Source organism: Berghia stephanieae, chromosome 8 (genome assembly GCF_034508935.2).
Source record: "Berghia stephanieae isolate SIO BIC M18660-M18661 chromosome 8, UCSD_Bste_1.3, whole genome shotgun sequence".
Classification (NCBI taxonomy): Eukaryota; Metazoa; Mollusca; class Gastropoda; order Nudibranchia; family Aeolidiidae; genus Berghia; species Berghia stephanieae.
The window spans coordinates 8196865-8268953 of NC_088367.1; the positions used below are offsets into that span (position 1 = coordinate 8196865).

Consider the following 72089-nt stretch of genomic DNA (forward strand, 5'->3'; position numbering starts at 1 on the left):
GCCAAATCAAGGATTCATATAGAGTCAAGAAAAACAAATACAGTAAAAATGTGTCTTGAGATTCTTTTTAAAAGTAGGTAAAGACTTGCACTCCCTCAGACCACGTGGTAGTTCATTCCAAATCTTGGGGCCGAAACAAGCAAACGATCTATCACCAAATTTTGTTCTTGATCTTTTTCCCGAAATTTAGGTTTGGTCATTACATGATCTTAAAGTGTAATTTTCAAATTTTCACATGACCACGTGATCTGTGAGATATGCCGGTGCTATACCAGCCAAACACTTATAAGACACGCTGCTTTGTAATATGTGCGCTTTTCAATGGGCAACCAGTGGAGAGATGCCAACAAAGGGGTTGCATGATTTAATTTTTTTTTTGCCAAAAACTAATCTTGCTGCACTGTTTTGCAGTAGTTGTAATTGTTTAATAGAAGCCTGAGGCAAGTTGACAAGCAGGGACAGGGGCGGTTGGTCACATTGTATTTAAGGCGGCACAAATCCGAAATACAGAATCAAATTTTATTGGTCTAGTTAATTTATCTTAATTTGACCTACTTTGTATGTGTGTGTGTATGTGTGTGTGGAGGGGGGTATTGCAATTGTTTGCATATGTGCGTGTATTTGTGTGTGCGTGTATGTGTGTGTGTGTGTGTGTGTTAGAATATTAACGAGACGTACTCACAAAAGAGCATCAATTATCTTGGACAAAACGTGTCTGTTAACTTTCACCTGTTCATTATAACGACTCACAGACGCAGCATGTCCTGTTTCCAACTGATTTCTTATATCTACAACGTTGAAAAGTTTATATTTAACAGCATCTGTGACATGGCGATTTGATTCAGAATGTTTCTTCAGTGCCTGAGGGATGTGCGAAATATCACTGAATCCTCCTGTTGTCCGTTATATCATACATCACCAAAAATCAAGCAATAAAAACAATGAAGCGTTTTACGGCTTTCACTGGCAGTAAGCCATTCAACATTTAAAAAATAATCATTATTAAATCGGCGCTGTCTCCTCGGTGTGTTAGAAACTAAGTTAAAATTCACTGGTTTGTGTGGACCTAAATCTTTCACCACTGTTTTCTCTTGAGGGGATAAGTGTCGGAATCGATCTTCAATTAAAAAATCAACATGATTCATGATTGGTTACAAATTACAGAAATAACTTTTTAAAATAAAATGATTCAAGATAAAAACAGGTAGGTTTCATAAACAATGACAACAGCGATAATACATTTTCTCTGAATACTAACGGTATGACACACAACTTTAGAATAATTGAATTTAAAAATTCACATTTAATTCCAAAAGCAAAGCACTTGTTAACTTCACACACAATCAGCGACATCTTTATGATTATACTATTATTAGACAATGCACACAATACAAGTTGAGTAGGGATCGTTGGGAGTGTGCGGGGATGAAGGACTCCGTGGGGTCAGGGATTTTTATTTATAGTACCATGGGGCTCTTCTCGGTGCATACTTTGTTTACTGTTCTTTTTGATATTTAGTATATATTTAAGCAAAACCAACAATGATAAAATATATATTTATTGCCATTCTCTTCATCCGTATATCTAAGTGAAGCAAAGCCTCTTCTTTCAGTGATAAAACTGATAGGGTTTTAATTTATCCCAAGTAGGACCTCAGGGCGTGCATCGCTAGATTGGCCGTCTTGGCCTAATTATTTTAGCAGTGAAAGACAATAGTTAGTTGGGGAGGGTGGGTGGAGGGAGATTGGGGAGTGGTAACTAACTTTCTTCAAGGTACAACAGAGTATAGGATAAGGACAGGACGGCCAAACGAATACTGGCTCATATAAACAAAAAAAACTTCCCCACCACACCACACCCTCCGCTCATTGTCACCCCGCGCAGGCAACGGGGGAAAGATGAAACGTGCCGATTTGACGCTACCTTCGTGGAGCGACGCACGAGTCATCAAATATTAAATTCAAAACAAAAAGCAGTATATGCTAAATTTTTAATTTTATCAAAATTTTAAAATTGAAGTTTTTTGTTTGGTTGACATGCTAATCTACGGAAAATATAGGGCGGCACAAAACAACTTCGCTCTATTGACCGACCGCCAGTGAGCAGGGAGTTACAATAATCTAGTTCGAAAAAATGAGGGAAACAACCAATGTTTTACATGTTCCAATTGCAATATACTGACGGATCGAACTGATTTTCTTCAAAGTATAAAGATTTACAGAGAGCAGAAATGTGAGCTGACATTCTCATTTCTGAATCAAAATAGACACCCAAATTTTTCACAGTCTTTGAAACTTTGATCTTTTCACCCCCAATCAACACCTCAAGACAATCATTCACCTTCAACTGCCCTCTATTTCCCACAATCATCACTTCTGTTTTTGACTCATTCATTTTCAACTTGTTTGCATCCATCCACTCTTTCACATCCGTCACACATTCTTCCACACGTTTCACAATATTTTCGAGATTTTTAGTTTTATCAATAGCATAAAGTTGCGTATCATCTGCATAGAGATGATAGCGCAGCCCATGACCAGTGATGACATTAGATAATGGAGAAGTATACAAAACAAAAAGAATTGGACCCAAAATAGAGCCTTGAGGAACACCAAAAGACAATGTATGTTGACGAGAAAGTTTATCTAAAATCATAACCCGTTGCTTTCTGCCATCTAAATAAGATTCAAACCACTGCAAGACAGTCCCAGACAAGCCAAAGGTTATATTAAGTCGTTTAATGAGAATACCGTGATCAATAGTATCAAACCCCGCCGAAAGGTCTAATAATGTCAGAAGAGAAACAGAGCCTTTATCTAAAAAATCAAGCAAATCACTCGCAACACAGCACAGAGCAGTTTCTGTGCTGTGGTAAGAACGATAAGCTGACTGAAATTTTTCCCATAGATCGTTTTCATGGAGATGTTGTGAAAGACGTATGAGTACAACTTTTTCAAGGATTTTAGAAAGAAATGGCAGATTTGAGACGGGACGGTAGTTGCTAAGGTCATTTACATCGAGATTTGGCTTTTTTATGAGAGGCTTCACAATTGCATGTTTATAGATATCTGGGACTTGTCCTGAGATAAGTGACTGATTTATAATATAAGTTATACAAGGTATCAATTCAGGAAGACATAATTTCAAAATATTAGTTGGTAAAGGATCTAAATCACATGACTTCGAGGAAGATGAAAAAATTATTTTAGAAATCTCTTCTTCAGTTGTTTCTTTAAAACAAGAGAATCCCCTTGATCCCGAAAAAGGGTGGAAATTTATATCTTCATTTTGCACGAGGTCCAAATTGTTCCGAATTTTCGATATTTTTCCCGAAAAGCAACTGAAAATGCATCCGGCTGCTTTTCTGCCGGGATATTAGTGGGTAGACACATGCCCTTTTCTTCCCCTAAAAGTTCCTTTGAAACAGAGAAAAATTCCTTAGTGTCCCTCACTGATGACAGTTTTGTGTTATAATAGTTTCTTAATAGTTTCTATAATAGTTACCTTTCCCATACATCTGATCATAACTTCATGAAAAATGACCCGATTTACTTCAAATAAAGATTAAAATGCTCTGGAGAGCATATTCTTTCAGAAAATGAAAAAAAAACATTGCAAATCCAAAATGTTCACCTTCCAACTGATTACGTCATACACTGACACTCATCACACAGCTGTAACAAAGAAAAGTAAGATGTTCTCAATTCAAAAACAAAAAATGGTGTCCGAGAGCGCCAATTAAACTAGTGCTTTTATGTAGCGCAATATCCACTAAATGTCTTCAAAGCGCTTTACAGAGGTCCCCTGATCAACAGCAACACGTAACATGTAGAACGAGACATGACGCCTGTTAGGCAATATTACATTATTTTCCGACTTTGATCTCATTGGTTGAACTTTTGTGGCCAAAGACTTGTCTTTTAACGTCAATTGTTGGTCAGTGTCAGTGTCAGGCTATAAGTTTACGAAGGCTACAATCTAACTCAGTATCGAATTATTGTTCGATTACATCCCTTGACACATTTGTGTAAGATATCTTTTTTTTTTAAATGAGCGTCTGACAACAACAAAAATTGCACTAAATTGAATGGACAGAGATTGCGCCAGGCCATATCAATTAGAATGCTTTTGTCGTTTATTGGAGAAGCTCTAAAATAATTTGCTCAACACTTCTAAAACAAACAAGCAAAAGAACTGAGCTTTTATATAGAGCAATATCCCCTAAACGTGCTCAAAGCGCTTTACAAAGGGTCCCTAGCCAATATCAGCATTTAACATGTAGAACAAGACATGACGCCTTTTAGGAGATATGTCAATTTTTCCGCCAGATACATTGCTGTTAACGACCAAGTACTCATTTTACACCTAAGTAAGTTGAAAGGACGTGAATAAATAGCCTTTTTCAAGGGCTCAACTATGCGCCGCTCAGAGCGTGACTCGAACCGTGGACCTTCCGATCTGAAGACAGATTATGTCATACCAATAGACCGCGGTGGGGGCGGCCTGAAGCCTGGGATAGTGAAAATACTCACGAAAGCGTGAAAATGGACGGAGAGGCTTCGGGTGGGAACAATACAGACAATACACTTTGTAATGTTTCCCATCCCAAGCCTCTTCATTTTCACTCTTTCAACGATTACTCCAACCAGTTTCATGCTATGTGCTCTAGTGGTATGACACTCGCTTTCGGATCGGAAGGTCCTGGGTTCGAGCCTCGCTCGACGCATAGTTGACGAGTCCTTGGAATAGGCTCTTTACTCACATTCTCTCACCGTACTCAAGTGTAAAATGAGTACCAACTGGCCGTTAACAGCGTTGTCTATGTCTGAAAAAAAATTATAAGATCATCTAACAGGCCTCATGTCTCGTTCTACATGCTACGCGTTGCTATTGGTCAGGGACCCTTTGTCAAGCGCTTTGAGCACGTTTAGTGGATATTGCGCTATATAAAGTTTGAATTTACTCTAAATAGTCATTGTGGTGAATGTTAGTCCAATCCTGTATTACGAATCTTACGCTGTAACCGTTATAAAAGGAGATGTGTATAGACGTCATGACACAAGGAGGAATTATGACACACGACTGTCATTGCAATGTTGTCGTTATATCCATATAATGACATTGTAATAACGACTATAATTGCAATGTTGTCGTTATATCCATATAATCACATCGTAATAATAATGATATAATGATACAATGATGTCATTTATCGAGTACACGCCCCACATTAGATGTTATCACGCCATTGCGAACCCATTCATATATATTATTTTAAATAATACTATAATATAGATTGGTGGCATTGTTATCTTGATATAACGTCACTGTTGTTATAGCGATGATTTATAACGACGCATTTTGTGAATGTTTCGAACTCAAAATTGCGACCGTTTAATGAAATAATAATCGTGACGCATGCTGTCAAAGCGGTAATATTTGTAGGTAAACCTATATGTCTAAAAATTGAATTTTTAAGCTTAAATTACGAAAATTTCTTTTGAGTAAACTGTGCGGCTATGTGGTGTTGTGGTATACCACTCGCTTTTGGATCGAAAGGTCCTGGGTTCGAGCCTCTCCTGCCGGGGAGATCGTGACTCTACCGTATGAGCTATCCACTCACTTTTCTGAAGAAGAAATTAAACCACAAGTTTCATTATGTTTTTTGGGTTGTTTTTTTTTTGTTTTGTTTTTGTTTTTGTTTTACTAAAAATTCGATTCCGAGCAGCCAGTTCATCCCGACATAATACCGAGTTCGAATTGTGGGTCACAAATGTTTTTAATTATGTGACCTGCCTTCTATTACGAAAAAATCGTAGAATGTTGGCTCCAGTTTCAAGACTCTGTGGGCGTCTCTAAGTCATTTTAAATCTTATGGAAAATAAAAATTGATGTCAACTTTTCTAATTTTATTGATTTTGACGCCTGGGTTATTCCCGTCTTCCCTTGGATTAGACACCAAAGACAAAGATCTCCTTGGGGATGAAGAAAGGGAATTTTATTACTTTATATTTTTTTATTATTATTGTTATAACCAAATATGCAAGGTACATAAAATAGATATTTGCAGACATCAAATTCGACTTGTACAAATTCGCACGTCTGATAAAGGGAATGAGATTAGCGTCCCTTGATTGGACGTCACCGGCGGAGAAGTTATTAGAGAGAGAACGTCATGTTGGCTGTGCGCATGCGTCTCTCGTCCTCACTTCCGGTGAAAATGGCATGAGACACTTCCTCCAGGCCCAGTTCTTTCATATCGTCCTTTACCTTATCCAACCATCTAGTCTTTGGGCGTCCCTTTTTCCTCTTTCCCGCTTATTGAAAGTCCAATACTTTCCTTCCCACGTACTCCCTCTCTCGTCTATTTACATGCCCGAACCATTTCAATTTATCTTCTCTCATTTTCCTTCAGCTTTGCGAAAATTCACGTATCATTCTCTATGTAAAGTGTCGTAGGCCGCGGTGTGGATTGTGTTTTAGGAGATACAGACAATTTACATGACATTTGGAATGTAAAAAGTCATAGGCGAGTGTGTGAATTGTGTTTTAGGAGATACAGACAATTTACATGACATTTGGAATGTAAAAAGTCACAGGCGAGTGTGTGAATTGTGTTTTAGGAGATACAGACAATTTACATGACATTTGGAATTTTGTGTTTTAGGAGATACAGACAATTTACATGACATTTGGAATGTAAAAAGTCATAGGCGAGTGTGTGAATTGTGTTTTAGGAGATACAGACAATTTACATGACATTTGGAATGTAAAAAGTTATAGGCCGCGGTGTGGATTGTGTTTTAGGAGATACAGACAATTTACATGACATTTGGAATGTAAAAAGTCATAGGCCGCGGCGTGGCTTGTGTTTTAGGAGATACAGACAATTTACATGACATTTGGAATGTAAAAAGTCATAGGCCGCGGTGTGGATTGTGTTTTAGGAGATACAGACAATTTACATGACATTTGGAATGTAAAAAGTCATAGACCGCGGTGTGGATTGTGTTTTAGGAGATACAGACAATTTACATGACATTTGGAATGTAAAAAGTCATAGGCGAGTGTGTGAATTGTGTTTTAGGAGATACAGACAATTTACATGACATTTGGAATGTAAAAAGTCATAGGCGAGTGTGTGAATTGTGTTTTAGGAGATACAGACAATTTACATGACATTTGGAATGTAAAAAGTCATAGGCGACTGTGTGAATTGTGTTTTAGGAGATACAGACAATTTACATGACATTTGGAATGTAGAAAGTCATAGGCGACTGTGTGAATTGTGTTTTAGGAGATACAGACAATTTACATGACATTTGGAATGTAAAAAGTCATAGGCCGCGGTGTGGATTGTGTTTCAGGAGATACAGACAATTTACATGACATTTGGAATGTAAAAAGTCATAGGCCGCGGTGTGGATTGTGTTTTAGGATACATGCACCATTCACATGACAGTCTGTGTCTATTTTACTTATGACGTCAGAACAAGTTCTAACAAACTGGTATCCTGACCAATCATAATAATCTCAATGCAATACTTGAAACACAACTAACTGTGATTGTGTTTCTGAAAGAAAAAAAGCCGTTTGCCTTTATATTGTGGTAGTTTACAGTACGGCTATGTGGTCTTGTGGTATGAGTGCACTCGCTTTCGGATTGGGAGGTCCTGGGTTCGACCCTCGCTCGGCGCATAGTTGAGTCCTTGAAACGGCTCTTTACTCACATTTTCTCACCGTATTCAGGGTTAAAACGAGTACCTGACCGTTTACAGCGTTGTCTTTGTCCGAAAAATTGTAATATCGCCTAACAGGCGTCATGTCCCGTCCTACATGTTAAATGTTGCTGTTGACCAGGGACCCCTTGTAAAGCGCTTTGAGCACATTAGTGGATATTGCGCTATATAAAGCTCAATTTCAATTTTATTTTATAATAAGTAAAATATAATGAACGATTTTCATGTAGTTGGTAAGGAAAAGATTAAAGAGAATATTTTGTTATAGATTTAAAAACTTGACATTGCCTTGTAGAGCTTGTTTTGCTGAAGAATATTAAATATAAAATGTGCTTTTTGCTTGTCTGTTTGAATTAATAAATCTATTTTTGTTTAGGGTGGATTTAAAATGTTGGGTATAATTTTGAAAATGTATGGTAAGGAGAGAGAGAGAGAGAGAGAGAGAGAGAGAGAGAGAGAGAGAGAGAGAGAGAGAGAGAGAGAACATAATAATTCAATGTAAAAAGATAATATCTGATAATATCAAGATTAGCAAATAATTTAACGACTACTAATTAAATTGAAAATAAGATAAATTTAGATAAGATTTTTATCTTTTATTTTATAAAAAGTATCATTTTTTATCTTAAATTACCGTACTTTTTTTTATAGTTCAGGGCTTACAAAATATTTTTTAGAGAAGGGAGATAACTTTATCTGTTAATGCAGACGTTGGTCTAGTGATATCAGTGACTGATTATTTTATTTACAGAGAAATAAAGACTATCATGAACATGCCCTCATCTATTCTAATGATTATACTGTACTACTGTATAGTGGAATTTAACAAAGATCGAGACGAATCTTTTGAGGTTGTAGATATTTGCCAGTAATTCTGTGCCCGATGATAACAAAATAACTTTGGCTGAACGGAGCAATGATAGATTATTATTACTTGGTAGTATCAAGATAGATTTAAAATGACGTCACCCCCTATTGTTGCGGATGTGCTGGAATTGTGTCATAGTGGCTTGGAAGCGACCGGCAATGTGGATGGCATGAAATATACACCCGATTTTTAAAAAAATTGGACTTTATATAGAGCACTATCCACTAAATGTGCTCAAAGCGCTTTACAAGGAGTCCGTGGCCAACAGCAACATTTAACATATAGGACGGGAAATGACACCTGTTATTACAATTTTTCGGACAAAGACAACACTGTTAACGGCCAGGTACTCGTTTTACACCTGAGTACGGTGAGAGAATGTGAGTAAAGAGCCTTTTCCAGGGACTCAACTATGCGCCGAGCGCGAGGCTCGAACCCAGGACCTTCCTATCCGAAAGCGAGTGTCATACTACTAGACCACATAGCCGCACATTGGAAGAATCGACGAATTTTTTTTTACAAATGGCCTTTGTTTAAAACGATTCGAATCGGGACAATCTGCTTATCTTTCGCGGGATTGCTAAAGACGTCAACCATTCCGATACTGGTATCGATTCTAGCTGGTTTGTGAGATATTCCTTAGGCGTCACATACACAGATGGATAGAATTAAACAGATGTAGATTTTTAGTATTTATAGAATATATTGCGTGCGGAGAATTTGGTGTTCTGCAACAATTTCTGACAGAAATACGCTTCAACAGTCATAACGTCACTTCTCCCGTAATAATGCATAGTAACTTAGTAACAGGCTCTAAACTATCTGAACAATGGCGGACGCCCTTATGAAATATTTCTCACGACGAGCATAAAAGCGTATCCAGAGGGGAAAAACATTATAAATCTGATCATGTTTTGTTTTTACACATTCTGATCACAAGACATATGTTCTAGCCAGCAGGAAGAATAAAAAGTACCGATTTTCTTTGTTTAGAACCACGATGGCAGCCGTTGCTGGGCGACGTGACATCAAACTATTGAATCCAATTGGGAACTTATTGATCGCGAGAAAGCACTCTGTATACTGTGTGCTACGCTCTCGGGTCAATACAATTCCCGGTATCGATATAACATCAATGACATCTGATCGAAACGGCAGACCAGCGGAGATCCATTTGATCGACCTTGTGTCCTGGCTGTGATTCGTGGACACAGCTGACCGGCAACGTGCTCAAGATCCTTAAGAGCACAAGTTACAATGGATGATGTAGGTACTACCAAAGCACCAAGATGATGATTTAAGTAAGTGTGTTTGGTGTCTTCGAAGAATCATGAGAATATTCTTGACAGAAAACAAATGACTAATGGGGAAGTCTTGCATTGAGCCGGCATAAGACATTTTGTGTTTACTTGATAAAGGCCAAAAGCCGAAACGTCGTTTGTTTTATGTTGTTCATTCATGAGTCAGATTTACTCCCTTTATCTTTATCTCCATAAGACGCTCATCCGTAGAGCTATAAAAGGGGAGACAATAAATAGGGTAGAGATGTAGTGACGTCACACTGTCTAATTTTAAATGAGCTTGTATATAGCATAATATCCACTAAATGTGCTCAAAGCGCTTTACAATAAGCCCCTGGCCTACAGCAACATTTAACAATTAGGACGGGACATGACTGTTAGGCAATGTTACAATTTTTTTCGGACAGACACAAATCTATTAACGGCCAAGTACTCATTTTACACCTGAGTACGGTGAGAGAATGTGAGTAGAGAGCCTTCTCCAAGGACTCAACTATGCGTCGAGCGAGTCTCGAACCCAGGACCTTCCGATTCGAATGCAAGTGTCATACCACAAGACCACATAGTCGCACAGTAGTCTACTTTTCCGGTTCCATTATCCCTGGAAGTGTGTATATAACCAGTCCTCCGGATGACCAATAATGAATATGTTGCATATTGAACCACAAGGTGGCATAACTATTTTAGTAGCAGGATGTATAGGAAGAAAAAGAAATATATACAACGTTGTAAGACCAGCAATGTTATATGGACTAGAGACAACAGCTACAACAAACAAAACAGGATAAAGACGTTGAAGTGGCAGAAATGAGGATGTCGAGATGGTCACTTGGCTGGACAAGAAAAGATAAAGTGAGAAATGAACGAATTCGAAGGTTAAAGATTGTATCAATAAAGATGAGTGAAGATAGATTGAAATGGTTCGGACATGTTAAAAGACGAGAGAGGGAGTACGTGGGAAGGAAAGTATCGGACTTACAATTGGTGGGAAAGAGGAAGACGGGACGCCCAAAGACTAGATGGTTGGATAAGGTAAAGGACGATATGAAAAAACTGGGCCTGGAGGAAGATGATGCTCTGAACCGAGATGCATGGAGATGTGGCATTCATTACCCTGCAAAATGCGGGATGAGCTGAAAGAAGAAGAAGAAGAAGAAGAAGAAGAAGAAGAAGAAGAAGAAGAAGAAGAAGAAGAAGAAGAAGAAGAAGAAGAAGAAGAAGAAGAAGAAGAAGAAGAAGAAGAAGAAGAAGGAGGAGGAGGAGGAGTATAGGAAGAGTATCAGGATTAAGGGACGTAAAATAGAGAGGGGGTGGATGATCTTTATAAACGAACAACATCTACTTAGATTAGAAAATAAGATGCCAAGAGAAAATCAAGAGATCAATTATAATATAAGGTATGTATCCAGTCCTCTTGAAGAGTGGTTTTACACTTCCAATGAGATTGGAACCATTTTTTGACATCACATTTTTGTTCCATATTAACTTCTCCGGTCATGTTTCAGAAAAAGGCAAAATTGAGAGAGAGAGAGAGAGAGAGAGAGAGAGAGAGAGAGAGAGAGAGAGAGAGAGAGAGAGAGAGAGAGAGAGAGTTCTTGCTGGAGACTAGTAATAAGAACAGAAGAAGAGGCAGACGAGGGATAGACGTTATGCCACAGGTGTTAATCAAGATAAGTATTGAATTGTAAGCCTAAATTTATTAAACGAAGATACACACTGTGGACGTTTCGGGTTTCCCCTTTATCAACATTACACGATGAATGAAACACTAAGGACGAATGAGAGATGTGTGAATGGCGTAGTTATATAAATAAACAAAAATTGATTGTGTTTGACATTACAAACTTACAATTAAACTTTCATGACAAAATTGATGTTTAAAATGTATAATTTGGATTATAAATCAAAATACACATGCCCTATTTTTTTTTTTAATCTATGGTGACACAGAGCATTGTCTTTGTGATAACTGTGGAAATTTTCAGACAATTTGATGTAATAGATTCTGAGAAACATTAAACACGGAATCGCCATAGCCCATATCCCCTCACCTCCGTTTTCCACACTGTTCTTACTACCTTTTCGATAGCAACAGAACTACAATCATAATCAACAATCATTGCCCACCGCTGTATCAACAGTAATCGACGCTGATAAGAGAGGAAAAAATTGTGATGAAACAGAAAAACTCTGATAAATAAAAATAGAAAAGAAGATGTCATATTGGTAGGGGATTTCAACTCAAAAATAGGCCAGAAATCAGAAGGTGAATGTTGTTTTGGCAACTATTCCAATGGCAAAATACTCGTAAATGATAATGGTCTACGCCTAATTGATTTTTGCACAGAAAACTGAATATCGAATGTTTATTGACAATTCGGCATTCAAGCATCCACCTAGACATGTCACCACATGGGAAGGATCGATGAAAGTGGATGACAATATCTTAAAGATTTATCACCAAATTGACTATGTTGTTGTCAGGGGCGTGGCTAGATTGGTCGATTTGGTGCCTGGCACCACACCCACCTTATAAAAATGGATTACAGCATTTAAAACATAAATAAAATAAAACTCAGAAATGGTATATACCGCCTCTTACTTATTTGAGTAAGTCTTTTCTTTATTTTTTCCCCTTTCTTTTGTATTTACAAATATAGCATGTTTTAAGTCATTTTCTTCTGATTCTGGCACCACCTTATACTGTAAGCATGTCACGCCACTGGTGTCCCACAACGTTACAAAAACACCTGAACAATGCAAGGACATAGTCTGGAACAAACGTAAACACTGACCACAGACTGTTTGTGACTACTTTCAAGAAGTCAGTTAGTAAAATAAGATTGTTCAAACACAGGCCAAAGCCAGCAACAGATTTTACTAGCCTCAAAGATGAAGATATGTGTAATGCATTAAAAAACAAAGTGACAAACAAACGTGAGCTAATACATATCAAACCCTGCCCTACAAACCGGGAATTGATCAACACTACAATTTCGGTCAGAGACGAAACTCTTCCAAAGACAACGAGTTTCAAAAGGAGCTTCTGCCCAATCCTCCAACAACTTTCGGAAGAACAAAAGCAACTTAGACTCAATATTAACAGTTGTCACGATGAAGAGCTAAAACGAGAATGGAAAACACACGAGAAATCAAGTGATGCAAAAAAACATACAGTCTACATCTCCTAGAAGTTTAGTATTCACTTTTTGACTTGTGTTGAATCCGACAGAATGTTTGTGAATTTTTTGTTTCCCTAGCATGGGATCTCAGCTGTCATAGCGTGTTTTCTACTGAAATTTAATTCTGTGATGATTCAAAAGTCTGCAAACGGTTTTACACATATCAGATAATCAAAAGAAACACGATAAAAGTAAGAGCAACATAAGAACAGGTAATTTCTCGCCACCAGAGAAAAAAAATATTCGAAAACCACCGCCAAGAACAAAATCTACCCAACAACTAATATAACTCCAAAAAGAGGGAATGTTGTCCGTTGATTACAAAATGTTTTAGAATCAAACCTAGTATACTAAGCGGTCTCTGAAACAAAAACCAACGAGCAGGAACAATATGTAGATCAAAAAGTAAGAGAAAATAATGTCAAAACTAGGCACAACCTCCACACATCAACCTTTTGAAATACCAATAAAAAAGCATCTACAAATCTCAGTGAACATTTTGAAATAAAATGAAAACAAGTTAGACAGGCCATGGTATTTCATGGGAATTTGTATCTAAAACAAAAGGATGCACGTACACTATCAACAACACATGTCGCTTGTGGCTTGTAGAGAAATACACTCTCATCAAACATCCTACTGACGTCACATTTGTGTGTCCTTTGTGTTTTTTCTCATCTTTATTTCAGGAGAGTTACAGCGTTTATGAAATATTTCAAGCCTATAATTATAATTAAGATCAACTTTAAGAGTTGATCATAATTATACTTGAAATATCTTATAAACAGCTCCACTCATCAAAAAGTTGAGCACTATTATTTCATGGTTTCTGTTCTTAAAATTCCATATATTTACAAATACACACACACACACACACACATATATATATATATATATATATATATATATATATATATATATATATATATATATATATATATATATATATATATATATATATATATATATATATATATAAACAAAAACCATGAAATAATAGCGTCCAACTCCCTGATGAAAGGAGCTATTAAAATTTATAAAATATTTCAAGTATAATTATGATCAACTTCTACAACTACAATATTGTTTCGAGCATTCGCTCTCATCAGGAAGTGAAAGTGAAAGTAGATTGTTGTGTTTATCGTGCTTTTCCGGTTTCGCGATCATGGTGGTTTGTAATTACATGAAAGATGTTTGTTTCTATTTCTGCATGAAGATGTTAGTTCGTTTCTTCTGTTGAGTGTTGCCATGTTGGGTTTTGTAAGTACTTCCCAGTATCTGGAGGTGACTTAGTAGCTTTTGATTCTGACGTCACTCCTCAAATTTGAGGTCACCTTCATCGATCGAGGTCAGAGGTCAACGTGTTGGGGTTTTTTTTTTAGGGTTCACGGCGCTTGTAACACATTTAGGTCATATCAGCGCCAGTATAAAGGAAGAATATGGGATAGCAAAAACATTCTAGATGTACAATTAAAGGACTCGAGGAAAGAGTAAGAGAAAGGGGAATGGTACAAATGGAACATATGTAGATTCCAAGAGCACAGTATCAGTGTACTTCGTTTGAGACCTAAAAGTCTCATCCAGACACCGGCACAAGATCCCACTAAGAGCAATACACTCAAATGCTCACCTTACACATTCAAAATAACACACATTATAATACATAACAGAGAGATGATATACAAAGAAAAAAATATCATCTCCCAAAACAATAACTATGCATTTGACTGTTTCCCTCCCAGCCAAGTAACGGCCAGGGCCAAGGCAAAACCAAGAAACCTCATTCCAAGACAAAGACAGAAAGCAAGTTGGAAAACAGATATAGGTGGATAGAAGACACAATAAATGCCACCCTGCCCACTATGGGAGGCCGAGAACTCCATTCAGCATCATGTACTTAGTTTGAGATCACCTAAAAGTCTCATCCAGACACCTGCACAAGATCCCACTAAGAGGGACACACTCAAATGTTTACAAATCATATGTTAAAAATAAACAAACAAAAAAAAAAAACATTACAAAACAGAGAGATGATTCACAAGGGAAAAAATATCTCCCAAAACTATAACTACACATTCGACTGTTTCCCTCCCAGCCAGGACTCCGGCCAGGGTCAGGACAAAACTAAGTATTCTCATTCCAAGACAAACACAGAGAACATTTGGAAAACTACCTCCCTGCCCACTATGAGAGGTCAAGAACCCCACCCAAAAAATAAAAGTTCAAAGGCCAAAATTAAAAGAGGCAATTTTTGCCATTCCTGTGATTGTGAATGACGTAACTAAACAATAAATGTGATAGTGTACGAGTTAGAACTCATTTTAATGAACTGGTTCATAGAGTTGCATAAATGTATCAATTGTCATCTTGATAAGAACATGTGTACGTAACATCAACAACAACAATAACAACAATCAAATTAGAAAAAAAAAGAAAACAAAAAGAAAAGAAACAAAAAATAATTTAAAAATCCCTCCAAAGCGGATTTAAAAAAGTAAGAATCATCAACAACAAATGTTAAAAACATTCGAAACGAATTAAATCGACCTGATTTGGATTTTGCTTAAGTTAAGGTTTAAACATCAGAAACAATTTTTGATGATGATGATGATGATGGTGATGACGATGATTATGATGATGGTGGTGGCGATGATGATGATGATGATGGTGGTGGTGGTGATGATGATGGTGGTGATGATGATTATGGTGATGGTGGTGGCGATGATGGTGGTAGTGATGATGATGTTGATGGTGGTGGCGATGATGATGCTGATGGTGGTAGCCATGATGATGATGATGATGGTGGTAGCGATGATGGTGGTGATAATGATGACGACGATGATGATGATGACGATGGTGATGGTTGTGCTGGTTTTGGTGGCTATGCTATGATGACGATGAGGTTTGTTTTTTAACGGTTTTACGGCGTTTGCAACACATTTAGGTCATATAAGCGCCATCATAAAGGAAGAAAATGGGATAGTAAAAAGTTCTAGAATTACAAGTAAATTATCCAAGAAAAAGTAAGACAAGGGGGAATCGGTTCAAATAGGAAACAGGTGTATATTCCAAGAGCACACTATCATTGTACTTAGTTTCAAATCACCTACAAGTCTCATCCTGATACAGGCACAGGTCCCCACTGACAGGAATAAACTACAAACTCAAATGTTTACAAATCATATGTATGTAAAACTAAAATAATACACTACATAACAGAGAGATAATTTACAAGACAAAAAAAAAAATCATCTCCCAAAACAAAAACTATGCATTTGACTGTTTCCCTCCCAGCCAGGGCCAGGACAAAATCAAGTAATCTCATTCCAAGACAAAGACAAAAAGCATGTTGGAAAATAGATATAGGGGGATAGAAGACACAGTATGTACCTCCCTGCCCACTATGGGAGGTCAGGAACCCCACCCAGGATGATGATGATGATGATAGTGATGATGATGATGATGATGATGATGATGATGATGATGATGATGATAGTGATGATGATGGTGATGGTGATGATGATGATGATGATGATGATGATGATGATGATGATGATGATGATGATAGTGATGATGATGATGATGGTGATGGTGATGATGATGATAGTGACGCTGATGATAGTGATGATGATGATGATAGTGATGAAGATATTGTTAATGTTGATTGAGTGGTACTGGTGGTTGAAGTGATATATAATATTTACATTATGTGACATATGATACTGATAGAAAAGAAAAAAAGGAAATAATAAATACAGAATAATAATTACAAACAAAATGATAACAATAAAAATATGATGTGGGTAGAAAGATGAATGAATGGCGAAGGCACTGGATGATGTACTAGGGTGGTGGTAAAGGTAACATGTCATTCATAATAATAATAATAATAATAATAATAATAATAATAATAATAATAATAGTAATAGTAATAATAATAATAATAATAATAATAATAATAATAATAATAATAATAATAATAATAATAATAATGATAATAATGATAATATTAATAATAATAATAATAATTACAATAATAATGACAATAACAATAATATCAATGTTGTACTTGTTGTACCAACCAGAGCCCCTGATATTTCATTCACTCCCATGGCAGTTGCAATAATTTTTATCATCAGTTTATACAAGTCATTATCATTTTCATTATAGGATCGAATGATGTTGGTTGTTTGGTTTTAAGGGTTTTACGGCGCTTGCAACACATTGAAGTCATATCAGCGCCGGTAAAAAGGAAGGAAATGGGATAGTAAAAAGTTCTAGAGTTACAATTATAGCACCCAAGAAAAGGGAAGACAAAGGGGAATTGGTTCAAATAGGAGACAGATGTAGATTCCAAGAGCACACCATCAAAGTACTTAGCTTGAGATACCTAAATGTCTCATCCAGACACAAGCACAGGTCCCAACTAAGAGGGATACACTCAAATGTTTACAAATCATATATAATATGTAAACAAAACAATACAGTGCATAAAACAGAGAGATGATTTACAAGACAAAAAATATCATCTCCCAAAACTTTAACTATACATTTGACTGTTTCCCTCTCGGCCAGGGCTTCCGACCAGGACCAGGACAAAACCATGTAATCTCATTCCAAGACAATGACGGAAAGCATGTTGGAAAACAGATACTGAGGGATAGAAGACACAGTAAGGTCACTACCTGCCCACTATGAGGGAGAAAAGTAAACTGCAAGTATCTTAAGAGGTTGTGTAGAATTAGAAAGTAACATCAGGACTTTTAGGAAGTAAGCAAATATGGCTTATGATTCTTTTTACTAACACTTAAAACGTAATAATTTATAATCATGGTAGAAATTGGAAATATAAAAAATTTTCAGAAAAAAAAAAAACAACAAACAAAAGGTACAGGCTTGTACTGGATGGGGGGAGGGGGGGGGGGTCATACAGCATTACACAGGCTTGTACTGGATGGGGGGGGACATACAGCATTACACAGGCTTGTACTGGATGGGGGGGAAGACATACAGCATTACACAGGCTTGTACTAGGATGGGGGGGACGGGGGACATACAGCATTACACAGGCTTGTACTGGGATGGGGGGGGGGGGGGGACATACAGCATTACACAGGCTTGTACTGGGATGGGGGGGGGGGGGGGGGGGGAAGACATACAGCATTACACAGGCTTGTACTGGGATGGGGGATGGTGGGGGACATACAGCATTACACAGGCTTGTACTGGATGGGGGGGGGGGGGGGGGGGGGGAAGACATACAGCATTACACAGGCTTGTACTAGGATGGGGGGGACGGGGGACATACAGCATTACACAGGCTTGTACTAGGATGGGGGGGACGGGGGACATACAGCATTACACAGGCTTGTCTGGGATGGGGGGGGGGGGGGCATACAGCATTACACAGGCTTGTACTGGGATGGGGGGGGACGGACATACAGCATTACACAGGCTTGTACTGGGATGGGGGGGGGGGGGGACATACAGCATTACACAGGCTTGTACTGGGATGGGGGGGGGGGACATACAGCATTACACAGGCTTGTACTGGGATGGGGGGGGGGGGGGACATACAGCATGACACAGACTTGTACTGGGATGGAGACATCTGTGATACTAGGCTGTTACAGGTTGTGGACTGTAAAACGTAACACACAAAAATGAACAGAACAGCTTCTAAAAAGAACAAAATACCAAACACGGAACGTTTCGGGCTCAAACATTAGAGATATCTCATGTCACATATCTGGAATTTAGTCATGTATTTATGGCTGTTTTGTTTTTCTTTGTTGTTGGCTGAAGAAGGGTTTTGAACCTGAAACGTTCCGTGTTTGGCATTTTGTTCTTTTTTGAAGCTGTTATATTGATTTTTGTTAATTAATTTTTAGACCTTCTGTGAACTTTCTGTAATCATGTGAACCCATAACCCTCTTGTCAACAGGCATTTTATGAAGTCTGTTTGTGGGGAAACTTTAAATCGGCAAGATTCTCCAATCTCAGTATAAAAATATTAGCAAATAATTTTCGATTTTTAAAAAATACGATTCTATTGTAAAGGTTGATTAGCCAAAGTAAGAAGATTTAGGGCGGCCTCTTTTTCGTCATTATCCTCAGAGGCCATCGATTCATCGGCCGACTTTTGTCTCTGTGTCCTTGCGAGCTTGGCCACTTCCTGACTACCACAAAAAGTATTTCTACGAATTGTCTGCTGCTGTTTGACCCCAGTGACCAATTCATCGATCCCTGTTCTATTGTTACCTATTCCATTCTGTTCACTGGGTCCACTAGTATTGTCTAAAGATATCTTAGATGATGACACATAATTATTGTCTGTTCCATTCACGGACGCGACGACTAACGTGGATTGTGAAAGGGGTGAAGCTCTCGTCAGAGTCGCTGATGACACGATAACGTTCTGATTATTTAAATCTAAGCTGGACGACGGATGTAGAGATGAATTGTTCATGATTTTGTTACAATCGGCCAATGAAGACGTAGAAATTGTTGGAGTGATTGAAGTCGACTGAAGGAGATGAGAGAGGGCCGGAGCGACGAATTTGTTGTCGGGGTTATTTGATTGAAGTACGTTGTGAAGTTGTGAGGTGTTTTGCATGACTAACTGACTGGTTCTCTGATCGGTTAACGGTGCCAACGACGATGTGCCTGCTTGTTGGAGGATGGTTTGCATGGGAGTGACTAGCTTGAGGGGAGTCAGAAGTCTTGTCTGTGGGGTGCCTTGAGGGTTCTGCGGGGTTCCCAATTTGATGGGAGATATGATAAATTGGTTGGATGAAGATGACGGTAATGAAGATATGGATTGAGAGGCAGTTGGAGGTTGCTGTAGACTTTGAGAGAGGATGATCTGTTGAGGTCTTGCTGTTGCTGATGAAGATGACGGCGATTTGAGGGATGTTGTCATGTTGGTGTTTCCGGACAATGGGGCGGTCGGCAAAGATGACGGTGATGTAGCGACTGCTTTGATGACCGGGTGGATGACGGGTTTGGCCAGGCGTGTGAGGTTAGAGGTCGATGCTGCCGATGGGTTGATGACAAATTGAATCTGAGCCTGGCTCTGGTTTTGAACCTGGATCTGGTTGGCATTGGGGACGTTCAATGCTTGATGCTGCTGCTGCTGTTGCTGCCTTCCGACCTGAGACTTGGTGAGAAGTTGTGGATGTTTTGGTTGCTGCTGAATGCCAATCGAAGGTGAAGCCCCGGATTGTTGCTGTTGAGGTTGTGCAACAACTGCTTTGGGTTGCTGTTGTATCACCGTATTGTTTTGCTGCAGTTGCACTAGATTTGACCCCGGAGGAGCTCCAATCAATTGCTTTCCCGGCTGCAACAAAGTCGTAGGTTGTTGTTGCTGAATTATAAGCTGTGGCACGACAGTCGCTTGCAGAGGGCTTTGGTTGGGCAATTGAATTTGGGGACTTAATTGACCAGCGACTTGGACCACTCTTGGCTGTGCCACGACGGTCCCTGCTCCTGAATTTGCAGTCTGTGCATTGATGGCAAGCTGTAACATTTGAGCCTGTGGAATTTGTTTGGAGACGCCTGCCTGCTGTTGCAGTTGAGAATTTGGGACTTGGATTTGTTGAGCACCCAAATTCCTCAGATTGACGCCTTGGGATGACAGGATCTGGTTGAGATTTTGAAGTTGGAGTGAAACGGCTCTGGATTGTTGCTGGGTGTTTTGTTGTGTCGGTTGCTGTTGTTGGGGTTTGGCTATGACAATCTGGCCACCTTGAATTTGCTGGGGTTGAATTTTGTTTCCCTGTTGCTGGAGTGTAAGGATTTGAGCTGCTAAAGGTGACACCATGGAATTCGTCTGGCATGGATTTCCCGAAACGTGACCTTGAGATGAAAGTGTATTATTAGCCTGTTGAGCGATGTGCTGCACAGATTTGCCCAGTGTTGGATTGTTGCCAACAATACCACTCTGCTGCTGTTGACCTGTTGCTGTCGATGCTGCTTTGAGCTGAGTGCTATTTGCAGCAATTTGTTTAACTAATTCTGAGGCAGGGGTGGTCGTCTCAATAGCCTGTTGTTGGTTTTGTTGTGCATCGGAAGATACGACCACACTAGCAGAACCACTGGTATTGCCGGTGCTACGATTCACCAAATGCTGCTGCTGCTGTTGGATGGTTTGTATGGGGTTATTCTGCAAACCAGGCACGGCCGAAGGATTGATCAGCATAAGCTTGATGCCCGGATTTCCACTCTGGACTGGAACTGCTCTGGCTGTCAGGCTGCCCGAGCTGGCAGAATTGGACGGTTGCTGGAAATTCTGGGCAACGCCTGACCGTTGCGCTGTTGCCGCATTGGCTGATAAGACAAGCTGGCTACTTGGTTGACCTAAGATTTGGACGCCTGTCGGAGCTTGATTGTTAATTGTTAAAACATTATGTGTGTTATTATTGTTGTTGTTATTTGGTGTGACAATTCTAACTTGGGGCGATCCGTTGTTTCCACTGATCAAAGCAGATGGAATTTTAGCAGTGTGTAGAATCTGATTTGATTGAGACAACGCATTATTGTTAGCCAGGATGACGCGTGTCGGACCAGCTTGTAATACTTGTGCCTGTTGCTGATTCTGTTGTTGTTGTTGTTGCTGTTGAGGGAAAAGAGCAGCTTGAGGAATGACCAGTTTTCCCTGAGCGGTCATGTAGCCTTGGACAAATTGCCCTGTGCCCCCTTTGGGTGGGGTTAATTTGAGCATGACATTCTTCAAATCTGCTGGATTGCCGTTGGCAGAGTTGTTGGAATTCAAACTGGCGTTGTTGATTATATTTAGATTATTATTCATGTTCAAAACCATCTGAGTTTGAGTGTGAGATTTAGGGGTGTTGAGGGGAATGGGGTTGCTGTTACTGCTGGTTGGTGTAATGAAAGTGTTGGAATTGGCCAGTTGGTTGGTTGGTGTCTGTGGCAACGATGGCAACCCAGACATTCCATCAGCTGTAATACTACTAGTGGCATTGGTGATTTGGGTGACGGGGGAGAGATTACTGTCTACCGTGGTTGCCACGGGGATGGGTGCCTTGGTCGATTGGACGATGGTGGTGCTGTGTTTGTTGTGGGTGAGGGACGGTAGGGTGTTGGGGGAAGGGACTTTGATGTTGACAGTGGGTGGTAGGGTGACTTGATAGGAAGAGACCAGCAGAGGTTGAATGGCAGCGTCGACAGACAGGGACTGGGTCACAGGCACCGAGGATGATGATGATGATGGAGCAACACTTGACAATTCTTTCATGTCTTCATCTTGATATTTGGATGCATTCGCCTCTTGATCAGAACATGACACAGTTGGGGATGACAGCGGTATGCCTTGTGGATGCGAGGACATAAGGGTTGAATTTACAATTAAAGATTCTTTGGCATTGTTGGATGACGCGTTAGTCACATTAACTTTTGCTTCGGAATGTTGAATAGAATCAGAGTTTTGTGTAGAATTTCCAATGTCAGCCTTGTCCCTATTATCACCACTACTACTACTACTACTACTATTATTAATGTTACTTAAATCACTTTCAGTTTTCTTTGTGGCATTTCTATTCTCCAGCAAGGCTTTCACAGTTACGCTACCGGCATATTTCTTGGTTGGAATTGTCACCCAGTTGTGTTTCTGGGGATCACTGGGGGTTGTCTGTGCTGCCGACGATAATGGTGATTTATTATTGGAATGGGTGACAACACTGTTGCTAGTTGACAGGGGATTTTCTTTGTTAGACAAACTGATATTGCTGGGATTTATGGCATTATTTGGTCCCTGAGATGAAGATGAGGAGGCGGCAATCAGAACATTTTGGTTAAGAGAGCTGATGATTCGAGGGGCTGGAATTTGTTTCAACGCAGCCCCACTGCCAGACACAATGGTGAACAATTGTTGTTGTTGTTGTTGGGTGTTAAGATTGACAGTGGGAATGATATTGCTGTTTTGGCTGATGAGAGAAGCAGGCGAGGCAGAACTCGATGGCAGTCCGATGGATGTTTGGTTGGTGGTGGGGTTGTTGGTACCGAAGATTCCTTGAGTACCCGTAGGGATTTGTTTTAGAGCCGTGGCTCCAGTACCGGACACAATGGTAAACAAGCCAGGCATTTGTTGCTGTTGATGATTTCCCAGGCTGATCATTGAAATGTTTGGACCAATGACAGCTGGCACGGATGAAGACAAAGTCGTCCTCACAGCATTCAAAGCTGGTTGGTTGATGATTGTGCGTATCACAGGAAGGGATTGCTGTGGACTATTTTTACTGTTACTGTTGACATTTTGTTTGGGAATGACTGTCATGTGTTGGCCTGAGAAACCCTTTCCCAGCATGGCAGTATTGGAATAACCTGCTATGTTGGGAACAGGCACTTTGACTTGATGATGCTGGACACCCCCCAACTTGACAGATCCCACAGCCCCAGCAGATGCCAAGGTCGTCGTGGCGACACCAGCAGAGCTGACATTGACGGCCCCACTTTTACTGGAGGCTGCAGCAGCGGATAACTGTTGTAATCCTGTTGTGAGGAGAAGAGTTGTGGAGTTGCCTGCCCCTGTATTAATCTGGATGGCCTGGTTCTTCACCAGTTGTTGAATTTGGGTCACTGAAAGACTACCGAGGTCAAGGACTTGTTTGCCTCCTTGTGAGATGAAAGAATTGGGCACCTGGGTCACGACGACAGCAGCCGAGGCAGCTGATGAAGATGACATGACAGATTTCAAAGTGGCTCCAGATTGCTGTTGCTGTTTCTGCTGCTGTTGTTGTTGTTGCTGTTTCCCTTGACTGACAATACCAGGAATTGCTGCAGCTCCAACGACCTGCGAATTTGTCATCCTTATATTCGAAGACAGCATTTTACTGAGAAGTTGCTGTTGTTCACCCCCTTGAAGCTTAATACCAGAAGCACTTGCTGGCAAATTCAAATTTTTCTGAAAAACCACTTTGTTTGTCGTGTTTTTGCCTTGACCTTTGAGCAGGTTTTGGATGACCGGATGAGATGATTGGGTGGTGGACGTTAATGACGACGCTAACAACTTGCTTCTTGGAATTGTCACGATCCCAGTGCTGGACACAAACTGGATGTTTGCGCTGGCTCCAGCAAGTTTTTCTGGTGAAGCTAATATCACGTTAGGTTTCCCACCAGCACCTGGGCTGATGAAACGAACGGTTTTGTAAGAAGAGGCATCGCCGCCAGGGGAGATAAATCTGACAATTTGACAAGGCATATTTGGGTTGGATTTGTTTCCAGTCAGTGCCAGATTGGATTGGGATGAAGCGAGCATAGATAATATCTGTGACTGGTTTAGGTTGTGAATGCTTGCCAAGGAAGGGCTATTGACTGATGCTGTTAATGATGATGGAGATGAAGATAGGGGCAATGTTGTCAACGTTGCCGTTGCTGTTGTTGTTGTTGTTATTGTTGATATTGTTGTTGGACTTGCAGTTGATGTCAATAGATCTTGACTAATATTCTTTCTTTTCTTCAACAACGTGTCCTCTGTGTTATTGGGTATCACCCTCCTTTTCCGCAGTCTCCCCCTGGAGCTGATATCCAGCTCGTAACTGTCGTTACTGTCCTCGTTATTCGCATCGCCATCCAGAGTCGCCAGCTTGGTGGCGGCCGACGACAGGAAGTCAGTCATGGACTTCCTCGATTTCTTGGAGGCCGACGATGACGAGAGAGACGAGGCTTTTTGAGGTTTTTCCTTCTTGTTTTTGTTACTCGGTGTGTCACTTCCTCCATCAGCTTCCTCTTCATCGTCACTGGCATTCTTGGAACTCTGGGAAGTCTCACTTTCCCAGCCTTTGCTCTCCTAAATAGAGAAATATATAGATAATAAGACTATAGAAAATGGGAAATTAAAAAAAAAAAAAAGAAATGAAATAAACGAGACGAGAAAATTCTATCTAAAATACTAATAATAAATAATAATAATAATAATAATAATGATGATGATGATGAAGATGATAATAATAATGTTAATAATAATAATAGTAACAATAATAATAATAATAACAACAATTATAATAATAATAATAATAATAATAATAATAATAATAATAATAATAATAATAATAATAATAATAATAATAACAATAATAATAATAATAACAATCATAATAATAATAATAATAATAATAATAATAATAATAATAATAATAAATAATAATATAATAATAATAATAAATATAATAACAATAATAATAATAGTAACAATAATAATAATAATAATAATAATAATAATAATAATAGTAACAATAATAATAATAATAATAATAATAATAATAATAATAATAATAATAATAAGAGCAACAGGATTGTGGCAAAAATATTATAATGCAATATGAATATAATACAAATTTATTTTCAAAATATGGTAATACACACACATGGACGTGCAGAAAACCACATTTATCAGAGGATGCTCAATCACACTTATAAAAATGTGACAAAATATAAAATAATCAAAACTAGAGCTTTAACTTTTATTTATTTTTAAAATTTTAATTAGCGATATAAGTATGTAAAAGCCATTACATTACATCACATGTGTAAAAAATATATGATAAAATATGTTGGGCATTGAGTTTGAGATTTTGTATAAATCAACCTGTAAAGCCCTTTGAGCACATTTAGTGGAAATTGCGCTATATAAAAGCTCAATTAAATTACCGTCTGGCTTTGAATTTGAAGAGAAAGACTCACCTCCACCTTGGGTTCCACGTAGCTATCCACTTCTTTCCGAAGCTTGATCTGCGCATGGACTCTGGCGTTGAAAAGACTCTTCTCGTATTTCAACAACTCGTCGTGGAACCTGGTGAGATTTTCCAACAGTTCCTCTTCGCAAGGCTTCACCACTCCAGGGTATGTCTGACGACAACGGAAAAAGGTAAAATTAAATTCCTTGTCATTGAACGTTTAACCCTCACCTTACCAGACATTTTCCGGATTTTCCCCAAAACGTCACACCCAACTAACACAAAAATAGATTTATTTCACTCAAACACAAAATCTGTTAGTTCTAGCTATACAGATATTTTTTTTTGCTAAACGAGCTCTTCAACACAGTGTTAATATACTTTAACTATAACAAACATTTTTGTTCAAATATAATGATGTACAAAGGAAATTAGAATGACAAAAATGTTGGTTGCATTGTAACGAATGTGACGATTTTCCTATGGGTGATAAGGAGGGGGTTAAAGTACTGTAAACAAATGATTTTATAAAAACTTAAAAATAATTTATTTAAAAAGAACAAACACACACACAAAATAAAAGAATATTGTGGTCCTGGTCTCTGTAGTCTTGATCAGCTATGGTGGTCTGGGGGTATGATACTCGCTTTCAGATAGGAAGGTCCTGGGTTCAATCCTCGCTCGGCACATCGTTGAGTCCTTGGCAAAGACTCTTTACTCACATTCTCTCACTGTACTCAGGTGTAAAATGAGTCCCTGGCCGTTAACAGCATTGTCTCTGTCCGAAAAAATTGTACTCTCGCCTAACAGGCATCATGCCCTGTCCTAAATGTTAAGTGTTGCTGTTGGCCAGGGACCTCGTGTAAATCGCTTTGAGCACGTTTAGTATTGCCCTATATAAAAGCTCAATTTCAAAGAGTCGAGTGACGGAAACTTTGTTCTCTCTATATCTATAATTAGTAAGGAGAAGGTTAACTCACTCAACCCTAACACCGACTATATCCGTAGTATGCCCGTGGTTACTTTTACCCAATGTCTATTTATTACATTTTTATTAGATAAATTATAGGCGTAGTATCAAAGCTAATGTTCTTAATGTTTACATGTTAAGAGTAGTTGAATAAAAATATCACTGACATGTTCACTTTTAATATATTATTCTTTCCAATTTTGAACAGTAGCAAAAATCTCTAGGATTGAGTGAGTTAAATAATAATAGAGTGGGGGGAGAACGAGGTGGACAGACTTACCCTCTTGCCTCGTTTGATGGGTTCAGGGTTCGACAACTTGTTCATCAGGTTACGAATACCCTCCATGCTTTCAGCCACCAGTTCTATGCGACCAAGGTCAGGTAACTGAATGATGAATAAATAAATAAATAAATAAATAAATAAATAAATAAATAAATAAATAAATAAACAGTTTCAGATGATAATATTTCACACCAAAGATATAATGAGTGAATGCACAAATAGAATACAGACCAGACCTACCATAGGCAGATTACAAAAAAAAATCTGAGAATACATTTAAAACCAAAAAAAAAAAAAAAAAAGAGAGAGAGAAAAAAAGGATTGGTTGAAATTAGTATACCGCAGACTTGCCAAATTGAAAACTTCAAATTTAGTCATTTTAATGTCAATTTTTAGTAATTTGACAAGGAAATTTGTAATTTCTGAAATTGTGTATGAACAACCACAATATTATTATTATTAATAAATAGAGGTGCCCAAATGAGTCAATAAAATGGAGATAAAAAGGGAGTAAATCTGACTCATGAATGAACAACACAAAACAAACGACGTTTCGGCCCTTGGCCTTTATCAAGTAAACACAGAATACATATATATTTATATTAGTTTTTTTATTGTTATTGTTGTTATTATTATTATTATTATTATTATAATTATTATTATTATTATTATTATTATTATAATTATTATAGTAGTAGTAGTAATAGTAGCAGTAGTTGTTGTTGTTCTTCTTCTTCTTATCATTATTATTTTTCTTATCATTTAAGTATTACTAAGAATTAAAAATTCGTAACTTTCCATAAAATTTCCTATATGGCCATGAAATTTGTCTAAAATTCGTAAAATTACATAAAATTTGTAAGATTCGGCATGTATGTTAACGTGTTACACAGTGGTTGTTGGGATTTTTATTATATTATTATTTTTATATTTTGAGGGGGGGGGGGGGGGGGGGGGGCTTTGCACTATTTGTTACGGAGGAAGTTGGAAGGGGAGGAGGAGAAGAAGAAGAAGAAGAAGAAGAAGAGGAAGAAGAAGAAGAAGAAGAAGAAGAAGAAGAAGAAGAAGAAGAAGAAGAAGAAGAAGAAGAAGAAGAAGAAGAAGAAGAAGAAGAAGAAAAAGAAGAAGAAGAAAAAGAAGAAAAGAAGAAGAAGAAAAGAAGAAGAAGAAGAAGAGAATCAATGTGATACAGTACAGAGATAAATTCTTAAGCACAACTCACATCTTCCTCATCACTTTCCTCCTCCGCAATCGGCTCTTCTTCCTTCACAAGACCTTCACCACTCTCCATCTTCAAGTCTTCCTTTTGCTCCTGTTGCTTTTCTTCTTGACCTGACGTTTCCTCCTCACTTTTAGAAACCTCTTCGGATTTCAAATTTATTGACGAATTCTTTATTTCACCGATTTCTTCCTTTTTCACATTGGGCGATGACACGTTTCCACACTTGGCATCACCAGCCTCTGTTGAAAACTTACTTTCTCTATTCACAGCCCCAGTGTCACACTTCATCTCAACATCCCAATTGCAATTTTCAACTTTAATTTCATTTTTAACATCAGAACATTCCTCAACCTTTGGAATCATTTCCTTATCATCCGCACCCGCCTTCAAAGATGGGACGTCAGATTTACCACTACTGCTCTCCTCTTCCAAAGAAGTTTCACGATCAACTTCTTTGTTTTGGAAAGGTTTTTCACTTTCATACGCACTGTCCTGGTTTGAATTCACATTTGAACTATTATCCGTCTCACCACTCGAGGACTCCACATTCGTCTTATCGTCTCCGTTTACACACTTGTCACTTAAACTGTTACCTCTGTCACGTTCACTTATATCTTTCTTACCGTCAATACGTTTCCCATCACCTGGTGTTTCTTCTACTTTCCCTTTTGTTTCACGAATTGAACCTCCATTTTGATTTCCAACTTCCTGTTCATCATTTACAGAAGTGCTACTGTCTTTATTTTCTCCTTCCTGTGTTTTTTCCCCACCCATAGATGTCTCCACCCCATTTGCCACAGTCTGTAATCCATCACTTCCAACATCCCCGTTATTTCTAATACACCCATTTTCAGCAACAGAAGATGAAGACGATTCCCGATTATTGGCACTTGAGGTAACAGAGTTGCATGGATTAGAAGATGAAAGACAGTCTGAGGACGATACCACAGTCGACTGCTCGGAATTTGAGTCAGCCATTTTACAAGGAGACAATGTTTGTTTACTGGAACGGCTATCCCCATCGTTATCACAGGAAATATTACTACCACAGGTATCCACGTTACGACCGCTATCGCTGGTTTTCGTTACATTATCACAGGTTTTATCACTCCCAATGTCCTTGACAGAATTGAATTTTGGCACATTAAATCCTTGTGAATCGTCATTGTCTTCATCCCTAACACTCCCAGCATCCTCTTCCTTCTCCGTGGCCGTCCCAGGACTGTCCGTCAACTCGTCCATCATCAACAACTCTTTTCGACTGGCCGAGTTGTTTTTCAAACGTTTCCTTCTCCCAGTATATCCCGCTCTCTTCCTCTTTCTATAGGAAGACGAGGACGAAGTGCCTTTACTGGCGTTGGTTTCCGATGAAACAGAGGACGGCCCCTGATTGGAATTGCTGTTTTCATCGTGCATGAGATCTGGGCTGGCCCTAACTGGAGACGGATCATTGGATTCGGCCTAAAGAAAAAATAAAATAAAATAAAAATTGAGCTTATATATAGCGCAATTTCCAATATACGTGTTCAAAGCGCTTTACAAGGGGTCCCTGGTCAACAGCAACACTTAACATGTAGGACGGGACATAAAATATAAATAAATATATAAATAATTAACTATCATATAAAGTTATAAAATAAAAACCACGAAATAAAAGTGCTCGACTTTAATGTTTAAGGAGCTGTAAATAAATATCAATATAGAATTATTGTTTACTTTTACAGTAACGTTTCATACATGAAACTGTAGTGTAGAAGTAAACAATCATTCTATATTTATGTTTAAATAAATATATGTAAATACATAAATAACATCACATTAAATAAAACAAACGCTAAAAATGGTACAATGTTGAAATGAGCCTGACACATTAAAATTGAGTTAAGAATTTTTTAATCTTCAGAAAACTTAAAACTTTCTTTTATTCTCTTCACATCGACTCAAATGATCCACTTTTCCTCCTCTAGTTCAATCTGGCATCATTTACATCTATGCCAGATTTTACACCAGGCGTCTCAAACTCAAACAGACAATTTTGTCATCCCCTAAAAACTTACAGCCTGTAGAATTGCCCGAGCCCGCAGTGACGACGATTGGGGTTCCATGTAGCGTTTCTGGTTGACAGGAGTGGAACAGCGTGAGGATGATGCAGATGGCTGAGAAATAAATAAAGAAATCACACACGTCGTTACAAGGGCTGTAGTCGACTTTTACATATTATTACAATGAAACAGGACCGAGGACCCTCATATTTTTTCTCATAAGGAAGGTAAAAAGGAAGAATATGGGATAGTAAAAAGTTCTAGAATTACAATTAAAGCACCCAAGAAATTCAAATTTGAAGAGAAAAAAAAAATCTGAATAAACTAAAAATACAGAATTTTCACCCCTTATTTAAATGAATTGCCACCATTAAATATGTGTATATCCATTTTTGAGTAAAATAGGCACATTACCATTAATTACTATCTAAAATTTAATCTGGAGCACAAGTTTGAATTTAGTCAAATTTGAGTCCAAAACCAATCTATATACCCTTTTAAATGTGCATAAAAGGCAGTCAATTTTTATACACTTTAAATCTGCATAAAATGCAGTCAATTTTTATACACTTTAAATCTGTATAAAATGCAGTCAATTTTTATACACTTTAAATCTGTATAAAATGCAGTCAATTTTTATACACTTTAAATCTGTATAAAAGGCAGTCAATTTTTATACACTTTTAAATCTGTATAAAAGGCAGTCAATTTTTATACACTTTAAATCTGTATAAAATGCAGTCAATTTTTATACACTTTAAATCTGTATAAAATGCAGTCAATTTTTATACACTTTAAATCTGTATAAAATGCAGTCAATTTTTATACACTTTAAATCTGTATAAAATGCAGTCAATTTTTATACACTTTAAATCTGTATAAAAGGCAGTCAATTTTTATACACTTTAAATCTGTATAAAATGCAGTCAATTTTTATACACTTTAAATCTGTATAAAATGCAGTCAATTTTTATACACTTTAAATCTGTATAAAAGGCAGTCAATTTTTATACACTTTTAAATCTGTATAAAAGGCAGTCAATTTTTATACACTTTAAATCTGTATAAAATGCAGTCAATTTTTATACACTTTAAATTTGTATAAAATGCAGTCAATTTTTATACACTTTAAATCTGTATAAAATGCAGTCAATTTTTATACACTTTAAATCTGTATAAAAGGCAGTCAATTTTTATACACTTTAAATCTGTATAAAAGGCAGTCAATTTTTATACACTTTAAATCTGTATAAAAGGCAGTCAATTTTTTTTTTGGGACAACGTCAAACATTTATGTACATCATATTCCAAAAACCAAAAAACTGAGAAAATCACTTTTAAGTGCTTTAAGTTCAACATTTAACGATAGAAAATGACTGTGTTTCAAATATATTTCTAGCTATTTTACTTTTGTGGAATGCAGAAGATAGAAAGTCAATCAAATATCAATACAAAAGCAGAGAGCACTAAATATTATATGGAAATTGGATAGTTAACAATTTTCATTCTTCGTCTGTCACAAAAACAGCTAGTGTGGCATCTGCCGGAACCATTTCTAAGACTGCCACACAATTGGCAGGGACGGGGTCTGAAAACGAGGAAAAGGTCGGCAGCTTCCCCATCATTACTGACTCTGCACATCAAAGAAAATTTTTTTTTTTAATTCAGCTTTTATACAGCGCAATATCCACTAAATGTGCTCAAAGCACTTTACAAGGAGTCCCTGGTCAACAGCAACATTTAACAAGTAGGATGGGACATGACACCTATTAGGGGATATTACAATTTTTCGGACAAAGACAACGCTGTTAACGGCCAGGTACTCATTTTACACCTGAGTAGTATAGTGAGAGAATGTGAGTAAAGAACCTTTTCCAAGGACTCAACTATGCGTTGAGAGCAAGGCTCGAACCCAGGACATTCCGATCTGAAAGTGAGTGTCATACCACTAGACCACATAGCCGTACAACAAACCTGGACCGCTTACCTTATCATCCAGCATAGACCAATCCTCCATACCCAAACTGTTCAAGCTGGGTTCCTGTAGTTTTGGGTGGCGATAAATACGAATGTCCTTCCCTGTAAACATTGGAAAGTTGATGTAACGATAACCCCTGCCATCCGAGCCAAGCAACACTTCTCGTACATCCCCGGGTCGTTCTACTTCCGTCTCTTCTATTGTTTTTTGCAGGTAGCTTTGACTTTCCTAGAAATAGAAAATGAAAATAGTAAACATTGTTCATTCCACATCTCTTTCATAAAGCTATATATATATATAGTGTTTCATTCATCGGGTTTTGTTGATAAAGGGAAAACCCAAAATGTCTACATTATCTGTGTTCGTTATTAAATTGAAGCCTCCATTCTATTTCCTAGTATTTATAAGTAAACTTGAACACCGTTCGCACTGAATACATTATCTTAATCTCCTTATAATAATACAAAGAAAACAGCGTTTGCTTAAAATAAGAAATTTATAAAGATTACCAAGTTGGCAACATTTTCAAGTTGAAAAATCAAACTTTTCATAACAGTTGGCATCTCTGAAATTGTGCAAAGTCGTTGCTGCCAATTAATGTAAGAACAAGAAATACGTTCCAATTGCTTGTATAGACAATGGTGATTTCATACAAATGCTATCATTTTATTGTTGCTGCCATTCTTCAGGTTGTTATTTCCAGTGGTGATGAAAGCCATGATAATGATGATGATGTACCCAGATAAACTCAACAATATGATAATCAATTATTGTTATTACTATTTTTATAATGACGATAATAATGATGATGATGATGATGATGATGATGAAGGTGATTGCGTCTGAGTAATAAAAAAGGTTTTGTTTAACCAACAATATTCAGGTTCCTCAATTTTGATTTTTATCGTAAACAGTCGAAGTAAAATTAATATAGTAAATTTTTGCCCGATTAACTTACCACACAAAAATCACAGAAACTCTTGAGGACCCAAACCCTCTTTAAGAAGCTCAGTTGATGAAATTGTTTCTTCAGCAACGGGTTGGTTTTGCCTGTGGATCCAGAAAGAAAATATGAGTTTATATTGCAAGGCAGAGCTGCCAACCCTTCATATTCCAAAAGTGGAATCAAAACGTCAGAAATAAATAGGAATTTGAGACAACAAAATAGGAATCCTTTAACAATGGATAATTATCTGCCAAAATGACCACCATATTTGCCACCAAACACATAAAGACAATATTCGGACACATCTAGCAAAAATACATATCACATGTATTAGGGAAGGGAGGAAAGGAGTCTAATTACTTTTCCTACTTATCTCCCTTTTGGCAATCTTTTTTTAAAATTCACTTTTTAACCCCCCATTTTTCTTCTTACCATTATCATCTTTTTTGAAAATCGGAATTTAAGAGACAATGGCGGAAGAGTGGAAAAGGTAAAGTGAAACTAGGAATGATTCCGCCCAAAGTGGTAGGGTTGGCAAGTTTGTGCAAGGATGTCCCTGCAGGGAAATACAGCAAATCTTAAAGACAAATAGGCCCTCGGGACTGGGGGTTGGTTCTTTATTTATCTGAAGTCTTTGTTGAATATGCGTTTTATGACTTAATATAAAGAAAATTTAAAAGATGATGGATGTTCTGTTGGCTCAAAACCATACACATGGCTGCCAGCACAGAATGTCGATTTAATGATATTTAAGTATTTCCATCCGATAACGTTCAATTCACGCAGGCCTGCTGACCTCTTTTCCCTTTCGTCAGAATTTTTTCAATTTTTCATTTTGGTTTACTTTACTTTTTTAGATGTAAAATAAAAATAATGCAAAAAAAAATCTCATTCCAAGACAACAATGGGAAACAATTGGAAAACGGGTATGGGGGGATATAAGACACAGCATGTACCTCCCTGCCCACTATGGGAGGTCAGGATCCCCATCCAGTAAGAGGAATACACTCAAATGTTTACAAAGCATATATAATACGTAAACAAAACATAATACAGTTCATAGCAGAGAGATGGTTTACAAGACAAAAAATATCATCTGCCAAAACTATAACTATACATTTGACTGTTTCCCTCCCAGCCAGGGCCAGGACAAAACCAAGTAATCTCATTCCAAGACAAGACAGAAAGCATGTCGTGGGGCAGCGTGGCTCAGCGGTACGGTCGTTGCTTCGTACCAGAAAGGTACTGAGTTTGATCATCCACCACTGCGCTGTGTGGCCTTGAGCAAGTCACCTTGCCTTAGTTCAATTTGTGGCTCTGCAATGCAGCTGACACTTGGGTTATTCCAGTCTTCCCTCGGAATAGACCCTAGCTTTTATTATTTAGAAGACACAGTTAGTGCCTCCCTGCCCGTTATGGGAGGTCAGGAACCCCACCCAGTAGAACAATATGGAAAGGTTGTATTTTCATAGGTTAAATAATAAAAGAGAAATTAAAAAAAAAAAAAAAAAAAAAGACTCAACTTTGCCACCACAATTTCCGAACATTTGAGAAGTTCTTACTACAATTACTTTTGGTTCTAGACTCTCAGTTTTCTAAATTTGTTTTTTATTATTCAACCCAGAACATCTGATCAGAATACCCTGCGATTTAAAAGAAAGCTATTTCAGAACTTACCCATGACTTTAAAAGCCCTGTTGTCAAATCCAAGCTTGTAACAAGCCTGAAAAATAGGAAAAGCATATAAAAGGTCAGTCATTTCTACTTTTCTCAAGAATATTAATTGTAACAGCACCCAACATTCAGATAAAATCAATATATTCTTCGCTAAATTTTTGAATTTCAATACATATAAATATAATAAATTAACATTACTTGCAAGATTTCGACCACTTTAACAAAAAAAAAAATACATTGAGCATAGAATCATAGCCTATGTTGACATATCCCCCCCCCCCCCCCCCCCCCCCCCTCTCAAAATAAGAGAGATAAATTTTTAAAAAAATTTAAGTCTTAAAAAAACCCTCTGAAACTTTTAACAGCCGGTATTAGTAATTTTGGTAAATGTATGAGAGACTCTGACAAGACAAAGAACAATAGTGGAAAATGTTGAAGGAATTCAAAGATAAATCATTACTGAAAAATAATTTTAAAGCATTTCAAAGACAGAGGTTCAAATGAATCATGAATTTTTAAAAGGGACAAAGAACAAAGAGCACACCTGTTGATGATTTCCCCCACAGTCAGAAAGCACCTTATAGAAATGATCCAGTTTCTGGGATAACTTCTTGTTCCACACACAGTACGGCATGTACGATTTGACACTGGAGAAGAAGGGGAAAACAATATATACTTCTTTCATATATGTGTGTTAAATAAAATGTTAGGTTAAGAGGAACAGATCTAAGGAGCATTGATTCTTTAGACCTGCCACAATCTATATTTGACTATTTTTAACATTTTAATGTTTTAAATGGTGAGTCTGGATTTCGTCAATATCAATGTTTACTTGCCTTTTTATTTATTTCTTTATTGAAAGATAAATAAGCAACAAATACACAGAACCAGTCTTTAGAAAAAGAAAACTCTTTAGAAAACATTTCTTTTGTATTTTTAAAAAGAAGCCTAAATCAACACAGAATGCAAAATTCTCACCCCCTCTTTATCATAAAAATTACCCACTGCAGACACACCATTTGCAGACACACCCATTGAGCAAAATCAATGAATGATTAATATCGAATGTGATCAGTTAGTGCACAGGTTTTGAAAAATTCATTCGCTACCAGTCAAAATTCTAGCTTTGATAACGGTGATCAAGAGGCGACACTTTGTCCCTAATGCAATTAACCAGTAGATTTTTTACCAATCAAAAAATGGAATTTGTGACACACCTTCAAACGTGCTTGGACAGACATGGTTGTTTATAAACAGTAACGTGAATGAAATTGCTGTGAGATTCTTAGCCAAGAGCACGGCATCTGTACACAGACAAAACTCAACTTTACCAAAATATAACGATAACAATATCAATCCTTCGATTCATATTTTACTGGCACAAATTGCTAGCTGATATTGCAATCTAATTTTTATTTAAAAACTAGAGCTTATATATAGCACAATGTCCACTAAATGCGCTCAAAGCGCTTTTCAAAGTGTCCCTGACCAACAGCAACAAGTAACATGTATAACAAAACATGACGCCTTTTAGGCGATATTGCAATTTTTCCAACAGAGACAACGCTGTTGACGGCCAGGTACTCAATTTACACCAGAGTACGGTGAGAGAATGTGAGTAAAGTGTCTTTTCCAAGGATTCAACTGTGCGCAGAGTGAGGCTCGAATCCAGGACCTTCCGATCCGAAAGCGAGTGTCATACCACAAGACCACATAGCCGCACACAATCCAAGTAACTGAAAACAAACCTTTTCCGCTGGTTCTGTGTCGAAAGCAAACAAGTCATCAACCGTCTGAAATCGGAGCATTCTCTTGGAGCTACGAGTCCCCTTTCCAGCTGATATTGTGTGACTTCTTCGTCCAAGCCAAGACACTCCATACACAAATAGACAAACAACCCAATCTGAGGAAGCTACACGGTTGGATGGAAAAGGTAATAATTAGTGATATTATTTGAACATTTGAAAAAGAGCATGCCACAACACAAAGTGGTTGAGAGAAGAAACACCACTTTTCTAAAATTCAATCTAGCGACAACTATTGATTTTGCAAGGCATAGAACTAGAACATGTGTACATCTTCACAAGACTCACTCTAGTATGTTCTCATTGTTGTAAAGGAAATTACACACCTATTACTCACCAAAGTTCAACTTTGACATTGTTATTTTTCCTTTAGGGACAAAGCCATGTTTTCTTAAATTCCCTTAATATTGATTTTGCAATGATCTAATTTTGAAATGAAAGTTTTCCTTGTCTAAACCCTAACATAATAATTTAAAGCTCAAATCATCCAAGACAATACAAAATAATAATAAAGATTCTGCCCCATTTTCACATATTTCAGCCATCTCAAACTTAACATATCTTAACCTATTTTTTGTACAATATAAATATACCCCCCCCCCCCCCCCGCCCGATAGCTCAGTTGGTAAAGCACTCGCTTCATACACAAAGAGACCAAGATCGATCCCGGGTGCAGTGAAGATTTTTTTCTGCCCCCCCCCCCTGACCACCCAGCAGTTAATGGGTAGCTGAGTCTGTTATGTTAGATTTGGCGCAATAGACTAGTGTCCTATTGGAAGGATAGCAAGCAATTGGTTTTGTCCGTTTCACGCTATAGAAACCGAGATAAAATCTGGCTCCGTGGGCCCCAATGGCTATGAAAGACTACTTAATTAAGAATATAAAAAAAGCTAAACATTTTCCTTGCTAAAATTGTCTCATCAAAATATTTTATTTTTACATCATAATTCTCCAAGCTAAACATCATAAGTCACTTGATAAACTTCCTATGCCACAATGTAAACCGAAACTGAACTAATTCTATGATAAAATGGTTTCCACTCACTTCCCACATTGTACGCAGGTACTCTACGATCTCTTCACCAATAAACTCATCTTCCCAGTTCTGTATTTCCTGTATCCTGGCTGCCTCCAGTGCCTTCCGGTCTTCCACCCTCTGACGACGATCTTCCCTGTCTTGAATGGCCTTGTCTCGTCGAAGCTGTGACAATAAAACTTGGGACTCGTCTTCTGCTGCCAGATTGGGATTTCTAATACGACGACGAATACCGGCTGAATTTGGAATAAAAAATTTATGCCATGAAGAGAATGCTTTCTTAAAAAAAAAAAATAAAGAATGCAATATCCACAATACAAAAAATAAAAATGCAGGAATGAAAGATCAAAATAAAAAGGGTACTCGGTACTCCATAGATCTTCAGACTTAGTGCCTATTCTTATGTTTAATCATGGATAATGTAAATGGTGCTGCTCAAAGCTCGAAGAAATAAATATCTTAACAACGCCATGACCACATTACCTCATTCGATATCATGGGTGCAAGAAGGTTAGACCAAAAAAGCCTGAAATGTTGAGTTGATTTAAATGCCGTAAATAAATCAATATTAATTTCAAAAAGCCGGAAATCTTGCACCCATGCAATTCAATATGTTCAAATTCAAATCAAAGAAAAAAAGAAAAAAATAACAACAGAGCGTAAATCAAGACTGAATAATACCAGAGTTGCCAATTCAGGAAGGTAAAAATTTACTGAACTTTGACACAAACGCGTAGACCGACCTCTTACTGAGGACTGAACTACAGTAAAAAGACATTACGTACTTCCTCTTTATTTTACGTGTAGCGGATAATTAAAAAATATACTGAGGATTTATAATATACTGAATTCCGTAACTATACGGAAAATTGGCAACTTTGTAAGACGCCAACCACGACGGAATCCATATACCCACCTGATGCCAACACTTCATCTTCAGAGCTGGAGGACCCCATTAGCTTAGCTCTCAAATCTCTGACAAAGAAAAGACAAGATAAGATAATATCAATGAATGTCTAGTCTTTCAATTTCACCAACTTTTATCAAACAATATAATTTCATGACTAAACTAAATAAAAATTTGAAAACAAATTTAACTAACTTCTTTGGACGAAGAAAAAAAAGAGGAAATAAAATAGGGAAAATGTTCACAATGCCATTCAAAAGAATTGGTGATAATGTTTCATGAATAAATTTAGTTTACACAACAGTGATCAAATAATAAAGATAATCATTTAGGATCAATCACTGGTTGAAGGTGGCAAAATATACAATTCTTTCATCTCTTTGTATTTATTAAATGAGTTATTTTTATCGTGCCCAGTAACACAACGAGTTTGTGAGTATGTGTTATTGCACGATAAAAATATAGCGAGTGTAATAAATTCAAAGAAATGAAAGAATATGTTAATGCTAACCCTCCAAGTAAGAACATTAGATATTTTGTAATCAAATGGTATGGTATTAGTAGTATTAGTACTTCTATTCACCATAATTTGTATCTTACTCCTTCTGCTTGAATGACAATTTGACCCAAAACTAAAAACGTTGGATTTGTATTCATGTGCACCAAAAGCTTATATTTAATTACCAATCAACTGTCTTTTACACCTAATTGCACACCAATAAAATGTGCGAAAATATTCTGAAATGGTTGAATAATATTTTTATTCAACGCATTCAAAGCATTATTCAACTATTCCGTATTTACTCAGAGATGATAGGGTTTTCCAATGGGAAGGGGTGGAATAATCTCAGTAAGGATCTGACTGTGACTGATTTAGGGGTCACCAACTATCGTTTTTATAGTTTTTGAATACTGAAGAGGATTCTGCAATAAATTCTATTCATTTAAAGGTCATTGAAGTATCGGGGGTGAGGTGACCAAGTCTTTAAGGCATTGCACTGTGACCCAGAATGTCCCAGGCTCGAGCCCAGCTTCAGGCACTTTCATTTTTTTCCCTGGGCAAGATTATTAAGTCCTAATTTGCTCACTGTGGACAACAATGGTGATTTCTGTTGACATCAGACCCACATTTGATGGATTATCTATTTTCCTTCATGGAACGCCTTGTGATTGATGACATCTAAAGATGTAACTTTTTCAATTTTAGTGAGCAATCATTAATTGTCTATTAGTGCCTGAAGATTGGCAATCAATTATTCAATCGCCATTTTCTTTCAGTTTTGGGAGTTTGGCATTGTAGCATCACAGACAAATGCATAAGAATTCCTCTTCTGCAAAGCACATTACAGAGACAAGTAAAGTTGGTTTGCCGGTGATAGTGATATATACTTACTTGGACAACAAAGCAATCTTTTGCTTCATCATCGTTTCTAGTTTTTGAGCCTTCTTGGATACAAAGTTGTCGGGGCCATTGAAGCGGTAACAATTTTCTATCATCAATTTGAAGTCTGCCATGAATTCAGTCAAATCTGTATAGCTCAAGTCTTCAAATTTTTGTTTCACTGCGGGGAGAATAGAAAAATAAAAGCATTAGAGATCTATTATTGGAAGTCATAATATGTTGTATATATTCAAGAAAAAGGATTTGTTAAAAGTTCATGATTTTGGTGAATAGATGGTTGTTAGAATTGGTATAATTTAGATGATGACAATGAACAGCTTGAAACAAAAAAAAAGATGTAATTTTAGTTTGAAACACATAAACAATGCATAGTATTATTAATATCTTATTGACAAACAAAATTTTGTTTTTTAAAAATTTGTTTTGTCTTTTACTTTTAGGGGAGTCTTTTTAAAAAAAAAAGTTTTGTGAAACTAACTAGAATGTTAGTCACATGTGTCCAATATACCTGGTTCTACAGATATTCATGGGAAGGTAGTCATTTGTATCCACAGATCCACACCTGGACTTTCACTTTCAGACTAAGAATGTAGTAAAATCATGCTATTCAACTAAGGGTAAGACAAACTGAAACTAGATACCCCAATCCGGAGGTACTTTTTTTTAGTACTAGTACTGATTAAGATTATGATCTAAGTCTACATTTATTTGTAATTAAAATCTAGGTACTCACTTTTATGCATCCACATTGGTTCTTTAATTTTTGCATAGTATTCCGATGTTTCTGGGAATTTGTCATCAACAGGGTGAAGGAATAATTTGTTGACAAATCGGTTCCCCGCACCCATCAAACTCATTAAGATTTTGTATCCAACCTGTAACTCGTAGCCGAGTGTCTGTACATCAAACTTATCTTTCTTGTACTCCTCCAGCTCATCCATCACAGAAGACGCTTGATTATTCTCATTACAATCAGTGTCCATTGTGTTTGTTGACACTGATTCTACTTCGGTTTCTATCTCCACATTTCTGTCGTACATCTCGATGTCAGGATTTGTGATGCTAGGTTCAACATCATCATTATCATCTTCAGAACTACGCATCAACAATTCGTTAACAAAATGATGCTGTGAATCCTCAACATAATTTGACAGAGACTCATTTTCTACGAAATCAGCTGTTTTCACATTGTGTACATGTGTAGTGTGTTCACAGCTTGCTTTGTTGAGGTCTTGATACTGCTCATCATATTGCATTGTGTTGACACACACATGATTCTGAACTTCAACATTACTCGCACTCGGAAGACTCTCACTCATTGCAAGCGCAATGGAATTGCTTTCCTCCATCACGAGTTTTTAATTTCGCCCATCCAGAGAAGCCACAATGTTTTTGTTTTGTTTTTTTAATCTTCAAGAAACTGTTTTGACTAACTCACGTCAAAAACATTAACCGTGTCAACTATACTTCTACAAACAAACATCGAAGAATTGAACAAAGTCTTCATTTTGCCGAACATATTGAATAACAAACTCTGGTTGCATTCATGATTAAATCATGACACATTACACACTGCTGTTTCACAAAATATCATCTTTCATTGTGATATTGTCAAAGAATAAAAAATAATTTATTATCAATAAACAAATGGGCCATTCCAAGCAAGTTGCTGATTACAGAAACTACACAGAAATCCTCATCATTGTAGTGGCTTCTGTGACCAAATACTGGGGGATTCTGGGATCAGTGGCGCATGAATACAAATTGAGACTTGTTAAATGACAAATAGCTCATACTCAGATAGTTTAATCACTCACATCCACATATTTTTGCCAAACCTAATCTATTTTGACATATAAAAATGATATTATACGATGATACTTTGTCAGGATGAATTCAAAAATGAAAACTATTTTTTCTGATTACGGGTATATGCAAATAAGATAGTTCGTTTAGCCTCATTCTGAATATACTGTTCTACTTTTGAAGAGTCCCCGAAAGATGATAAAATAATATTTCGATTTAATTTGTCACAATCATCGAGAATATTCATTTTATGAGGCAACTTTGATTGAAATTTTTTTGAAAAACTTTTTATAAAGCGTGATTAGATTATATCTAAAGCATGCCTTTTTAAAATGTGGGTTCGTTTTTTTTCTTGTTCCTCGGCCCTGGAGGTCATGTGTCAACTTTTTAAATCATGTCACTTTAGTACGCATGTCAAAGAGAGGGTCACCGTCTTGTCCCTACCCTCTCCCTTTCCTTCAGACAGTACTTCTTCCTCTTCTTTCACACTTGTGATCCCCGATCACAAATATTATAATTATTATAATAGTCAACATCATTGTTATCTTCATTATCATTTATGCCTGTAATTTTTTTCAAATTCCTTTCATTCATACACAGTGGGAAATTTGTCTTTCGGGTCTTTTACAAAGGAAGGCTGAAGTAATCCACGCGTCAGCCGCAGTGCAGCGATGCAAAGTAGTAGTAGCAGTAATGGTGGTAGCCATGAAAACTAGCTACTGTTAGCGTCTTCGGTGGTAACAGCAGCGTGGCTCAGCGGTACGACCTTTGTTTCGTACCCGAAAGATATCGGGCTCGAATACCCCCTGAGCTGTGTTTGCGGTGCTGCACTGCGGCTGACGCCTGGGTTATTCCAGTCTTCCCTTGGAATATACCTTAGTGACTAATTTCACCTATGAGATGAATAGAGGGATTTTTTTTAGTAGCAGTATTAGTAGTTCAAAAGTTCGAAGCTCCGATTTCAAAAAAATAAATATATACGTTTTGTTTGTTTTTTTTTATTGGGGGGTTGGGGGGGGGGGGGGGGGGGGGTGTTGATGGGTTGGTTTTTGTTTCCCATATCTGTTTAGTTTTTTGTTGTTGTCTTTTTTTTTGGGGGGGGGGGTGTTTTGTTTTTGTTTTTTCGTTCTTTTTTTTTTTTTTGTTTCTTTGTTGTTTTTTTTTGTTGGGGTTGTTTTATCGGTTGTTTTTTTGTGTTGGGTTTTTTTGGTCTTTCTTATGTCATGCATATATATATATATATATATATATATATATATATATATATATATATAAAATATATATATATATATGTGTGTGTGTGTGTGTGTGTTTGTATATGTATGTATATGTATGTGTGTGTGTGTGTGTGTGCGGCGATGTGGTCTAGTGGTATGACACTCGCTTTCGGATCGGAAGGTCCTGGTTCAAGCCTCGCTCGGCGCATAGTTGAGTCCTTGGAAAAACTCTTTACTCACATTCTCTCACCGTACTCAGGTTAAAATAAGTACCTGGCCGTCAACAGCGTTGTCTCTGTCGGAAAAATTGTAATATCGCCTAACAGGCATCATGTCTCGTTCTACATGTTACGTGTTGCTGTTGTCAGGGACCCTTTGTAAAGCGCTTTGAGCACATTTAGTGGATATTGCTCTATATAAAAGCTCTAGTTTAAAAAAAAATTATGTTTATGTGTATGTATGTATGTATATGTAGTGTATACATATGTTTAGGATTTTTGTTCAAACATAATCCAGCACCACTACCACCACTACAACCACCGCCGTCACCATGAACGCATTTAGGTCATATCAGCGCCAGTGAAAAGGGAGAAAATGGGATTGTAAAAAGTTCTAGAATTACAATTAAAGCACCCAAGAAAAGGTAAGACAAAGGTACAAATTCAAAGAGGGAATTGGTGTAGATTCCAAGAGCATACCATCAATATATACTTAGTTTGAGATCACCTAAAAGTCTCATCCAGACACGAGCACATGTCCCAACTAAGAGAAATACACTCAAATGCTTACATTATAAATTATAACTATACATTCGACTGTTTCCCTCCCAGCCAAGGACTCCGGCCATGGTCAGGACAAAACTATGTAATCTCATTCCACGACAAAGACGGAAAGCAATTGGAAAACAGATACAAAAGGATAGAAGACACAACAAGTACCCCCCCCCCCCCTGCCCACTATGGGAGGTTTTGAACTCCACCCAAATTTGACTGCTGTCCTCACAGTTAAGAATCCCCGTCAAGATCAGAGACAAAAATTCCCAAGCAATCTCAATCTCAATATTATGCTTTTTGTTTATGGATTGTGTGTGTGTGTGTGTAATGAGTATGTTTCAGCCAAAGTAATTTGTAATTTAAGCGCTTAGAGTCTGGTGTCTCTGACTTATAGCGCTATATAAGTTTTCACTGAAAATTTCAGCATTATTATTATTATAATCTCAAACAAAAACAGAGAGAGCAAAATGGAAAGAGAAAACAGATAAGGATAGAAATAAGAAACAAACTAGGTGACCTCCCCGCAAACAATGGGAGGTCAAAAGACCCCAGCCTAGGTGACCTCCCAGCAAACAAAGGGAGGTCAAAAGACCCCCACCAAGAAACATTGCTGAAGTGAAGCAAAGCTTTTTTGTTTATTTGTTTTTAAGGGTTTTACGGCGCTTGCAACACATATAGCTCATATCAGCGCCAGTAAAAAGGAAGAAAATTGGATAGTAAAGACATTCTTGATGTTCAATTAAAAGGGCTTGAAGAAAACGTAAGACAAAAATAAATTGGTTCAAATAGGGAAGAGGTGTAGATTCCAAGAGCACACTGTCAAAGTACTTAGTTTGAGATCACCTTAAAGTCTCAACCAGACACCAGCACAGGTCCCCACTAAGATGAATGCACTCAAATGGTTATAAATCATGTTAAAAAAAAAAATTACAGTACATAACAGAGAGATGATTTACAAGGAAAAAAATATCATCTCCCAAAACTATAACTGCAACTATACATTCGACTGTTTCCCTCCCAACCACGGACTCCGGACAGGGTCAGGACAAAACCAAGTAATCTCATTCCAAGACATAGACAGAAAGCAACTGGAAAACAGACACAGGGTGATAGTGATAGAAGACACAGCAAGTACCTCCCTGCCCACTATGGGAGGTCAGGATCCCGATCCAGGAAGACACAGCAAGTACCTCCCTGCCCACTATGGGAGGTCAGGATCCCCACCCAGGAAGACACATCAAGCACCCCCCTGCCCACTATGGGAGGTCAGGATCCCCACCCAGTGAAGCAAACAAATCCAATAATGATCTTCATATCTTTATTTCAAATATATATTTATAATAATATATTCAATATGATTTATTATAATAATAATAATATTAATGTCCAACTATCATAAGAGGGTAGGTAAATGTGGGGAAAGGGGGGGGGGGGGGTATCAGAGGTCGAGGCGAAGATATAATTAATGAATTAATGTAATAATTATAATAATACAATATGTGTATATTTATTATTGTCAATATAGAACAACATTCAAATTTGAGTACATTTTGCACTTTTCGAAAGAAAAAAAAGTAAAGTATGATTAAAATTAAAAAACAAAAACATTATTAATATTATTCACAATGCTGAGTGCATGATTGCGAAAATGAATGAATGAATGAATAATTGAAGGAACATAAAGATGACAGAATTAAATACGATATCGGATGAGAATGGGAAGAGCGGGGACCATAGATCTATAAATGTATACATCTATGGTGGGGACCATAGATCTATACATTTATACATTTATGGTGGGGACCATCGATATATAAATTTATACATCTACCATGGGGACCATAGATCTATAAATTTATAAATCTATGATGGGGACCATAGATCTATAAATTTATACATCTATGATGGGGACCATAGATCTATAAATTTATACATCTATGATGGGGACCATAGATCTATAAATTTATACATCTATGGTGGGGACCATAGATCTATAAATTTATACATCTATATGATGGGGACAAGTTAATAACATTTCCAACCATGAGAAATCATTTGCAATATGGAGCTGTTCCAAAAGTCATGCACAACTCTACACAACAAAAAAAAGGTTTTCCTTGACTATTTTGAAATGTTTCCGTGGGACTCCAAGACTCCAAGTATACGTGGATACTCATCATATTGTCCAATGAGATTGCTCGAATCGAACTTCTAAAAATAGAAATCCATGTTTGTAAATAACGCGTCATGACTTTCATGTGAAAACATTGACGTCTTTTTTTCTCTCTTTTTTTTTTTTTTTTTTTGTTGACTTTTGGAACACCCTGCAGAAAATACTTGTAATTTTTATTGTATAAGGTGCTGGGGCGATGACGATTTAATTTGAAATATTATTCAATAATAACTAAATAACTACGGTCAATATTATTTGTTTGTTATATCACACCAAGGATCTCAACGTCTATTTATATATTATTACATGAATGAACACATAGACACATAGCAAGCATTGTAACACGTTCTATATGGAATGAGAGACGCATGCGCACAACCAACATGACATTCTCTCTCTAATAACTTTCCGCCGGTGACGTCACAGACTATGGGTGTCGTCCAATCAAGGGACGCTACTCTTCCGCTAATCTCATTCCCTATATGGAAATGGTGTATTATGAAAATGTTACACGGAACTCGGAGCTCGATGGATTCTAACACACCGAATTCTAGTGTGCTCTGAAATACGACGCGCTGGAGATGGGTGACCGGATGTATTTGGTTACCTCCCATGAACATCGGATGTCGGAACCCTCGGACTCTAGCACGCTTTTTGGCTTCTCTCGATAGCGTGCTATAATCCAGCGAGTACTGTAATGCTAAAGTATATAAACTGAAAAATATATATATTTAAAAAAAAAAAACCCACAAGAAAAACAAGGATTGTTTGTTTGTTTGTTTTTAAGGGTTTTACGGCGCTTGCAACACATTAAGGTCATATTGGCGCCAGTAAAAAGGAAGAAAATGGGATAGCAAAAATTTCTAGAAATACAATACAAGCACCAAAGAAAAGGTAAGACAAAGAGGAATTGGTTCAAATAGGGAACAGATGTAGATTCCAAGAGCACACCATCAATGTATTTAGTTTGAGATCAACTAAAAGTCTCATCCAGAGTCAAGCACAGGCCCCAACTAAGAGGAATACATTCAAATGTTTACAAATATGTTTTTAAAAAAATAACAATGCATAAGAGAGAGATGATTGACAAGGAAAAAAATATCATCTCCCAAAACAATAATTATACATTCGACTGTTTTCCTCCTAGCCAAGGACTCCGGCCAGGGTCAGGACAAAACTAAGTAATCTCACTCCAAGACAACGACAGGAAACAATTGGAAAACGGGTTTTGGTGGGATAGAAGACACAGCATGTACCTCCCTGCCCAATATGGGAGGTCAGGATCCCCATCCAGCCTGTCCACTATGGGAGGTCAGGATCCCCACCCAGTGCCCACTATGGGAGGTCAGGATCCCCACCCAGGAAAAACAAGGAAACAAACAAACTGAAGACGGCTCTCCTCTCCAGACAAATAACGGATCGATGAGGAAAGGAGGACGACGATGTTAATATTGAAGGAGAAAAAATAAAGTGAAAATATACATTATCTATTATTTTTTTTTGTTTGTTTGTTGCTTTAGGTCTCTTCCAACACAATTGAGGTTATATGAGAGACCGCTGAAACAAAAAAACAAGCAATCCAACAAAAATAGTACAAATGTAAATCAAAATCATAACCTAAAGATATCATAAGCTAAATTATAAATAACCAAGAACAAACAGGCAGAAGATTTACAGGAAAAAAAATATCCCCTGTCAAAAATACAATCACAAACCAAAGAAGCAGGATAGGCTAGTAAAGAGAAGAAGAAACGACATCACTATCGGATCGTACACCCATGCGAACATCATAGGTATATGATTCAAGGGTGATGCTCCCATCCAACCACCCGCTTATCTATTATTTAAAATGTACCAAACAAAGATGTAAAGAAAAATTGAGAAGATTGATTGACCAACCAAACACAAACATTCAATATGGCTCCTCCGAATCTACCACAATTTCCATCCAATATCACTTGTACAATAGAACAACAAACGGAAGAATAATGTTATAATAGCAACAGTAATGATAATAATAATAATAATAATAATAATAATAATAATAATAATAATAATAATAATAATAATAATAATAATAATAATAATAATAATAATAATAATAATAATAATATAAATATCACATTATTGAGGAGCGGTCAAACATTTTGATTTTTATATGAGTCGGGAAGAAATCGACGCCGAATACATCCCCCCCCCCTTTAAAAAAAACCCAAAAAAACATAAATTTAAATTTAAAAAACAAGTCAAAGAACCTAACAAACCCATAAGAACAAAAACAAAAACAATTTGTCAAACAAACAACCCCCCCCCCCCCCTCCCCACCAAATCTGAAAACAAAAATATTTCAAATTCACTATTACCTTATAGAAAACACAGCCACTCGTTTCATTTTCCCACAAAGTACCGATCGCCAGCATGTTTTTGTCCACCGTAATAACACGTGACACGTGACAGACAATCACAGTCCAGTCATAAACGAGGACAGCAATGAGAATTAATTATTTCCCCCCCTTCTCAATTTTTCATTCACTACACTTAAACCAACTCGTGTCTAAATCCAAACCCAAGTCTTAGATAGAATTCCTATTTTACTGTAGTAGGCTATAATATTTTCCTTCCATCATGACACACTTCCTGCTGCAAATAAAAGTAAAAGTTCCCCCTTTTTATTATTAAAAGCGTGTCATTTTTTTCTTGTTTTGCCTTCATTAAAATAACATTGAAAAAAAAAAAGAAATCAACAAAACAACCAATCGTATGGCAGCACAAGCAGCAGCATCAACTGTAACATTTAAGGCAATTCCACATTGAAAGATGATTGTGGGCAGATCTCGTCACTTCTCCACTCAAAACCTATAGATAGAATCAAGTTGACGTCACTCGGGTCTTTGTTATTGTTTTTTTTTTGCCATCAGCGTTTATGAGTAATTCTCACTAAACTGTATTAACCAGACTAAACACGTTCAAGGTTACACATAGTTTATGACTAACAAGAGGTGTTGCTTTTAAGTAGAAGTTGACTTTAAGAGAGTCGAGTATATGTGGATTCCACTGTACAACCAATCTCTTCAAAGACGAGAAGAAGAAAACGAGCTTGCTTGGTATGAAAATGGAAAATGATATTGATTGATTGATCTGAACATATCTCACTTCTCCAAGAATGATGAATGATACCAGATATAAACAAAATTATTCTAAATGATTCTTGATTAACAACAACACGCCTTCATGAACAAAATAATAAAATAAAAAATAGAATGAATCTCTATCGCACACACCCGAACATCTCTCTTGCTGTAGTTTGTTCATCTATTATTTATACATCTATCTATGTATGTATGGATATATTTCAATTTCACCCGCGTCAAGATTTAATACATTCTCTATCCTCTAGAGATTCCTTGATGAACCATACAAATAGTCAATTTTATGTGTATGTATGTATGCATACACATACCCACACACACACGCAAGACGCATACAATCATAAAAGTTACATCATCTATTCAAATCAACATGATACGATATGGTTTATATACTTTACTTAGACAAGAGTTCTAGCATGCAATTTAAAGACTTTGAGGTCAATCACGTCACATCCGTTCAGGACATACATTTGACTGTTTCCCTCTCAGCCAGGTAAACAGGGCTAAGACAAAACTCTTTCAGCGCTGAGGCTATAGTCGAATTTCCGTCACAACATGGCTGACACCTGATTGAGGCAGCATGAGAATGACAAGCTAAGACAAAGCGACATTCGAATTCGGTGCACATTCTCAATTGAAATACCTCCCTAGGGCCAATTGAATGTTCTGATGAAAAGAATGATACTATCGGTTCAATTTATAGTATTTTTGTAGAAAGTAGGATTGGATTACATTATTATTTTTGCCTTTCAAGACTGGCCACACTGTGCAGCCATTGGCCAGTAGAACAGATTCTGCTCTGGCCACACAGTGTGGCCGATGGCCCTGAAAGAGTTAACCAAGAACCAAATCAATGATCCAATGAGTGATGTTAATCCGGCCCACGTGCTGGCAAAGAAACACCTTTGGCCTGATCCAATCGCCTCCCCTGGCAAAACTCTTCAATCTACCGGGGACACTTTAGGGAGAGATTTCTCACATCAGATTTAAGATCTCATAAGATGACAAAATGAGAGGGAACATTAAAAAAAATATAAAAAATTCAAAAATGCACAAGGAAGAATTCGCAGTCGTTCCTTCCTATGATAATAAAATGTAATTTATCTGAAAACGTTTTTTCTTATCACAAAAAAAAAATGTGGAAATGACTCGATTTAAGTACAGCCTTTGATGATAAAATTAGCAACAAAAATAAACAAATAAATAAATAAATAAAAAATAAAAAATGAAAATTTTTAAAAATAAAAATAAGAGTGAAAATATATAAATATATAGTCAATTACATCATAACAAATCACTACTACCACCACCACCAACCATCATCATCATCATGATCATCTCAGTCTCAGAATTGAAATGCACACACCACTATGTGTCAAACTCATCTCTAAAATAGCAACATAGACCTATGTGTAATCTATCGCCACAAAACCGAATTATGTCGGCGGGTGAAACTTTATGCCAAAATATACATATACTTCTTACATCACTGCTGGCTTCCCACCTCTATTCATTATCACAATGGACATTGCCTGAGTAAGGCAATAATAATAATATAATAATAATAATAATAATAATAATAATAATAATAATAATAATATAGTAATTATAATAATGATGATGATAATAATAATAATAATAATAATAATAATAATAATAATAATAATAATAATAATAATAATAATAATAATAATAATAATAATGATATTGCTTTCATGGACTGCCGTTGCTGTCTTCAGTACACACAGACAGACAAACAGACTGTAAGATGAAATACGAATAGAAGTAGAATTTACCAAATAGTCACGTGATGTGTAAGGAAAAGCTAGCATGAGTTGGAATAAGTATAAATATTAGACTACAAAACTAGTCTAAAGAGTTATATATGCGAACCGTCTCTCCAAAGCAGTACTAAGTCAGCAAGATGCTGCACTTAAAGGCCATGAAAAAAAAAGAAAGAAGATTTTTAAAACTTAACTTTTGAGGTCGACTGTATATAACGGGTTTTTTTTTTTTTTCACTTCAGACCAAATCATAACACTTTTCTTCAATTCTGATAAATAAACAAACTCTTTTTAAAAAAATCATCCGATGCAGACCTGAGCTCACAAAATGAGACAACTTGATCATGGTGCCGCCATTATCTAGGGAACAAAGGAAAGTTCTCGAGTTGAATTAACTCATTATAAGTAAAACTTCCAACTTAATACTGCTTTGGGGAGATAGGGTAACATATTGGCAATATTATGGAATGATAGAATATCATATTGTATTATATATATATATATATATATATATATATATATACATTATGTTACAAGCAACAGTTTTGTATGAATACCCTCTTCTGAATACATCATTTGTACAAAAAGAAAAAGAAAAAAATCGAAAATAAAAATTAAAAAAAAAAAAAAAATTTAAGTCTGTTTTCAGTCGAAGAGCGTTTTTTGTTTGTTTTTTTTTTTAATTTTGTTTTCGTAGCTTGGCATCTCTGGAATTTATTTCCTCAATTCCGAGAACTTGAAGACTAAATGACTGTATCCCGTTCAATGTCTTTGTACACCAATTGTTTTCTTACCATTATAAGCTCAAAATTTGGTATGTGTGAACAAACCTTTGACAACGCTTTCCATGGGGGTCGGAGTATGACAATGCATGACATGAAAGATAAAAGGTGGGAAGTATAGGAAACGTGTCACCCACTGCCTCCGTGACATCATCAAAACAAGCTGTTTGTTTGTTTTGTTGGTTTTTTTTTGTTTGTTTTGCGACACATGTATGTAGGTCAGTTGTTTTGCCACACATGTTTTGCGACACGTCATACCAGCAACAGTAAAAAGCAAGACAATTGGATAGTAAAGATTTCTAGGTTAACAATTAAAAGCACCCAAGAAAAAGTAAGACGAAGGGGTCACATTATCTCATCGTCTGTCGTGTTTCTTTCATTCATCCTGGTTTTTTATAAAGGGGAAACCCGAAACGTTCATTCTATCTGTTTTCGTAATTAATTTGAAGCTTACATTCAAGTTCACATTGTTATTTATTTCCTGCGCTTAACAGATTGACACATTTGAGGCAGTGGGTAACACATCATACAGAAATCGTCATTATGATATTATAAGTAACAAAAAAAAGAACTCAAAAAAAAACAACAAAAACAAAACAAAAAATAGAAGAAGAGACGGTTGGGGACAGCAGCTGGAAATCCTTGCAGGTTTCAAGTATTGGAAGACACAGAGTCGCACACCTACAACTACAACAAACCAATGCTCAGCTATCAAATACAAAATGAAGGCTGGTTTTACAAAACTCGTTAACTCAATTTTTCTACTTTTTTTTTTTTTTTTTTTGCGATTTTCCATCCATGAGATAAATTGAAATGTAATAAACTTTATTTTAAGCATCAATTGGCACAAGAATGTCCCTAGATTTGTGTAAATTTGAAGTTTGTTTTATGTTTTTAAGGGTTTTACGGCGCTTGCAACACATTTAGGTTATATCAGCGCCAGTAAAAAGGAAGAAAATGGGATAGTAAAAAGTTATAGAATTACAATTAAAGCACCCAAGAAAAAGTAAGACATAGGGGAACTGGGAACAAATAGAGATCAGATGTAGATTCCAAGAGCATACCACCGATGTACTTAGTTTGAGATCACCTAAAAGTCTCATCCAGACAAGCACAGGTCCCAACTATGAGGAATACACTCAAATGTTTACCAATAATATAATATAACATGTAAACTCAACATAATGCAATGCATAACAGAGAGATGATTTACAAGGAAAAAAATATCATCTCCCAAAACTATAACTATACATTCGACTGTTTCCCTCCCAGACAAGGAGCTCCGGCAAGGATCAGGACACAACTAAGTAATCTCATTCCAAGACAATGACAGGAAACAATTGGGAAACGGGTATGGGGGGATAGAAGACACAACATGTACCTCCCTGCCCACTATGGGAGGTCAGGATCCCCACCCAGAATTTGAAGTTTAAATTGCGATAAAATAATAAACCACATGAGAAATTTTAGGGGAAATAATCCTGAATATCTCAAAATGGGAAAAACAGAGTTACGGGTGTTTTGGAAAACCACTCTTCATTTGTATATAAATATATAAAATAAACAATGAGTAACAGATTAATGAAATACATGATAATACAATAACAAGAAAAAATAGAATAGGCAAGACCGTCATGTGACCCATCACGTCAAAACGGTATTAGGCCAGGGATTTTAAAGTTAGAAGAAATGACGAGAAATGTGAAATCCATGGTCACTTTAACAAGTTGTATTCGATTCTCTGCGATCAAAATAGAAAGCTTATATCAAGTCTCATATAATATGTCGAGGTATCAAATCAATATTCAGTACCTTAATCACGCCGACATAATATCATTTTGAGGAGAAAAGGTCGTTTCGTTATTGAATTATTACCCTGTGCTATTATCTGTAACATGAGGTTGTTTTTGTTTTTGTTTTTTTGATAAGTTGGTCGTGTTGAATAAAAGAGAAAAAGATTGTTTTTGGGAGTTTTTACATAGCCTGGGATACATTTAGCTGGTGAAAATAAAGATGGTGGGAAGGTCAAGAGTCATCAGAGTTTACATTTCAAAACACTAAAGAAAGAGTAAGACAAAGGGGATTGATTTTAACAAGGAAGAGAAAAGTAGATCCAATGAGTAAACTATCTATGCGTCTTTGTCTGAGACATGTCGAGACCTACCTAAACACGGACACACACGACCTCCAAAAGAAGAAGGATCCACTCAAAAGCTAATTATTAATATATATTCTAATACAAATCAATTACTACTAAAAATCACATATGGAAAGATGATTTTAAAGGGGGGGGGGGGGGGGAATGTCATCTCAGTTCGTTTCTAAAACAATAATTGAGTTAAAAAAAAATACTTTTAAGCCAATTTGTCTAAATCGTAAACCGTAAATGAGGGGCATCGAGGAGACTCATGACCTTGACCTTACTTACCGTTATCACCCAACATACACTCACACAAGATCACATATTAATGACATGAGATAATAACAACAACTAACAAAATCAACATACAATGCCTATATAATGCATGATGACCACTACCATATTATTAAACGTTTAAATCCTTATCATGATAAAATTCAATAACAACAGTTTTAATCACTAATTACGGAGACAATCAATCCATGTTAATATTTATATACTAAGCTAAGTCTATCTACACACGTAATGTATTTTGTGTTAAATCTGTTAATTCACTCAACCCTAACACCGACTATAGCCGTAGTTTACCCAGGGTTACTTTTACCCCATGCCTATTTATTACATTTTTATGAGACAAATTATAGGCGTAGTATCAAAGCTAATGTTTTTAATTTTTACATGTTAATGGTAGTTGATTAAAACTAGCTATGTACATGCTCATTTTTCATACATTTTTTTTCCAACTTTTGAAAAGTAGCAAAATTCTCTGGGATTGAGTGAGTTAATTGTGTACAGTACACGGTACACGGGTCTCTGTGTAACAACCATCTGTACAGATACTGTGCTGTGTGTTAAATACATCCATAGATTATGTAACGTGTTAAACCTATTCATAACGTATGGGTACTGCGTTACATTCATCCAAACATGTACTGTGGTGTGAGTCAGATAAATAAGATACAGGAACTGAACTGTGTAAAATCCATCCATTGTTTTAGTGACGTTTTAAATCCAACATTAATATGCCACCAGTGCATTCCTTTCTTCAATGATATGGAATCTCTTAAGAAATAGAAGAACAACAGATTTAGATTTTTAAAAATCAAAAAGAGCTTGCGTTAGGCTATGGACATTGGAAGAAAAAAAAAATTGAGGCATCCAACGATACGAATCTTTAATAAAATATGCGCAAGAAAACCTCTCTAATGTTATAGGTATGAGTAAGTACAACATACTATGGATGATGAAGTAATGATACTCACTTTGGACACAAGTTAAACAAACACACCCGTGCTTTGCGCCCATATAACACGGTACAAATCTGAAATAGTGTATTCGACACAGGGCCAGTCAAAGACGCAAATAGAAAAATACAAGAAAAAAATTATTGCTTTTTCGGGAGGTCGTCTTGTGAATATCTATGTTTTGACCTGGCCCTGTTTCAGCGTTTATGATAGTCCCAGTTATATCTTAACTTACACTCGCTCCAAACTTGTGTCACACACCATATCCCATTGACACAGGAGGACACACAATCATAAACGCATAGAGAATTGAATAGCCACCTGCTACAAATCTGAAAAGTTGTGGATGAAACAGGACCAGTCAAAGCAAAAAAAAAAAGAAGAAAAATACAAGAAAAAATTATTGCAGAAAATCGGTCTGGATTTTTTGGGAGGAAATTTTTCTTGTATTTTCTCCTTTTTTTTTTTTTGCTGACCCTCTTTCAGAATTTTACATTTTGCTCCCAAATTTTGTAACATACCATCATATCGCATGGATGGATACGTGGGTACACACACACACACACACAATGACAAACACATGGATAATTGAATAGCCACCTCTGTGTTTGGCTATGGTAATAGTGGAATGTTTGAATGATAAGACGTGGCGTGGTGTGACAGTGTGTGTTGTAAATGCTTTGACTCCATCTTTAAGAACGGTAGAACCTCAAATCAAACCGAAATCCAACAAGATATTTGATTCAACACCAGAAATGGCAAAATCTAAGGGCTTTTTAAAAACTTTTTTAACAAAATCAAAACAAAACAAACCCTTAATAACAATAATTAAGCGAAAGTTAGCTCGGGATAGAGAAGGATGGAAACTGTTTGTCTGTGGCCCATACCCTGACCCAGGGTGAAAAAGGCAGTGATGATGATGATGATGAATGGCAAGCATCATTGAACAAGACCCTAGTGTTGTCAGGGTCTAAAGTCTGAACAGGAAGGATCACAACCATTTGTACTTGGAAGAAAGAATGCAGAAAATATACATCAATGTTAACACACATACAAACCAAAACATGTGCACATAACAGACACAAACACACACACACACACACACATTCTCTCTCATTCACAAACAATACCTATACTCATAATCTCTCTCTCTCTCTCTCTCTCTCTCTCTTTCTCTCTCTCTCTCTCCCACACACACTCACACACAGAGCTACAAAGACACATTAATATAGACCAATTGACCGAATAAATATGTTTGTTCATTTCAAGTTTGATCATCAAAATAATATATGATAAATTTAAACAGTAATCTCACAGGACAATTACCACAGGCTCTGGTTCAAAATTGCAAAACTTCATTCCAAGACGAGAGAGAGAGAGAGAGAGAGAGAGAGAGAGAGAGAGAGAGAGAGAGAGAGAGAGAGAGAGAGAGAGAGAGAGAGAGAGAGAGACAGAGAAAGAGAGAGAGAGAAAGGGAGAGACGGAAGAGAGAGAGAGAGGAGAGAGAGAGAGAGAGAGAGAGAGAGAGAGAGAGAGAGAGAGAGAGAGAGAGAGAGAGAGAGAGAGAGAGAGAGAGAGAGAGAGCACTGCACCAAGAAAAAATAGTGAGAAAAAAAGAGGAGAATGAAGGAGACCCAAACATCATTGCCGGTGTCATTGGTGTCATAATTTTCACTGTAACATCACTTAATTTACCACGTTTGTTTGTTTGTTGCTTTAGGTCTCTTCCAACACAATTGAGGTTATATGAGAGACCGCTGAAACAAAAAAACAAGCAATCTAACAAAAATAGTACAAATGTCAATCAAAATCATAACCTAAAGATATCATAAGCTAAATTATAAATAACCAAGAACAAACAGGCAGAGGATTTACAGGAAAAAAAATATCCCCTGTCAAAAATACAATCACAAACCAAAGAAGCAGGATAGGCTAGTAAAGAGAAGAAGAAACGACATCACTATCGGATCGTACACCCATGCGAACATCATAGGTATATGATTCAAGGGTGATGCTCCCATCCAACCACCCGCTTACCACGTTTAGAAAAGTAGAAAACTATTTTTTACAATATTAAAAGTACCATTTTCCATTTTCCAATAATAATTTAACAGTAAAAGGTAAAAGTAATTGAGGTGAAAATTTTATACAAGAAGAGACAGAGAGAGGAATTGTGGGAAATAATTGACCTAATTTCCAAGTCCATTGACGACAGGAGACGGGTCACAGGTCAGAGGTCAGAAAGATGCAGTTGAAAAATGTGAACCCCTGAAACGCGATGGAAATAAATCATTGATCAGCTGTAGTAGATAAATAAAAACACACACACACATCACAATACAACAAATCTTAGGACACGAAAAATTTCTTCAACGGAAAACAACATTTGCTTATGATTTCAACAAATTCACAATCTGGTTTTTCACCATTTGAAATGACATGGAGAAGAATTTTAAAAAAAATTTTTTTCATTGGCTGTTATTTTTATTTGTTTTTTGTTTTTTTAGCTGCATTAAATTTAATTCGCTTTTACTCAACATAGAAAAGAATAAAAAAAAAACAACAAAAAAACCACACATTAACCGTGAGCTTCAGTATGACACAACCAACATCACGTGACCTCTCACTAGATTGCACCCAATGCCCTCTTGGTGACCGTGTCAACAGTTTTTTTGTTTGTTGCTTTAGGTCTCTTCCAACACAATTGAGGTTATATGAGAGACCGCTGAAACAAAAAAACAAGCAATCTAATAAAAATAGTACAAATGTCAATCAAAAGCATAACCTAAAGATATCATAAGCTAAATTATAAATAACCAAGAACAAACAGGCAGAGGATTTACAGGAAAAAAAATATCCCCTGTCAAAAATACAATCACAAACCAAAGAAGCAGGATAGGCTAGTAAAGAGAAGAAGAAACGACATCACTATCGGATCGTACACCCATGCGAACATCATAGGTATATGATTCAAGGGTGATGCTCCCATCCAACCACCCGCCGTGTCAACAGTTAAAAACCAGATAAATGCTTGGCTTCAAAGAAGAGTGAAGTCTGGTCGATGATGTGTAAAGTGAACACATTCCAATGTGAATATGGCAAATAAGAAGGAAGACTAAGGTGATGTGTAGCCTATTCAGTTTTGTATACAAATAAATACAGCCACACATCGTACAACTCAACAAAGCTAGATATTAGTCGACGACGACGACAACAGACTCAGTAGTTTAAAATATAAATACGATTTGACAACGCCACTACCTCATTATCTCATTCGTCTGTCGTGTTTCATTCATCCTGTTTTGTTGATAAAAGGGGAAACCCGAAACATCAATTTTATTTATTTTCGTATATTAAATTGAAGCTTACATTCCATTTCACATTTTCCCTTACTTTCTTCCAAAATTCTAACGCACCTGTGGCTGCTCGGAATGCTCCAGAAAGTGGAAAATTAATGGTAAATTAAATTGAGACATGAATTTCATTCACAGAGACAAATCACTGACCTTTGACCTTTGTGAATTAACTCCAAGCTTCTAGTCTATCTTTTTATTATCCAAAAATCTTGTTGTCAAATAAATCTTAATCAAGAGAGATAATTTTTTAAGGGTTAAAATGAGGCTCTAACAAAAAAATATATCAAAAAATCTTTATATATGATATGACATTTATCTGTTTGGTGGCTGGTCTGGTCTTGTCTGGTCTGACAGAGATGACACGAAATCACACGAGCAACGAATAACTTCCATTTACGAATTTAAACAGTGATGAGGCATTTTGTCAACAATCTCCATGAGGTCTATCCGTGTAGAAGGATAATGGGTCAGGAATGATGATGAAATACAACACACAACAAACACACTTTGACTTGAGAGATTAAATTAGAAGTTTGATTCCTTTTCATTGTCGTGTCGTGTAGAGATATTAATCTGTCTTGAGGGGCACTACACACCGTGTAGCTTTTCAGTGGTCGTCGATGGTGGTGGCCATTTTAGTGATGAGTGCTGGTGTAGTACTTGAAGTACTCGAGGTTGTAAAAATAGAATCTGTGATGGTGGTGGTGATGATGATGGCGGGCATTCTAGTAGTACTGTAGGCGGTAACGACGATGACATGATGGTGGGAGTTGCAGCAGTACTGGTGGTGGTGGTGGTGGTGGTTGTAGTAGCCATAAAGATAGTAGCGGTAGTTGCAGTAGTACAAGAAGTAGTAATAGTAAGTATTATGGAATGATACTGAGCAAATGGGATTCCTACGTCCTCAGTCGTATCTAAACGACATTGGATTTGAATGGGGACTCGGGAAGGGGGGGATGATTCACCATTTAATTCATTTTTATTTCTTGTGGTTAAATATATATAAATATATATATGTCATTGTTTTATTTCTTTCATTTTAAATTTATCTATTGCTTCTTCATTTAGTCTTATTCGTTCGTTCGTTCGTTCGTCTTTCATTCCTTTCAAAGCCTTTCCACGTAGTTCTTGGGGAAGAATCCCTCCACGCCGTCCTTGAGACCTTTACACCAGCCCATCTCATCGGCCACAGCGACCTGTCTGAACACGTCACCTACATGGACAGTAGAATGGATAAACATGGCCGTCAATAAAATAAATGATTAAATGAATGAAGGAATAAATAAATAAATAAATAAATAAATAATTAATGTGCCTGAGAATAAGACAAAAGGTCATTTTTGAAATATTTATCACGAAATCTATGGAAATAATCTTATTTTTCATGGGGTTTTTTTCTGTGTTGCGCTAACAAGGGGTCACTGGTCGACATCAACGCTTAACATGTAGGATCAGACATGATGCCTGTATGGCAAAAAATTACATTTATTTTTTTCAGAAGCAAAGCTGTTGACAGCGAGATTTCCATTCCATTTTACACCTGAGAACGATGAGAGATGAGAGTAAAGAGCTTTTGCCAATTTTGTGCCGCCCATTACGGGACTTGAACGAGAGTTTTTGGCAAGGTGAGGATCATTTCAATTGATCGAATTTTGAAGGATGAGTTATTACTGGCCAAAATCTTTAAAATGTGTTTTTTCAGAGTAAGGCAGAATACCAGTTTAAGATGGAAGGTTCGAATCTATAGATACACACCACTCATGTTTGGTTAAAAAAAAAAAATTATTTAAAAAACTTGAGCTTTTATATAGCGCATTATAACTTAATATGCTCAAAACACTTTTCAAGGGGTCCCAGATCAACAGCAATATTATGCCTGTTAGGTGATATTACAATTTTTTTTCCGACGGAGAAAACACTGTTAACGGCCAGGCACTCATTTTACACCTGAGTACGGGGAGAAAATGCAAGTAAAGTGCCTTTTTTTCAAGGACTCAACTATGCGCCGGACGAGGCTCGAACTCAGGACCTTCCGATCCGACTGGCTGGAAACTTCTTGCGTGGAGATGTAGCCATATGCTACTACTACTAGGGAAGACAAAAGACCCCAACCAGTGGAGGTGGAGGAAGAAGAGAGAGAGAGAGAGAGGGGGGGGGGGAAGAAGAAGAAGAAGAAGAAGGAGGAGAAGGAGAAGAAGAAGAAGAAGAAGAAGAAGAAGAAGAAGAAGAAGAAGAAGAAGAAGAAGAAGAAGAAGAAGAAGAAGAAGAAGAAGAAGAAGAAGAAGAAGAAGAAGAAGAAGAAGAAGGAGGAGGAGGAGGAGGGAGAAGCAAGAGAAGACAACTCACCAACATTCAACTCTAACTCGTCATCTTCTGCCTTGGCATAGCTGTAGAGTGCCCGAACCACCCAGCCGTCAGACGGGGGGTCCTCTGATGAATCCTGGTCTCCGTAGTCTTGGTCTGCGTCACCAAATGGGTTCTCTCCATTGTTTACTGTGGAATCGTGGCTGGAGACAAAAGGGAAGAAGAAAAATAAGAATAAAGCACACATAAGTACTCTGAATGTAAAATTTTAAAAAAATGAGCTTTTATATAAAATTGAGCTCAAAGCACTTTACAAGGGATCCCAGGCCAACAGCAACACTTAACATGTAGGACGTGACATAACACCTGTTAGGCGATATTACTATTTTTTCGGACAGAGACAACACTGTAAATGGCCAGTTACTCATTTTATGCCTGAGTAAATGAGAGTAAAGAGTCTTTTCCAAGGAACTTCTGATCCGAAAGCGAGTGTCATACCACAAGACCACATAGCCGGAAATGTACCATAATATCCTAGTTAGAAATTTTGAGCAGTCACTTGTTGTAAGATAAAAATCTGAAAAGGTGCATCGTGAAACGGTCAGGGAAAGCAGACAGAAAAATATAAGAAAAAAAAAAATGATCTCATTAAATTGGCTTTCCTCAAATTAGGATCAGACATCAAATCTAAATACAGCAATCAGGCCTTAAATGGCTGGTGAAAAATTGTCAAAAATAGACCAGCAGGACAATAATATGTATTAATTAGTAAACACAACACAGATACGACACGTCAATTGACTAGTCAAATCCCGTCACTTTCCCCAACTCATTTATAATACAAAACAAGCAGGTCCTGCTTAATTTATGGTAACAAAAACAAAAACAAAATCCCAATTAACAGAGAAAGGACACACATTGCGGTCCCACGTCTGAGTTAGTTGTAAAATGAAAGGAAGAGAACAATTCCCTACTTTTTTTTAAGGATGTGTATCTAGTGCTTGACACGAGAAGCTGTGCATTGTCTTCGCAATAATAATAATAATAATAATAATAATAATAATAATAATAATGATAATAATAATAATAATAATAATAATAATGATAATAATAATAATAATAATAATAATAATAAGCATATTGGTATTGTTCCTTCCCTACAGAAGGCTCAAGGTTCAAAGTGAAAAAACACTGAGAGGAAGCGGATTCGGTAAAAACTTTTAAAAGAGAGAGAAAGAGAGAGAGAGAGAGAGAGAGAGAGAGAGAGAGAGAGAGAGAGAGAGAGAGAGAGAGAGAGAAGAGAGGAGAGAGAGAGAGAGAGAGAGAGAGAGAGAGAGAGAGAAGAGAGAGAAGAGAGAGAGAGAGAGAGAAGAAGGAGAGGAGAGAGAGAGAGAGAGGAGAGAGAGAGGAGAGAGAGGAGAGAGAGAGAGAGAGAGAGAGAGGAGAGACTCGGCATACAGCAGGCTGTAGTTATAATATGTGGTGATCGTATCAAAGCTCGTTGTGTTTAGAATCTATAATATAATATATGGTGGTGAATTACAGGCACTAGATAGACAAACTGGACAATCTTGCATGAAATCAGAAATAAAAAACAAACTTTCCACCCCCCCTCCCCGCCCCCTCCTTAATGGTGTAGTCAAGAGATGACAACCCAATAAAGCAACATAAGACTAAAAAAAACAACAAGTATTTTGATTTTAACAATAAGGTTTTGTCCTAAAAGTCAACAACAAATTTAAAAATAAAAAAAAAAATAAAAAAAATAAAAAAAATATTTAAAAAGAAAAACAAAACAACAACAACCAACACCCCCCCCCCCCCACCCCTATAATTAAAATATGGATCATAAATTATTTATTTTAAAACGACATTTAGATGTACAAGTTTTCCGCCCAATTCAATTAGTCCTCCATATTACACAAGTAAACACCGCTAAATCATCCAGAAAAAAAAAGGTGTTTTAGAAATCCTGGGAGTTATTAGATTAGATTAGAGACGATTGAAAAACTGAAAAACTGAAACGTTCTGAAGAAAAAAAGGGAACAAAACCCTGGGATATGGCAGCTCTGCATAAAACCATGCAATTACAGACAATACCATAAGTATGGTACACACCTATTATACTAGCACAATTTTACTATACCATTTGTATGGTACACACCTATTATACTAGCACAATTTTACTATACCATTTATATGGTACACACCTATTATACTAGCACAATTTTACTATACCATTAGTATAGTACACACCTATTATACTAGCACAATTTTACTATACCATTAGTATGGGACACACCTATTATACTAGCACAATTTTACTATACCATTAGTATGGTACACACCTATTATACTAGCACAATTTTACTATACCATTAGTATGGTACACACCTATTATACTAGCACAATTTTACTATACATTAGTATGGTACACACCTATTATACTAGCACAATTTTACTATACATTAGTATGGTACACACCTATTATACTAGCACAATTTTACTATACCATTAGTATAGTACACACGCACAATTTTACTAACGCTAATTTTCATTGCAGAAGTCTGCCTATTCTTATTTGAAGGGAATTGGTTACACAACACATTCTCGTTTAATTTCTGAAAATGATTGAATGCCCCAAGAAAACTGTCATTGACTCTTACATTTTAAAGAGAAAAAAATCCAACATTAAATGAATGACAAAATATAAATCTTAAAACTATGAAATGCTAAGCAAAAGATTTGAATTGAAATAGAAAGAAAGAAAAAAACAATCAAATCAAAAATGATGAGGATAATAATAATAATAATAATATAATAATAATAATAATAATAATAATAATAATAATAATAATAATAATAATAATAATAATAATAGTAATAATAATAATAATAATAATAATAATAATAATAATAATAATAATAATAATAATAATAATAATAATAATAATAATAATAATAATAATAATAATAATAGTAATAATAATAATAATAGTAATAATAATAATAATAATAATAATAATATTAATAATAATAATAATATAATGTAATAATAATAATTATAATAATATAATAATAATAATTATAATAATAATAATAATAATAATAATAATAATAATAATAATAATAATAATAATAATAATAATAATAATAATAATAATAATAATAATAATAATAATAATAATAATAATAAAAAGTAAAAGGAGAAGAAGAAGAAATTGAAATTTGGCACGGGTTCTCACAGCTTTCCCTATTCAATTCAATTGGGTGATTTCTTCTCACTATATTCTTTCAGACTTATTAATTTATTGTGTATTATTACGACTGATATAGCGGACAGAAATGGTGTGTATGTAATTGAAACATTTACCATCATTACTGGAATGTCACGTTTACCATTGGATAACCATGAGTTTCTTTATCATCGTTGCAATCGTTGTTGTGACTTTAATTATCATCGTTGCCGTTGTCAAATTCATACCGTAACTGCCACCAAAAACGTTGAATCAAGAACCAGCAAGCTATGTTCCAAATCAATATTTGCGATTTTGTTCACAAATTTGTGTTTTTCTTTTATAATGGTTTCAGCGTAAAAAAAACCCTCAAACAACATTTTGTTTTGAAGGAAATAATAAATCTATTAAATAAATACAAGTTTCTGATGACAAAATTCAGATGCCTTATGGGCCACTTGGCATAAAGATGATACGTAAATACGATGATAAACTCTTCTTATAAACAAATCGGTAAAGAAAGAAAAAAAAAGCATTTTTTTTCAACAAGTTACCCAACAAGTCACCACAGAGAAGAAACAATAAATGAATAAAAATAAATTTGGTAAAACATAAATAAAGAGACAAGCAAACAAGCAATCCAAGAAATAATTAATAAAAGAAACACATGCATGGACAAATACAAAAATACGGATGATAATAATAAATAAATAAAAACACAAATGCCATATCGATGCAAGGCATGCTGGGTAATTTGGCAAGACGTACGTAGCAAATCAACAATTCAGCATGATCACGGTCATGCATAGTTACAAACTCATTACTTTTTCTGTGTCTCCGATTGAGAAGACTCGACACTAGTCAACTCCTGTGACTTCCCTAATCTTTCTTCCACTCCTCCTCCTCCTTCTCTAATTTCTTCTTCCTCTTCTTCTTCTTCGTCTCCAAAAGGATTCAAGGATCTATTGTAGCTTTCTTTTCTGTATTTCCGTGTAGACAAGAAGAGAAAAACTTTTTGAAAAGTCGCTAATAAGAAAATATTTATAACTTTAGTTCACGTTCACAAAACTCATGCTTAGACAACTAGCCTAATTCTGCTGGCTTCATATGAAGGGCCAATCAATCAAATATGCTCAATTTCTATTCATTTTAAAATAAAGACAGTTCCATAAAAAAATAATTTTAAAAAACAAAATCAAGAGGAAAGAGGAAAAAACCCCAAATAACCCAACACCTATATAATATTATGTTTCATCTGACTTTGTAATTTGTTTGTAAAGCATATTCAGAGTTTAAAGAGCGGAGCTCACAAAATTTCGAGACATTATCTGTGTCTTTTTAAATATTTTGTAAAAATCTATAGATACGGATGGAAAGAAATGAGCAAGCATGTTTTGGGAGAGGATGGGTGGTGAGGATGAATGATGTCCCTTGACAGAGGATAGGATGGGTGGTGAGGATGAATGATGTCCCTTGACAGAGGATAGGATGGGTGGTGAGGATGAATGAGGTCCCTTGACAGAGGATAGGATGGGTGGTGAGGATGAATGATGTACCTTGACAGAGAATAGGATGGGTGGTGAGGATGAATGATGTCCCTTGTTAGAGGATAAGATGGGGGGTGAGGATGAATGATGTCCCTTGACAGAGGATAGGATGGGTGGTGAGGATAAATGATTCCCCTTGACAGAGGATAGGATGGGTGGTGAGGATGAATGATGCCCCTTGACAGAGGAAAGGATGGGTGGTGAGGATGAATGATGTCCCTTGACAGAGGATAGGATGAATGATGTCCCTTGTCGGGATATACGGGATATACACGTATAGGATGAGTAGGACAAGACATAAGGCCCATTCTCAAGGGATGTCGTTGGAGGACGGACACAAGGGCTGGTGTTGATGACATCATATCCTGTGGTACGAGTGCTGTGGTGGGAAATGGTGACCTTTAAGTCTCGTATCTACGATAAAACTCACTTCCTTATTTGATTCATACTCCAGTGGCAAAAGAATTGACGAGGAAAAGGACTTCCAAAGTCCGTGATAAAAAATCTTCAATAGGAAAAAACAAAACAATAACAATAACACCTAACAAGAGCGATGGATCTATCTAAATTCTGGCATGCGACAACAAAATAATTTGTAAAACCTAATGAATATCCAGAAAGGAGAAAAACAATACATAAACATGTGATAAATTCTATGACAATAAACAAATTTTTTTTTTTTAATGAATAAATGAAAACACCGATCTACATACATGATGGGCGCTAAGGGTTGGCGAATAAAAATCCTGAAATTCATTCAAATAATCATGATGAAAAAGCCGAACGTTTTGTATTTACCACAATGGTCACTATGCTAGCAAAGTTACTAAGTTGTCTTATATTGGATGAAAAAAAACTATGAATGAATCCTAAATTGACAGAACGTTTTAAAAAAAAAACATTGAGAGAAGGAAATGACCAATGAAAAAAAAAATTGAAAAAAGAGAGAGAGAGAGAGAGAGAGAGAGAGAGAGAGAGAGAGAGAGAGAGAGAGAGAGAGAGAGAGAGAGAGAGAGAGAGAGAGAGACAGGGAGAGAGAGAGACAGGGAGAGAGAGAGATAGATCGATGAGAGAGAGAGAGAGAGAGATAGATCGATGAGAGAGAGAGAGAGAGAGAGAGAGAGAGAGAGAGAGAGAGAGAGAGAGACAGAGAGAGAGAGAGAGATATCAAGGCCAACACAATACCTGTCAGAATTGGACGTGGTGGCTCCATGCGAGTTATTGGAGGTCTGTGTCGTGTACGTCTGCTGGGGTTGGTACTGGTGCTGGGGCTGAGGTGGTTGCTGCTCGTTGGTGTAGCTACCGTAACTGTCTTCCCGCGAGTGTTTGATCTTGGTGATCATGATACCGCCGTCTGCAGAGCCCACGTTGGATTTGCCTCGCTTGGAGATTGCCTGGAGGCCTGGTGAGTATTCCTTGAGGAAGAAAGAAAAGAAGAAGGTTTGTTTTTGTTTTTAGGTGTTTAACGGCGCTTTCGACACTATTTAGGTCATTTAAGCACCCGTTTCTGTCTTTTATCAATTTTTATCGGCCTTGAGGGGCCATAGCTGCTCAATCGTGTACTGTTGTAATAAATTTTTTTATAAAATCATAATAGTTACATGTTTGTTATTAAAAAATACGTATTTACAATTTCTGCAGGAGTTCACATTCCTGCAGATACTTTAAAATTGTAAGCGGATCGACCGACTGGACTGGTAGTACTTAAGGGAATCTCAAATTCTTATTGCACCGATCCACGAACCACAAGTATCTTGGAAGGTGCAAATAAATTATTTATTAAAAAAAAGAAAGTTTGTTTTCTCTGGGTACCTAGTCATGTGGGTATCCAGGGGAACGAAGAAGCGGATCGACTGGCAAAAGAGGCGGTGAGCCAAGAATTACAAGAGGGCAGTAAAATCCCACATGTAGATTAAAGATCAATATATGTTTTGTTTTCGTTTGTTTTTAAGGGTTTTACGGCGTTTGCAACACATTTAGGTCATATCAGCGCCAGTAAAAAGGAAGAAAATGGGATAGTAAAAAATTCTAGAATTACAAAAAAAGCACCCAAGAAAAAGTAAGACATAGGGGAACTGGGAACAAATAGGGATCAGAAGTAGAATCCAAGAGCATACTATCAATGTATTTAGTTTGAGATCACCTATAAGTCTCATCCGGACATAAGCACAAAATCCAACTAAGAGGAATACACTCAAATGCTTACATTATACATTCAAAATAACAAATATAATAACACATAACAGAGAGATGATTTACAAGGAAAAAAATATCATCTCCCAAAACAATAACTATGCATTTGACTGTTTCCCTCCCAGCTAGGACTCCGGCCAGGGCCAGGACAAAACCAAGTAATCTCATTCCAAGACAAAGACAGAAAGCCAGTTGGAAAACATAAAAGGGGATTGAAGACACATTATGTACCCCCCTGCCCACTATGGGAGGTCAGGAACCCCACCCAGGATCAATATAAAAGAAGAAGGAGATCACCATGGAGAGGGCATAAAGACTCTATAGATCAGGGGTGAGAATGACTGGTCACAAAAAAGTGGTTGTAGTAGTAGTGGTGGTGGTAGGGATGATGGTGTGATGGTGGTGGTAATAGTAGTGGTGGTAGGGATGATGATGTAGTGGTGGTTGAAGTAGTGGTAGTAGGGTTGATGATGTGGTGGTGGTTGTAGTACCTAGTAGTTGCCGGAATGATGATGTGGTGGTAGTTGTGGTAGTGGTGCTAGGGATGATGGTGTGGTGGTGGTAGGGGTGATGTGGTAGTGGTGGTAGGGATGATGATGTGGTGGTGATTGTAGTAGTAGTGGTGGTGGGGATGATGATATGATGGTGGTTGTGGTAGTGGTTGTAGGGTTGATGATGTGGTGGTAGTTGTAGTAGTAGGGTTGGTAGGGATGTTGTGGTGCTATTTGTAGTAGTAGTGGTGGTAGGGATGATGATGTGGTGGTGATTGTAATAGTAGTGGTGGTAGAGATGTTGATGTAGTGATTTTGGTGAGTGTTTTTTTTTATTCAGTGATGATAATAGCAATTTGTCAAAAAGGAGGAAAATTTCTCGGGCTATCGATCAAACACAAGCAAAGAAACCTAGTAGTAATTATTTAGCTTATAAATACAACCCAAGAATCTCTCAAATTTAAAGCCATAGTCCAAAGGTAAAAGAAAAAAGATTAAACTAAGCCAATCACCATTGCTTTGTTCTAATATATCATCTCTATATACCAGATGATTTAATGTGGTTGCGAAAGAAAGAAAGAAAGAAAGAAAGAAAGAGAGAAAGAGAGAGAGAGAGAGAGAGAGAGAGAGAGAGAGAGAGAGAGAGAGAGAGAGAGAGAGAGAGAGAGGGGGGGGGGGGAATGAGAGACTTCTTTACCAGAATAACTTATGTATTGCCCTTTTGAATTCTATATCCAAAAAAAAATAAATAAATAAAAGAAAAGAGAAATAGAAAGAAAGGCAAAGGGAAAAAAAGAGAGATTAAAAAGGCAATAGGTACCTACAACAGGGGAAAAAACCCCAGACCCATTTGTCCCTCCCCTTCCCCTTCAACCATCAACTAACTAAGCAAAGAACACTACTGGTCTTCTGTGTCAATTGTGACATCTGGTGCCATACTGTCTGGCCCAACGTCATAAAAACGGGACCGTCACCAAATTTCACGAGACTGAGCACAGGTGTCAAAATATGACATAAGACATAATGGTGATTTTGTGGGTTTGAGGAAAATGTTTGACACGGCAAATTTGAAAAAGGAGGAAATGTGATGGGATGGGCGGAGATAAACTACCATTTAGGCGGAAATCCGCCTTTAGGCGGAAGATTCTCAGCCCTGATAGATACTTGTCATGGAAGAACTTGGTTTTTCACTATTATTATAAATAGCAATGTGAAATTGAATGTAAGCTTCAATTTAATATACGAAAACAGATACAATAGACGTTTCGGGTTTCCCCTTTATCAACAAAACAGGATGAATGAACACTACAGACGAATGAGAGAATGTGGTTGTGGCGTTGTTAAGATGAATAAACAAAAACATTGAATGTGTGCACTTCGCTAAGAAACTACTCAAAACATTGCCAGCCAGAAATATATCGGACCAACACACAAAACCATGAGTAATCTTCAACAGATGTTGTGAATATTTTAGCTAAACGCACAGTTTCAATAAAAAATGGTAGAGATGTTAAGTGCTCCAAAAGTGGGCACTGACTCAATGTGTAAATTCCTGATTCCTCCTACCTCAAATTCGGGCCAGTTCATGTGCATTCCAACCCCGTGATTCGTTGACCACCATTTCAGGTCTTTGTTGGCGTCCTGGTTGCCAATCGTTGCATGGAGACTTGTGTAAATTTGGCTATACCTACACAAAGTAAATAGATAAATAAATAGACTTGTATAAATTTGGCTATACCTACACAAAGTAAATAGATAAATAAATAGACTTGTATAAATTTGGCTATACCTACAAAAAATAAATAAATAAATAGACTTGTATAAATTTGGCTATACCTACACAAAATAAATAAATAAATAGACTTGTATAAATTTGGCTGTACCTACACAAAATAAATAAATAAATAGACTTGTATAAATTTGGCTGTACCTACACAAAATAAATAAATAAATAGACTTGTATAAATTTGGCTATACCTACACAAAATAAATAAATAAAGACTTGTGTAAATTTGACTGTACCTACACAAAATAAATAAATAAATAAATAAATAAATAAATAAATAAATAAATAAATAAATAAATAAATAAATAAATAAATAAATAAGTAAATAAATAAATAAATATACTGTAGAAAAAACATGGAGACTTGTATTTATATGGCTGTACCTGAACAAAATAAATCAATAAATAAATAGATAAATATATTGTAGAAAAAACATGGAGACTTGTATAAATTTGGCTGTACCTACACAAAATAAATAAATAAATAAATAAATAAATAAATAAATAAATAAATAAATAAATAAATAAATAAATAAATATATTATAGAAAAATTATGGAGACTTGTATAAATTTGGCTATACCTGAACAAAATAAATAAATAAATAAATAGATAAATATATTGTAGAAAAATCATGGAGACTTGTATAAATTTGGCTATACCCAAACAAAATAAATAAATAGATAAATCTATTGTAGAGAAAAATCAACAAACAAATAAGTAAAAATAAGTGAAACAAAAAAAGAAATTGATAAAATAAACAAATATTACATAAATAAAACAAAACAAATTTTACGCTTCCAAAACTTAACTAAAATAATTACCCGACACATTTGGCAATAATCAAATATAAAAATAATATCCTTTGCTTGAAAAAAAAAAATCAATTGAAATTATTTTTTTATTAATGAAATATTGAAAGCAATTAACTAGAAATAGAAAATATATTTTTAAAAATAAATTAATGTTATAAAAGATAGGAGAGAGCAGAAAATTGATGAAAAAAAGAGGTAAATTATAGGTGAGAGAAAGATGAATCGCTATTATGATGATGATGATGATGATGATGATGATGACGATGACAAAGCAAAAATTCTTACTTGGCATCAACGCTTAGATCTAAACAGGCGTGAATATCATACATTATTTTCTTGAAAAAGTCGATTCTCTTGTGTTCAAACTCCTGACATTTGTTGTATACCTGGTAGAAATAAATAAATAAAAATAATAATACAATTGAATACATAAAATAAACTTTTGACCCATGCTGGTAATCAAGGGTCTGACAAGATTTCTTGGAAAAAAGGGTCATTGATTAGGGGGCAGCGTGTCTCAGAGATACAGTCTTTGCTTTGTCTTTGTCACAAGATGGCATAGCCGCACATACGAAAGCTGTGAGCTATGTGGTCTTGTGGTATGACACTCGCTTTCGGATTGGAAGGTCCTGGGTTCGAGCCTCACTCAGCGCATAGTTGAGTCCTTGGAAAAGGCTCTTTACACACTTTCTCTAACCGTATACAGGTGTAAAATGAGTACCTGGCCATTAACAGCGTTGTCTCTGTCCGAAAAAATTGTAATATCACCTAACAGGTGTCCTGTCTAATTCTACATGTTACATGTTGCTGTGGTAAGGACCCTTTGTAAAGCGCTTTGAGCACATTTAGTGGATACTGCAGAAATATAAAAGCTCACGTTTTAAAGTAAAAAATAGATTGCAATCGGTACCTCTGTCATGTCTTCAATATATTTGGGGTTGTAACTGTTGATGTCGTTGATGGCCGCGTTGTATTTCTCCCTTGTGCCGTCTACATCCTGTTGGCATCTGCGTAATTTGTCCTGAAGCTTTGTCAACTGAAAACGTACAAAAAGAAACGATAACACGTGTATTATGATTGGACAGTTTAACATTGAAATAGTGAAATAACTAATGCTCATAAATCTTCCTCCTCCTACTACTACTACTACTACTACTACTACTACTACTACTACCACCACTACCACTACTACTACTACCACAACTACTACTACCACTACTACTACTACTACTACTACTACTACTA

The 72089-nt window shown here is 36.5% G+C and overlaps 2 protein-coding genes across 8 annotated transcripts in view; both read right to left on the reverse strand.

The window, feature by feature from the left end:
• Positions 1–18999: 18999 nt before the first annotated feature.
• LOC144978112 (uncharacterized) lies at positions 19000–41789 on the reverse strand. Its single transcript, XM_078923730.1, has 14 exons — positions 40784–41789; positions 40042–40210; positions 38658–38716; positions 37751–37977; positions 36649–36812; positions 35445–35547; positions 34901–34946; positions 33236–33327; positions 32287–32505; positions 30315–30413; positions 28258–29718; positions 27033–27137; positions 25790–25954; positions 19000–24896 (listed from the first exon to the last, which is right to left on the reverse strand). The coding sequence occupies exons 1-14, from the start codon at positions 41397–41399 to the stop codon at positions 19140–19142; spliced, it is 9282 nt and encodes a 3093-aa protein (XP_078779856.1). The 5' UTR covers positions 41400–41789; the 3' UTR covers positions 19000–19139.
• Positions 41790–57580: 15791 nt separating this feature from the next.
• The window catches only part of LOC144978113 (protein kinase C and casein kinase substrate in neurons protein 1-like), a 58772-nt gene continuing 44263 nt past the window's right edge, over positions 57581–72089 (reverse strand). For 5 of the 7 annotated variants that reach the window (XM_078923733.1, XM_078923738.1, XM_078923734.1 and 2 more), the window contains 6 exons: positions 71755–71880; positions 71130–71230; positions 69812–69932; positions 66747–66976; positions 60821–60981; positions 57581–59687 (listed from right to left, as the gene is read on the reverse strand). In XM_078923733.1, the coding sequence (XP_078779859.1) occupies positions 59581–59687; positions 60821–60981; positions 66747–66976; positions 69812–69932; positions 71130–71230; positions 71755–71880 (846 nt within the window). In that variant the 3' untranslated portion in view covers positions 57581–59580. Of the gene's footprint in view, positions 59688–60820; positions 60982–64838; positions 64995–66746; positions 66977–69811; positions 69933–71129; positions 71231–71754; positions 71881–72089 lie in introns of all 7 variants that reach the window. The other 2 variants (XM_078923731.1, XM_078923732.1) reach the window with 1 other exon arrangement.

Excerpts from the sequence above, each read along its gene's own strand:
- LOC144978112 (XM_078923730.1), bottom strand. The coding sequence starts at position 41,399 with ATGGAGGAAAGCAATTCCATTGCGCTTGCAATGAGTGAGAGTCTTCCG. Across the intron at positions 40,211-40,783 it reads ACCAATGTGGATGCATAAAA|TGAAACAAAAATTTGAAGAC; the intron begins GTGAGTACCTAG and ends TTCTCCCCGCAG. Across the intron at positions 29,719-30,314 it reads CTCGGGCAATTCTACAGGCT|GCCGAATCCAATGATCCGTC; the intron begins GTAAGTTTTTAG and ends TTTTTTCTTTAG.